The 60,948-nt window shown below is 47.9% G+C and overlaps 1 long non-coding RNA gene across 1 annotated transcript; it reads right to left on the bottom strand.

Annotated features, from left to right (window-relative positions):
- Positions 1 to 14,866: 14,866 nt before the first annotated feature.
- LOC139048605 (uncharacterized) lies at positions 14,867 to 17,383 on the bottom strand. The gene is made up of 2 exons (XR_011507800.1): positions 16,977 to 17,383; positions 14,867 to 15,885 (listed from the first exon to the last, which is right to left on the bottom strand). It is a non-coding gene; the product is annotated as an uncharacterized lncRNA (long non-coding RNA).
- Between the last annotated feature and the right edge of the window lie 43,565 nt (positions 17,384 to 60,948).

Raw genomic sequence — 60,948 nt, 5'->3', positions numbered from 1 at the left:
GAGCTCACTCGGGCTCAAACTCGCCAAAATACTGCTCAGCTGGGCTCACTCAGACTCATGGGATGATCTCAGGGAGTTGACTCATCAGTGAGTTTGCCAGCGTATGATGTGTGCTGAACCACAAACCTGGCTTTCTTGAATAAAAACAGTTGGTTGCTGCAGCATATGGATGCACATAAGTGTAATTCAGAGAGCGCGGCATTGTAAAGGCTGCCACAGTTACCATGCCATGCTGCAGCTCATTTCAATCATGTCAAATGCAATACCCCTGCCAGCTTTTAGTCAGTCGATCAAATGTGATTGCTATTTATCTCATCACGACACCTCATTTTCCTGCCTAAGGCTTTGGGTGAATTTTCCTTGGCATCCATTTTGTTACTCTAACAGGTTACCAGTTATCTGTTGCCTATACGAAATTTGAAGTTGTGCACATGTCATGTGGACTCCATGCCAAACTCGTAGTACTGCATGCGTTTTTGCAGTTAGGTCTAGAGTTACAGAATCGCATGTGGGAGTTACTTTAGTTAGCAGCTGTAGCTTTGGAACAAACACGTGCATGAGAGTGTGCTTAAGTGTTACCTGTCAAGACTGGGAGCACCAAGGCAACTTGTGCAGTAAAGGCATGGGCAGTACGAGCCCACAGATTTTACTAAGTGTGGCTGAGGTGATGCGTCTAGATTTCACTATGAAGAGAGCCAAATAAAAGGTTGCCTATCCATCATACCTATTCTGGAGCCTTTTCTTGAGCTTTTCTAAAACATTAAGCTCAGCGTGTACACTTTATCACAGCATACTTATTACATGTGATATAAAACATTGTATTGTGCAGTTTCTCCAACTCTTCGTGAAGGCATCTATCCATACATTAAACAGCAATAGGCTCAATGTTGACATATCTCCACAGTAGGATCTCCAGGACCTCGTACTGTCACAATGCATCACCGAAATTATTTAAGTGAACTCCAGAAGTGAAGCTCTTCGTTAACATTGGCTAAAATTGTATTTTTATATAGCAAAGTGATCATGCATAAATCTGTATGTCATGACAGAACACTTTGTTTCTCACGGACTTTAGTTTACAATTGTTTTCAAGATCAGGAAAATTGTGCAGTGTGCTAGTTGGTTCAACATACTTAACACTGTTGTGCGGAGTGACGAAGGGACAGGACTTGAGCGAGAAAACAATAGACAACTGAGCACAAACTATCAACTGGTGATTATCACAAGGCAATGATTCTGCTGAAAAGTAGGAACCAAAGGAAAAGACAAGTCGTGGAAGCATACAACTTCAAGGTGGACCCACAGGGCTCATGTGTCAGCCCGCCGTCTATTTCACTCAGCAATAAAGAGATTAGCATAATCACTGACAATAGAGGTGTAGGTAGACCGGGAAGAGGACTCCTGTGCATGCGTGTAGGCTTTATGTACGCTTCACTTGCAGAAAAATAAACCAGTTCATAGTTTGCGCTCAGGTGTCATGTGTTGTTTTCTCACTCAAATCCTGACCCTTCATCACTCTGCGCAACAGTGTTAAGTTTTCAGGTTGTTCACTATGTGATGTAGGAAGGGTAAAATTGATGGGAAATCCCAATATTCTCGGGCATATCGCGAAAAATATGGCCCAAGTCAAGTGTCATTTTAGGCTTCACTGTCCCCTTATATAGGGCAAATAGTAATAGTTTGAATTCTATGGACGCTGGTTGCTTTTTCTGACTTAACCTAGGCAGTGCTCAGCTCTCAGTTGAAAGGAACAGGTAAACAGGAGGACTTGCCACATAAGCAGAAGGTAGCACTCCAGACTTAAGCTTAATATACTGCGTGCTTCCACAGCCCTAGGGGGCTAGTCTGTAAGTGTTGACTAAGTGGACTGTCCATTCCAGTACACGCTGAATGAATAGAGCACGAGAGCCCATGGTGATGATTGCCACTTGCTCTACCAGCTTATAGCTCTACCTAATCAGTGTGTGCTGAAACAGTCCACTTAGTGGATCCTTACAGAATCCTTCCCTAGACTGATGTTTATGTTGGTAGGTTGCAAGTATTGCACTTTCTTTCCTTTGATGTGGGCAGTTCCCACATATGGATGCAATTTAACATATCGTATTCATATTGCCTTTGGTCTATACATATCTAATTCATGCTTATAACCAGGCCTACAAGCTCTTGTCCTGCATATTTATATAGCCTTCTCATTGGAGAATGGAGTCATTTTCCATTATACCCTCAAGCACTTGAAGTAGACACTGCAATAACCCCAAGGGAGGGGGGACAGTAACGCAAAAACCTTACTGGGCTTGTGGTGCTGCTGAAGGATGCACACATACCATTTATGCTAAAATTCCCAGCAGACATTCCAAAGTTTGTACGAGTTCGACTTTAGCTGGCTAAACTGAATGATTCATATTGAAGGCAATTCTTGCAACATTTGGTCAAACTGAATGAAACTGGACAGCACAATTATCTGTGTTCATCTACCATTTATACGACTGCTGCCCCGAGCATTTCGCCTGTTACTTTGCCTTTCGTTTCTGTACTATCAAGTTCAAGTACACATGTACTTTATCACTGTACAAGTAGAATGGCTTCAAGGCTTTTCCTGGGAATTCAACAGTCACTATTTATTCCTATAAACCTTCCTGCATGTGAAGGCAAAAGAAACTTATTAATTCATGCTGGAAGTATAAAAAGACAGGTATTTGCACAGAAAATGTTTATTTTGAGCACCGAGGTTCTTGCTGATGTAGATATGGTGCTGGCTCCCTCCTTGCCCGAAGCATGTGCTTGCTGTACACAGCACCAGATGATGGCTTCCTAGGTCAAAAGATCAAAGTGAAATAAGAGGCATTTTGTTTTAGCCCCGGAAAGAAAAAGCAGGATTGAGACATTAACATGTATAAAAAATACTTGCCTAAAGAAAAATTAATACACAAGCAAATTCACTAAAGAGGTTCACTTTCAAGAGCGAAAGTATGGTTACGATGAAAATTACAAGGAAGCTTCACTGCTCATTGAGGTTTCGGTTCAGTAGTTGTTGAGCCACGAGGGTTAGCATGCTACATCTTGCATATTGTGTTTTGTAGAACAATATTGCACTTTGAACAATGTAGTGCCTATTTAAATGAACTGACAAGGAACGCTGAAACTCCAGGCTAGTTTGGTCTGCACAAGATATGATACAGACACTGTACTGCATTCATTTAGTGTTTTTGTCACTGATCTCATGCACAAAGGTCATTCACACCTATCCTACATGAAATGCAGTTACTTCTTTGAAGCTTCATCTAGTCCTTGAATTTGCTGCATGCTTATGTCTAAGGGAGTTCGTTTGGTTCCTGTTAATGTAGTACATCTAAGCAACTGTTATCAAATGCCCATAGTGTTCCCTTGCATGTACAAAACATTTTTGGCCCTTTCAATGCACAATACTCATTACATTTGACACTTGGGACTCGTGCAAGGCACCATTTAGTATTATATGCTTGTCCACATCTGATAATACTTTCATAGCTGGGTCATTCCCATGCCAAATGCCTTGGTTATTACTGTGACCATCTCACACTTTTCCTTTAGAATCTTCTTGTCCACTTTTAAGGAAGCACCCCACGACACAATGTCTCCATCCTAGTGGTGCTATGGAGTTAACTTATGTGCTAGTTGTAGCAGATGACGTCAACTGAAGGCCACTGAAGATAAAACTCTCTGCGACAATTCCTTTTACACAAAAAATGCAAACAATACAGAATAGTCAAAATGTAGTTATCTGGCAAGACTGGCTGCATCCATCATCTTTGTTTGGCGCAATTCTGAGGTGGCTCCATGTTACAAGACGCTTGGCGATTATTGCCATGTGACTGTTTGGGACTCTATAAAACACAAGAATTGCCTTACTCCGGCCTTTCTCTTTGTGCAGCGGCCAAGGTTATTATTCGTCCAATCGCACCGTGTCCTGTTCGTGTGTCCATGGACTAAATTCTTCACCACATTGTTTTTGCGGTATTTCGTGAGTGACCCATGAACTCATCTTGGGGTGGGACTTCTTATCTTCGGCGTTTGCTTCTATCTCTTGTCGTCAGCGCCTCACACAACTGGATGATGCCACTGGCAATTCTCTTCCTAACCACGAAGAATGCATTCGTCTCGTCACCTCTTCTGATTACGTTCTTTGGCCACCTAGAGAAAAGATTATAGGTGTCAACTCCTGTCACATTGTGGATGGCGGCGTATTCATTCTACCCTATGACCATACCCTATCTCGAGCAATTCTGATTACCCCTGGCCTTATTCGCTTCTCTGAGGGGTCTGCATTGCTTACTGCAATAAACCAAATCGAACCCCAACTGTTGCCTCGTGGATCAACTGTCACTTGAGCTGTTGACACTCATGTCGTTGCAATTGTCACGAAGACAGCTCAGTGTGTTCTTGTGTCTGTTACCGTGCGCTGAACAAAATCGTGCGCAAAGATGTTCACCCCGTGTCACGGATGGATGATGCACTAGATTCACTCCACGGTGCTGAGTATTTTTCTAGCCTTGACTTTAGACCAGGCTACTGGCAAATGCCGATGTCCAAATCCAACAAAGCAAAAACAACATTTGCTACCCCTGATGGGCTCTACGAGTTCAGTGCGATGCCTTTTGGACTCTGCAATGTGCCTGCCACATTCGAACGCATGATCGATAAGTCTTGTGTGGCTTGAAATGGAAAACCTGTCTGTGCTATCTCGACGACATTGTGTTTTCAACCATGTTCTCACAACATTTGCAACATCTTGATGAAGTCCTTGCCTGTCTTGCAAATGCTGGTTTGCAGCTCAACACACGCACACGCGCGTGTGCGCACACACACACACACACACACACACACACACACACACACACACACACACACACACACAAATGCAGTTTGGCCAGCAAGGCCATCAAAGTTCTGGGGCACATAGTCTGCAAAGAAGGTATTCGTCCGGACCCCGAGAAGCTTACTGCCATCCTCGAATTTTGTGTCCACTGCGTCAAAAAGACATGCACAGTTTTCTTGGACTTGCTTCTTCCGGCACTTCATATGCAACTTCGCTACACTTACGTCCCCGCTCCATCAACTCCTCCCCAGTAATGCACCCTTTGTTTCGTCTGACGAATGTGAACATGCTTTCCTGCTTTTGCAACATGCCCTGACGTCAGACCCAGTACTGCGCCACTTTGATCCAACCGCGCTCACCATCTTTCACACCGACGCTAGCAGTCAGTCTCGGTGCCATTCTACTACAATGCGACAACACATTCCGCGAACGAGTAATTGCTTAGGCTAGTCGTGCACTAACCAGTGCAGAAAATTACTACACCATAACCAAGCAGGAGTGCTTTGCTGTTGGGCCGTGCAAAAATTTCACCCATGTCTTCATGGCCGCCATTTCACAGTCGTTACCGTCCATAACACACTGTGCTGGCTTTCATCGCTAAAGAATTTATCAGGTCACCTGGGTTGCTGTGTGCTTCACCTACAGGAGTACGATTTCAATGTCACCTACAGGGCTGCAAAGAAGCATCAAGACACCAATGCTCTCTCTTGCTACCCTCTGCCGAATCATGACGATTCACCATAACCTCTCCGTGATTGTGTACGTCCTGAGTCCTCTTCATCCGCTTTACCCATTGTAGCCCTCGAATGGCTAAGACACAACAGCCCATCTGTCCTTGTGTCCCACTAACGCATCGACCCATACTGCTGAACTATTCTCCAACGCATGGAAGATTCTTCGTCACCTCTAAACGCCTGACTTCGTCGACAACTTAATCAATTCAAGCTGCACAATGGGGTTTTACATCGCAACATTTATCACATCGATGGCAACAAATGGGTCCCGGTCATACCATGTTCTCTGCAATGTGAGGTGCTTGAAGCCTTTCACGATCATGCGACGACTGGTCCTCTAGGCTACCACAAGACTTACAACAGAATATGAAGTTGCTGCTCCTGGCCTGGCCCATCTTCAGCCGTTGCGAAGTATGTTGCACCCTGCGTTCATTGTCAAAGCAAACCCAACAGCTCCTTCTGGCTCTTTACAACCTCTGCCTTGTCCCGCTTCGCCTTTTGAAGTAGTTGGAATAGACTTGTACGGTCCTCTTCCTATGACCTCACATGGAAATCGTTGGATTGCAACGGCCATGGACCATCCAACACGCTATGCGGAGAAAGCATCTCTACCATCCTGGACTGCTGCTGAAGTCGCCGATTTCTTTCTACACAACATTATCTTGCACCGCAGCGCTCCGCACGTTCTCCTCAGTGACCGCAGCAGTCTTCCTCTCTTCTATCCTTACCGAAGTTCTGTGCGCCTCTAACACAATTCGCAAGATGACTTCCAGTTACCATCAGCAGACCAACAGCTTGATTGCGATGTACATCTACCCTGGCCACACGAACGGGGATGCAATCCTGTCGTTCATGACATTCGCCTATAACATGGCTATGCAATGTACTACTGTATTTTAACATTTTTTCTTCATCTATGGCTGTTCAAGTTTCATTCTTGATGTATCATTCCTTTCGACTCCTGTAACCCCATCAGTTCCTTTCTTGGAACAGTTTGTGTCTCGCCTCGCAGAGTGCAGACGCCTCGCCCCGCTTAACACCGACGTCTCCCAGGACGCTCGCAAGTTTCGTTACGACTCGACCCACTGTGCTGTAACTTTTTCTCCTGGTGACAAAGTTCTTTGGACTCCTGTGTGCGTTCCTGGCTTATGCAAAAAATTTTGCAACACTTCTTGCTTATGCAACACTTCTTGAATGCCCACACCACATCGTCGGGCAGCGAGCACAACCTGCGACACCCATGTGGTCACAGTGACGAGAGGCGGCCTGCGCAGCTGGCCGGTTGGGGTCATCAGGTTGACGCCGGCCATCCACTGATTATATTGTTCACGGACACGGTCTTTAACAGGCTTGTTGAGCACGACGTCCAGTGGCTGAAGTGTTGACGTCATGCCTCCCGGAATGACGGCGAGTTCCGTCCTGCCGTCGCGGAGTGCCAGCTTCATTCCTGCGGTCAAGTGCCCGCGAAAGGCATCCAAGACGAGCATGCTCGGACACCGCAAGAGTGCCCCTGGTTGCCGATTCCAGACGGTCTTAATCCAATTGAGCATGAGGGCCTCGTCCATATAGCCCTTTTCATTCACGCGAACGACATCCCGTGGGAAAGCCTCTTTCGGCAGCGTCTTCCTCTTGAATATTATGTATGGGGGCAGCTTTCTGCCATCTGCAGTACACGCGAGCATCACCGTGAATGCTCGTTCCCCGTAGAAAGAAGCTCGACTTCTTTTGTGCCGCGTTCGCACACTGTGGTGAGCGACGGCATGTCGAACCACACCGGCATTTCATCAGCGTTGCCGATCTGTACCAACATGTAGCCATGCTGCTGCCGGAGACGGATAACATAGCGCTGGAATTCGACCAACTTGTCCTCGTATGCCTCTGGCTGCTTCTGCCAGATTGATTTGCGCTGTCGAAGTGCGAATCCCTTGCGCTGCATGAAGCGACGAACCCAATAAATGGAGCCCTTGAATTGTTCCTTGGGCAGTCCGGATTCTCGGGCGATCTCAATAGCTTTGATGCAGATGAGTTCTGCTGTGACTGGCAAAGATCTGGCACGATGCTCGCGGACAAAATCCGCCACCCTGTCTTTGAGCTCCGGGTGCACTGCGCCACAGAATAAAGAACTTCGTCAGAATAAAGAACCGCGCAGCGCCCGCGAGTTGGGCCGCGTCGGTCACCAAGGGGGCGATAACAATGTGGATGCCGAAAGGTCTGCGCTCCTACATGCTGCCAGACGACTATTCACGCTGTGCCAAGGGCCGGTATGTAAGTCAAGGGGTGAACTTTTAGTAATATTTTTGGGAAAAAACCTCAACCTATATTCCGCACTATACGGTACTCGGACTGCTGGAGACATGCCGTGGCCGAGAACCTACGGCTTCCCGACTGCTCGGGTGCCACCACCTGTGCCACACGCAGTTGCACTGCGGCACCCTGCCTAGATGGAGTCCATAAGCCAGGAAAGCCACGCACGGCAATCTATGTCCGCAGCACCCTGGCGCGTGCTGTTCTACCTGTTGCTGACATCGCCGGTGGCCCCTTGGAGTCATGCGCCGTTGTGGTACGCCTTGGCAGCCAGGACACGGCTGTGGCGAGCATCTGCATCCGTCCAGGAAAGCCGTGGGATCCCTCCAGCCTCATCCAGCTGGCTGTTCGCCTTGGTGGGCATGCAGTCCTGTGCAGTGACTTCAACGCACACCACACGGATTGGGGAAGCCGCAGCTGCACCCGCTGAGGCAAAGGCCTCACAGATGCCATCAGCTGAGCTGGCCTGCTGACCTTGGAACACCAGGGAGCCCACCTACGTCTACCGCAGAGCTCGCACGGCCATTGACCTCTCCCTCAACACTGAGCAGTGCTCCTACTCCTGGGCCACAACTTCGGACAAATGGGGGTCTGACCACTTCCCTATTGTGATCAGCCCCAGGTCTGGGAGAAGGCCTAGGTCAAGAACTTACGTCACAGACTGGTCCCTGTTCCGGAAGCACTGCAGCAAGTTGGACGATGGCCGTGACTTCCTGAGCGCCATCGTGGATTGTGCTCAGGCTGCCACCGTTCAGTGCTCTACCCAACCAGATACCCCCGCTCCGGACCTCCACCTGCTCAACATTCGTGCCTCCAGGCGCCGTATGGAGCGTGGAGCAATCCGGACGGGCAAGGCAGAGCATTGGACCGAGTACAGACGTGCAGATGCCCGCTGCAGACGCCAAGCCCGGCGCAGGAGGAGCCTCTGCTCTGCCATCGAGGGCAGGTCCAGGGGACCCCTGGCTTGGAGACTGCTCAAATCCCTCACCAGCAGGAGAGGAAGCCTACAACCTGTCCTCGCCGTGGCCATCACACTGAGCATCAGCGAAGAGGCCCTTGCGGAGCTCCTCGCCAACCAGTTTGCGCTGGCTGTACCACGCACTGCAGCCATCCTGAAGGTAGGGCAGCCTTCCGTCAGCCTGCCTAGCTGCCTGCACAACCACCACACAGGGTCTTCGCTTCTGTAAATGGCCTGTCATCCAGTCTTGGGAGCCTGGCCTCACAGTTCATTGGCCCAGAAAGCAGTCCGAGCGCTTTTTCGCTACCTGAGGGCAACAGACTTGAGTGCCCGACTATAGACATCCTACACTTAAGTTCTCTCTCTTCCTCTTTCACTCCCCATTCCCCTCCCCACGTGTACGGTAGCAAACTGGACTCAGCCTGGTTAACCTCCCAGCCTTTCCGTCTTCCCTTCTCTCTCACCACCCAGGGTCGCCATCGAGCTAGGTTATGGCTATCTACCAGGACCCGCTGACGCTGCACGAGCTCCAAGCATCGCAGTGCACCAGGAGCCCAGTGCACCAGGAACCCAAATGCTTCGCAACCTGGCCGCCAGCGAGCAGCTGCACCTGCTTGACTGCTTAAACATCTGGCAGTCAGGGCAGGTGCCGGAGTCATGGCGCACAGCCTACGTGGCCCCCATCCTGAAGGCCGGCTGAAAAACGTGAGCTCCTATCGGCCAGACTCACTCACCTCTGCTGCTTGCAAGCTGATGGAGGCCATTGCTTTCTGGCCGATGAGCAGATAGGCTTCCGGCGGAGCTGATGCAGTGCGAACTCCATCGTGGACATGGTCTCCACGCTGGAAGAGGCCAAGGCCTGCGGTGACGCCGTGCTCCTGGTGCTTATCGGCATGAAGGGGGCCTTTGACGGCCTGCCCTATCCAGTCGTTCAGCAGGCCCTGGACCTATTTGGTAGAGGGCGTCCCACAAGGATCAGTGGTGAGCCCTTTCCTGTTCAACCTGGCCCGACTGCCTGCTGTCCTGCAGACTGACCCCCACAACCACGTGAATACCTCCATCAACGCGGACCACATCGCCCTATGTGTGCGAAATCCACCACACAGCCACAGCAGTGCGCGCTCGGCTCTGCAAAGAGCCCTCGACACCGCCGCTGCTTGCCTGAGCTGCATTGGCCTTGCCATCTCGGCAAGGAAGACGGAGGCCATGCTGCTCCACCCAAGAGCAACCGCCCGCTGCACAGCTGCAAGTGGAAGGCGACCTTGAAGCCCGGCAGTGACGTACCCGGGGCTACATGTTCATCACCGGCTGACCTGGCTGCCTGCTGTCAAGACCCTGCATGTCCAGGTCCTCCGGGTCCACAAGGCAGTCTCCCAGCTTGTTGCCCGAGGACAGAGCTGCACCACTAGGTGGGCTCTGCGGCTGTACCATGCAGTAGCCACCTCACGCCTGCGGTACGTCCTCCCACTCGTGGCACTACCACATGCCCGTCTCAAGAAGCTGGAGCTGCAGCATAGGGCCGAGATTAGGTTCTGCCTGGGCGATCCCTGCAGCTCTGAAATCGCTGCAACCTTGGCCGAGGCAGGAGCATGGTCCCCATCACTCCTGTCACAGCCCACATTCTACAATCAGCCACAGCTGTGCACATCGCTGAATGACACTGCGTTCAGGAATATCGGTCACATACCGACCGCACACACAACCCCCATCACACCTGCACTGAGCATTACGCTGCGGAGAAAGCTTATCAGTGAATGGCTACTGACAGCGCAGCGAAATTTTGGTTCTAAAGGAATTTTTCCCGACCGTGCAATGAGGCCGCAATGCGAGACCGGAACGAGGCCACAATTTGGTGACTTTATTCACTACCGCCCTTAGGGCCGATTTACGCTCGAGCCGCCCATCACCGCAAGCCGCACCGCACGCGTGCGGTCGCGCGAAAGATTGCACGTATCAAACACTCGTGCACAAATTTAGGTTTACAATGTGTAAGGTACACCCTGTGCACACAGTGTAAATGGTAATTTGTGCACAAGTGCTGAATACGTGCAATTTCTCGCGCGACCGCAAGCGCGCGGTGCGGCTTGCGGCGATGGGCGGCTCGAGCGTAAATCGGCCCGTAGCCGGCAGATCTGAACCGTGCATCAGGAATGTGCATTTCCATTGGGGAACAATAGAAACTCTTATTTAGGCTAAACAAGCGCGCGTACGTACGTACTTACATGCCGCACTCGGGACATCTGCCATTCAAATATTCTGCCATGTAGCAGCACCGTAACCAAGTAATGTTACTGTTACGTGCTTCTGACAAAAGAGAGTTTTAGAATTGGGGGCGCAAGGCACTGGGCCCCCAAGCCGCGTTGCGTCGGTTGCTCTTGGGTTTAGATGAGCAGCCGAGTTTGAGGATTGGGTCGAACGCAGACAGCGTTGGGTTAAGCGCTCGGGACGCCGCAATGTGGAAAATAGAAAGGTGCTTGAAAGAAAACAAAAAAGAAGGAACCTCTTTTCTTATAAGTGAAAACGAACCGAATGCATTTTTGAGCAAAAAGAGCGAACAATGTAAGAAACGTAATCACTGTGTTAGTACCGGTTAGTATTACGAATTAAGTGTGCGATTCTAAGCCAAGCAAAGCCAATCGAAGCGAAGTGCTCTTAGTTGGTGTTTTCTTGTGCAGCGCTGCGAAAAAACTGAGTTCACCCGCGTGAAATGGCGAAAATCAGTTGAAGTAAATAAAGTTCGCTCTGCGACCATCTGCTGTACGTCACCACTGTCACCCGCGAGGGCGGCCCAAGACGGCTTGGGGGCCCACGCTAGTTTTCGATTTTTGGGTCTTGGGTTAACGCGAACGCAATAACCCAAGACTGGCTTGGGTTCTGCGCATGCGCACTTGTGGCGCGCAATTTTCTTGGGTCCCCAAGCCGCTTGGGCCCCCAATTCTAAAACTCTCTAAAGACTCTAAATAACTCTGAAGGAGCGCAGTTCCGTGTAATATACGTTCTCTGCATTAGGACACTGTAGCACTGGCTGGCCGGTGTGGCGGTCCCTGCAATGCATCACAAAAGCTCGTGAGGAACCTGGCTATAAAGTATCATCACAGAACACCTATATATGGCATCATGCAGTCGAAAGATTAGCTACGCGTAGTAGATGCACATCAAACGCAAAGACGAAGTATACTTACGAGAAGCAAAAGCCCGAAAAATAAGCGACCCACCGCTTCGTGCACTCCGAGCCTACCATATTATGCCGCCAAAAAGGCCGGATGTGACATCACGGACGAATGTGGCGTCCCGGACGTGACGTTTGAGTGAACCTAACGCTTGCGCTGCGTTCACCGGGTGAACGCAGACACTTTCCCTGTCTCTACGAGAACGATGCCAATCCGAATCCACATTATATACCGGCATTCCCGTGCATACCACAGCGCAGCAGCGCCAGATTTCCCTCTAGGTAATGTAGTGAGCAACTGTATGCAACCAAGAAAGCAAAACTGCTGGAGTGAAAGCCTATCGGCTTGGGTGAAGCCATAGAGTTTCTCACTACATTACCTAGAGGGAAATCTGGCGCTGCTGCGCTGTGGTATGCATGGGAATGCCGGTATATTGTGGATTCGGATTGGCATCGTTCTCGTAATGACAGGACGCCATGAAGACGCGCTTGGCAAGTACCGTTCCGTCTGTCACAATGATTCATTTTCTACTAGAATAGCGCGTGAAAAGCTGTTTTAGCTTTATTATTACGCGAAAACATGTTTTGTTTAACTATGGGAACTTGTTATTGTGTGTACGACTACATGTTACGTAAAAAGTATCAGCGGGCCGCTAAAGTTGGAGGACAGACGACAAGGTTCGCGCTCGCTTTGCAACAGTTGGTCGTCTGTTCTTGCTTTTCTTCGCTTGGTCATGCATCATGGGTGAGTAAAGATGTATTATGCGTGAATGGAAACATTTTATGAAGATTTTACTTTGAGAACGCGTTATTTGCGTAGCCATATCCACGTTTTAGACGAAGCCTCTTACAACATCAGCCAACACGAGCCTCGCAGACACATATACCGTCATTCCCATGACGGCACGGTGCCCCCTTAAGAAACTCCTATAGACGGTGGCGCCAGATTACCCTCTAGGTGTCATAGTGAGAAACTCTATGGGTGAAGCCATAGAGTTAGTAGAACAACTCTAGAGGAAAAGCTGGGCCGGAAAAGTGGGAACCTCTAGGGCGCCGCCCTGTTGCTACTGGTCAATGTGGCCAGCGCAATTACTATTGAAAGAGCTGAGAACAAGTACAGGTCACCTTATGCTTTGTCACCTAAAAACGCATACCTGATGGCTTTATGAAAGTGGTACGTTAATATTAAGTTTACAGAAAGCGATCGCTAAGTCCGTGACTTATGTAAATTACGATGTACGCATTCATGCAATAAAGGATGACGCGAATTTCGGTTTCGAATCTGTTTTTTTGGATGCGTAGTAGTTTCGTTTGACATGCGATCGCGCGTCGACATCGGACGCTATGACACACTCGTGCCTTATGTGCCACCGAAGCCCCGAAGAGGTCTGGGATATACCTTCACATGTAAGTAAACGAATGTATCTCCTTGTTGAGAATATCACGCGAGTAGGCAGCTCTTGTGGTACATCACAATCGTTCGAGAAGCGTCACAGTCAGTGGCGTAGCCAGAAATTTTCTTCAGGGGGGGCTACGCCACTGGCCCCATATATATATATATATATATATATGGGGCCACTGGCGTAGCCAGAAATTTTGTTCGAGGAAGCTTTAGCTCGGGTGCTCCTATTTAAATACATGTAGAAGGGGAATTCGTTTTTCCCTGCAACCACTTTACCAAATTTGAGGAGGTTTGTTGCATTTAAAAGAAAAAGTTTAATTCTAGTGACTACTGGTTTCGAATTTTTCATTTCGGTGGACAATTATTTATTCAAAATTGGCCAAATCAAACATTTTCAGAAAACGAAACTATCAAGTTTAAAACTCCGTGACTCAACAATGAAAAATGATAACACAATTCTGTGAATAGTACATCTACAGCGGACAAAATGGATATGTTACACATGAATCTAAAAAAAATTAGTATTGTGGAATTACGGCTTGTGCAGAACCCTTGTACACAACGTAACCAATTCACGTAAGATACAAATTGACATAGCAAACTTGTCCGCTTTGACTGTTATAATAGATGCCGTTTACAGAACCACAATGTCTGTTCTTCATGCATAGCTATTAGTTTGTTAACGTCATGCGTCTATTTTTTCAAACTTTCGAATTTTTCAAAATATTTTGAACAAAATTCACGCCCTAAATCGAAGTTGTGTTTCCAACAGAACTAGGATTTACCTTTCTCTCTCAAATGCAACGAATTTCAACAAAAGCGATTACCAGGATTATTTAAGAAAAGAGTTTCTGCGTTTTACAAGTATTTGAATAGGCCGCGTCGGATTGGGCCCGAGCTAAAGCTTCCTCTTAACAATTTGTCAAGGGATCAAATCCGTGAATAATAACTGCATTGTCATTGCCAAAGATGCTGCAAACGAATTCTTGAACGCTACGCACAGTCAAAACAATAAAATATGTATTTTTTCATAAAAGAATATACTCGTATGTGCCAAAAATTTTGCCCAAAATAACTGGTATCAATGCTTCCATACTTTTGTCTATTTAATTAAATAAAATATCACACGAACTTTAGAACTATATCAGTTCGAAACCAGGAAAGCAGTGCATGCCACTGATATGAAAAATTAAAAGGCAATGAACTGAACAAGTTGAGGACAAATATGTTAACAAAACTTTGTCATTCAAGAACCGTGCTTACATTCTTGTATATATGCAATGACCAGTGAAAAATCTCAATGACGCTGTAATTTGTTTTAATGTATTACGCAGGAGCAGCTGTCACCGGTCGTGTATCGTGAGTAATTGCACCGAAATCTGTGGGGTCTGATATGGGATATCTCCCACCGTACTCTTGGGACAAAGGAACGACAACACAGTAGTGCAAACAATCACAAGGGCATTTATTGCACCTTTCATACATCAATGCCTGCTAGCCGAGTTGCTATCCACAAAACATGCCGATGGGCGCGCGACAAATCTAGAAGTCCGACTCACCGCGTCCTCGTGAGCGAATATGTTCGCTCCATGCTGGATCCCAACGCCTGGTCGTTCGCGTGTATAGTCACGCGAATCGTGGCGCGTTCGAAGGCGGCCACGCGAGGCGGTCTCGCAGATGCATCGGTCGCCGCGCGCTCGCGGGAGACGTCCCCCGCCGCGAGCCGACCCGCCGGGGAAGAGGGTTGCTGCACGTGCGGCACGCTTCCTGTCTCGAACCCAAGAGAGCGCGCCTCGTCTCTCCCGCCGAGGGTAACCCCGCAGCCGCGCAACACTAGCGCCATCTCTCGGAGTGCGCTTTAACCACATCGACCGCGCTGACGTCACGCAGGCCACGTTGCGAAGCGGGACCACAGGAGACGCGCTATGCGGGAAAAACATCAGGGGAGGCGCGAGGGTCGCGCATTCCCACATCCCCCCAACCTTAAATCACTTCTTATTCCGGCGAAACATGTGACACGGTCTAACATTAACCCGTGCTTCGCGAACAGGGTGGTACATGCAACAGTGATCGCGCTGAGGAAATGTCCACACGCTGTCCATAGCATGCGAGCCGACATTGTCCTTGGGTACACCGCTGGCGTCCGCCGGTCACAGCAGCGGCTTTGCAGCCTCGACGGCACGATCCCAGGCCAGGACTCCGGAGACGACGACGCAGTAGTCGGTACGAGCAAGCGTCGCTCGCGCCGACTCGCCCTGCTGGCGGGAGCCGCAGTAGCTGTCGGTGACCGCCGGCTCTTTTGTCCGCCGCCGAGGGTTGCGAGCTGGATACAGGAGGCCGCCGAAGTCGTCGCGCCGAACTGGCCACAGCATCACCATCGCCCGGGGATGGCTCGATCGTAGTCCGGGGCAGCAGCGCAGACGATGTGCAGGCGACGGCAAACCAGGGGTGACTCCAATCACACTGCGTAAACTCAACACACTCGGCAAACACTAAAGTAGTGCAAGGGAGAGGAAGTCTGCATGCGCATCGCCCACGTGGTACGATGTTCAACTCGGCTAGCAAAAGATCGGGCAGCTATACTCAGATGCTAAGTTCACGTGAACGAAGCTCGCTTTCTTGAGTCGAACGAGTAATTTCAATTCGTGCGAGGCTAACTAGAATGAGGTAAGCAAAGTGCAACACCTCAACGCCACGGTCCACCAGGTTGTGTCCCTCCACGTGCGACAGGCAGCTTCGTAAAGCCTTAGGCCTAAAGCGTCGCTCTCTGACAACAACCGGCATCCAAAAACAACACCCAAAATGGGCGCAAAACAGGCAGCCGCGAGGAGACGTCAGCTCTGCGAGGTGGTCCTACTCCGCTCGGTGCACACAGCATCCGAGTTGACGGCGCCCACCGTCCCAGACGGTGTCGGAGCGCCCGGTGCCAGGCCGCAATACCAGTCAGCCCGTCGTGGCACCCGTGGCCCGCGGCCACCCGGCTCCCAGAGCCGCGACTTCATCAGAGTCAAAGAGATAGAAGAAGCTATTTACATATTTACATAGGAAATTCGGACCACCCACGAGGCTTCCGTACTCACTCGCTTCAGGCTTGCCACTGTTCCGCGGGCGCTCAGCCTCGCTCTCCCAGGATGCAGACCACGTGGCTCTCGTACCAACGAATGCCATTAAAAAAAACACTTGCGAAAAGGCTTAGTAAGTTGACATGTTCAAACACACTACAGCCACCGCCGCCTCGCTCAAGAAAGCACGCCGCTGACGCTAGCGATCAAAATCCACGCTAGGCCTACGCTTCGGTTCAAACAAAGGTCTCGAACGAAGCAACACTTAAAATTATCGTCCGATGCCCCAAGAGTTCCACGTTGGGCAGCCAGATGTGGGGTCTGATATGGGATATCTCCCACCGTACTCTTGGGACAAAGGAACGACAACACAGTAGTGCAAACAATCACAAGGGCATTTATTGCACCTTTCATACATCAATGCCTGCTAGCCGAGTTGCTATCCACAAAACATGCCGATGGGCGCGCGACAAATCTAGAAGTCCGACTCACCGCGTCCTCGTGAGCGAATATGTTCGCTCCATGCTGGATCCCAACGCCTGGTCGTTCGCGTGTATAGTCACGCGAATCGTGGCGCGTTCGAAGGCGGCCACGCGAGGCGGTCTCGCAGATGCATCGGTCGCCGCGCGCTCGCGGGAGACGTCCCCCGCCGCGAGCCGACCCGCCGGGGAAGAGGGTTGCTGCACGTGCGGCACGCTTCCTGTCTCGAACCCAAGAGAGCGCGCCTCGTCTCTCCCGCCGAGGGTAACCCCGCAGCCGCGCAACACTAGCGCCATCTCTCGGAGTGCGCTTTAACCACATCGACCGCGCTGACGTCACGCAGGCCACGTTGCGAAGCGGGACCACAGGAGACGCGCTATGCGGGAAAAACATCAGGGGAGGCGCGAGGGTCGCGCATTCCCACAAATCATAGTCGCAACAGAGGGCACGCATAAAAAGCAGGAATTCTGCAAGATATACGAGGGAAAGTCAAATGAATGTGAGCCAACAACGGGGTACTTTCTTTAAAAGTAGTATTCATGAGAATTTAGACATTTGTCCCATTGACTAACGAGTCGCGTGGTTCCCGTCTTATAAAATTCCTTGGGTTGCTGCTTCAAAAAGTCTGTATCTGGTTCCCTCGAGCTGTTTTTTCGGCTGCCCCAAAATGTAGAAGTCGCAAGGTGACAGGTCTGAGCTGTATGGCGGATGCTGCAGCGTTTCCCACTTGAATTTTGCCAGCTTTGTATTAACCACATAAGCGACGTGGGGACAGGCATTGTCGTGGAACAAGATGACCCCATTCGTCAATTTTCCACGTTGTTCGTTCTTGATTGCGACACACTGCCGTTCTGGCGTTTCGCAATATCGGAAACAATTGATAGCCTCTCAAGATTTAGCAAATTTCATCAGTAATGGACCCTGACGACCGCAAAAAAAGTCAACAACACCTTTCCAGCGGAAATGGTGGCCTTTGCATTTCTTTGGGCGTGGTAAATTCGAATGTTTCCACTGTAAGTTTGCCTTCGTGTTTCAGGCTCGTAGTAGTGCCATAAAGGTTCGTCCCCAATCACAAATGCAAACAAGAAGTCGTCATCCTCATTGTGATACCCGATCAGATGAGTCAAGGCAGTGCGAAACTTCTCCGTCTTCTCGCGATGGATCAAAATCTTGAGGATCCATTGCGCACCAAAGAGCCGATAACCGAGAAGCTCATGAATTATGGCGTGAACCGAACCGTGACTGATGTTCAGACGGTCTGCCAGTTCATCGATGCTTATGCTCGCTTCTTGTTTCATCAGCTCATGAACCTTTGAAATTGTGTGGGGGGTGATTGCACGATGGTTTTGGCCCAGTCTTGGAATGTCTTTACAACGTCCTCTAAACCATTTGTTCCAACGCTTCACAGTGCTCAATGAAATGCCGTGTTCAACGTAAACGGCAGCCATACGGCGATTAATTTCTGTTTTGGAAACACCTTTAGCTGTCAAAAACTTCGCGACACCGAGCTGTTCAACTTTTGAAGTATCCATCATGCGACGCAATCATATTCAACCCAGTGTATGAGAGCATTAAAGAACAGTTATCTTCACACCTGCGTGTCACTTTTGTAAATGAGACATGCCGTTCTCCTACGCGCATGCCTCGCAGATAATGAACCGAACCATTTTGCGCGGTTAGGGTAGGCGCACTTTCATTTGACTCGCCCTCCTACATTAGAAATGCAGAGATACAATGGGTATACAAATGCGAAAATACGGCTTGATAAAGAACAAAAAACTGTCACTGCAAACAAAGTTCACTGCATGTATACACAAAACCTAGCAACAAGATATTTAGGTATACGTATAAGTCTCCAATGAGTCTATGTATGTAAGAAAAAGTAACTGTATGTAATGCGTCAAACAAGGCAAATAAACATGTTGCACAATCATAGATTCACAGAATCCTAGATTCTGCCCCCATTCCATCCACTCCCCCCGATGTATTGCGCGCGATGGAAGGCGGCGCGCTTGCTCCCCGCTTTTCTCATTTGCGCATACAAGACTGAGCCACCATCTTCGGCTCACCCATCCCACCTCCCCTCCTACGCTTTCACTCGCACATACAGTATGCAGCGCGTGGTCACGATTTTATCACCCTTGGACTTTATAGGCGACGGCGATGGCAGGAATGCGCCTGGAGTGTCCATATAATTGCTTTCGCAATAATATAATAAACGTATCCGGAAACTGAAGCGTCCCATCGCCCATTACTTTCCGCAAAAGAAGTATCAAAATCGAACTTTCACCATGCGACAATTCGCTGCGCCGCAACAATGTATTTTTTTTCTGTGGGGCGGAGGCACCGAAATGAAAAAAAGAACGCATAGGAAAGTATGTTGGCCAGAATCTAATGCCTACATATCGGGCAGCTAATGGGGCTACGGAATTAATACCGAAGAAAACATGAGACGATTGGCCCACTGAGAACAATACGCATACTGATCAGTATCCTACAGCGGCGAAACAAGACTTTCCGGAAAGGTTCCGCTCAATGAACGCGGTGGAATCTTCGAGTCCCCGCAGTGATGACGGCAAGCAACCATTTTTTTTTCTCGTCTGCTAGCCAGAAAGCTTCCAAAACTCTGTCAGGTGAAATTCCACTCGGCCAGAGCAAACCGAACGCCCACCGAAGTGTACCGCGCGGTGGTCGGGGCCATACGAGAAAAACATATGCGCTCTGGCTCGCTCTGGCAGCCCGCGGGTAGGGTAGCGAGAACAAAAAAAAAAAAATTGAAGAGGCTCAATGTGTCCTCGGCGAATAAAAGTCAAAATAGAAAAAAATAAATAAGAACGTAGCTACTTTGCCTGGCTTTAGTGTCTTGACATGGATGTTCTGGCGTAGGTTAAAAAAAATGTTGATATTTTTTTATGTGCCATGACGGCACAAATGAACCACCCCAACGCATCGTCTCATTGGACCTCGCTGCGTGCTTTGTCAACTCGTCTGCTAGTGTGTTGATTTGGCTTGTCTCGTTGTATGTTCCGATGTAAGACTTTAGAAAAGTCAATGGACCTTTGGCGTCAAATGTTTATAACAACATTAAACCCACAAAGTTCCGCAATTGAAAATTTAAAACACAATTTTTGGAAATGTCAATGGACGTTTCACATCAAGAGCTTATGCGATTTATACCCATAATGTTTCGCAATTGATATCCATGCACTCCATAGATTCCGTGGCCTCAGTGAGATGCCGCGGTGAGCCCGCTCACCATCAAAGCGCCCTTGAAACTTTGTGCTCGGATGGGACTGCTTGGCATTATATGACTGCCGGTGTATGGGCGTTGCCACGAAATCCAGCCCGAGTTCGCAATCTTCGCGGTTAAATGTCTTTTCGAGCGTCAAAAAGACATTCTAGACAAAATCCGGAGTGATTTCCGGCGCCGGGGGTCGCTTTGGTCGGCGGTGCATGGACAGCACGAAAACATTTCGGGGGGGGCTGAAGCCCCATAAGCCCCCCCCCCCCCCTGGCTACGCCCCTGGTCACAGTAGAGCATTTTTCTGCATGCGGAGCGGTGTTTTTATTTGCAGGTTTCCCTTCAGTAGGAAATTGCTGGACAGGCGGACCAGCGCACCGGAATTGTACTGGCGAAGCCACAAGCAACTCAAAGAATCTGTTTAATTGTTGCACTTTGAACAATCATGCTTCTACAAAGGCCACAGCAGAAAAACAGCCTGATGGCCGAGTATTTCTGTGCCACGAAGTAATCAAGAGGCGAGTGCCTAATGCGGACGAAATAGAGAACATGGAGACTTAGAACGACAGAAAGCTGAGCTAGTTCGTAAGGATTCATTATGCAAAACAGAGGTGAGGCGTGCAGAGAAGTGGGCGGCGCGCGTGTTGTTTGCTTGTAAATACTCTACTCTTGTGTCCTGTCTGCACGCCTCACCTCTGTTTTGCATAACGAGTGCATCAACCCACACATTAATAGCTTAGGCGTTTTATTAACTGTGGAAAATTTTCAACACTTCCTTGCATGCCATTTCATGTCACAAATTTGTGCAGCGAATCTATTTGCATGATCGACTCCGGGCCTGTGGGACCGTTCACTTGCACTTGATGCTGAGTCTTTTACATGTATCCATAAACTGCAGATATGCACATCAGATCCCTGCGAGCACTTTCAAAATTCAATTATTTTCGACAACAGGCACATATGCAATACTGACATAATCTGGAATACCACTAAGCAGCTGGGACACATTTTTGTTGACCATACTCGCAGGTAAAATAAGTACATCATGTGGACAGCTCCAGCTCATTTTCCTTAAGTCAGTGTGTACAAGGATTATGCAAAATTAATTTTTTTCTCGCGCACCGATTATTTTGCTGTATAAGCAAGAGAACCCACCACGTTAGTGTAACGTATCTTGTGGATCACACTAATATGTGCTTTCATTTACCAAGTGAGATGAGTTACTTTTATGGCTCATTCAGTCATATCACACTGCAAGCTGCATTCATCAATCTTCAATGGGATTTTGCAAATGTGTAATGAAACATGTTTCCCTTTTATGCAGATATGCAATGGCAAGCCCTTCCGTGTGTTCCAAAGGTAAAATTTAAGCTCTAAATTAAAGAAGACACTTCTAGTCAGAAACAAGCAAAAATAGTGAATGCAGAGTATCAGAAGCCCAAGGTACAGAAATTATGAGAAGTGTCGAATGATTTTAAGGAAAGAGTCGTATTTAAAAATGCAAGACCCTTTAGTGGAGGTCAAGCAAGTCAATATAGGTAGAATACTCTGCAAAATTATGCGAGTGAGGGGATGTCAAACAATGGGTCAGGAAATGCATTGTTTTTCTGCAAAACAAAAGCTGATTGCCATTACATAAGTCACTTTAGCATCATGATAAATTCAGAAATAAACCAAAAAACAAGACACGCAAAAATAAACAAAACATTTAATGATATTTCAGCAGAACTTTTTGTTGGGCTAGTTGGTGCATATTACTGAAGTACTATAGCGCCAAACAGACGACACAAGAAGAAGAGACACGGACATAAGCGCTCGTCCGTGTCTCTTCTTCTTGTGTCGTCTGTTTGGCGCTATAGTACTTCAGCCATTTAATGATGCTCTCTCCACACTGGGATAAATAAAAACAAACACATCACGTCTGACGTGGTCATATCAGATGCCTTGTGAAACACTAAAGGAACAATTCAGTTTCGAGCTATGGCACTTGCCACATAGATGTGGGGGGGGCCTTGCACCAATAGTGATAGTTACCACTGCATTTAGAAATTGAAAGCATTCGTGCAGACAAGGATGATTCTTTATATTTTTGGCTACCACTTCAAATGCCTCCACCAAGTGTTACAATGCTGCATGCAGCCATACTAAGGATCTCGCAACAACACCTGCAGGTAAAAAGCAGAAGCAGTCAAAGTGCTGGTGTGTTCTGGACACTATGTTTGAAAACTTTTAGGCAAGAAGAGTGCAAGAAGCATACATAACTGCATTTATTTCCATAATTCCCCATTTAAACGGCCTTTTCTTTTTGCTTAGACAATGCCTACGCCTAGCCACAGCAGCTCCCTCATACAGACTCCACAAACCAAGAGGCCGTGGAGGCAAATGCAGGTAAGAGACAATAAGCAATAGCACTGGTATCGACATTCATCTAATTTCTTTTTATTTCATTTAGGCAGCCAGCACACCTCGAACAGCCACCTTGACTGCGGGTGTGTCACCCTAGTCGCCAAGGAAACATTTGAGGGAAAGTGACAGGCAATGTGAACAGCCACTTCTCCATGTAAACAATACTCTTTCTCTCGGATGACTCCTACGCCTCACCACGCCAGCACACTTGTGCACAAAGATGCCGCAGAGGCATGTGCAGGTCAGAGGCAAGAAGCAGTGGCACTGGTGTAGACATTTACCCAATTTCTTTTTCTTACACTGAGGCAGCCACCACACCTCGAACAGCCACCTTGACTGCGGGTGTGTTAGTTGATTCCTGTTGTACATATGCTCATAATAAACTTCAGTAAACTTGAACTTCATAATAAACTTGAAGGCAAATGGGACATTGATGCTTTGTATTTTTGAACATTTATTGTACACATACAATATATGTTATACTTTGCAGTGCTACAGAGCGTATTTTGAAGCTTCCCCCTATATTTTGCTCCTTTAATTACGTATGTGTTGTGTGGCCCTCAATGCAGTTCATGTTGTAGCAGCTGCTTTGTCTGTGTATCGCACATTGGCTTAAGCTCGTGATATCTACATACTTCTCTCACATATACAAAATAAAGTTCTATGTAGTCCTCAGTGTTACAAAAAATGAAAGTAAACAATCCGATCGTGGAATTATGTTTATTACAGTGATTCCTACGACAGTTACTGACAAGTTGACAACTTGAACTGGTCAATCGGTCCATAGCCGCCTCTATTTTTCAAAAATAAAGGAGGCTATGATCCGTCATGGCAAGGAATTGTATGTATACATAAAAAAAGGGGGTATGTGTGTGTTTGTAGTGGGGGTATAGGATTAGGGCGGTACGAAAAAATGTACCAACACCGTCCTCTAGACCCATTTCGTTAAGGTACCGTAACAAAGCGTATTATGCATAAAGTTCATACAACCAACTCTGATATTACTACAGACGCCAGGCGACGCGAGCTACATTTGTCATGATGCATTCGCGACTGCACCGGATGCCCTCCACATTATTCTCGTTAATCGTGCTCACTGCGCCGAGGCAAAAGAAAGACAATGGGCGCAGGCGCCTTTAAAGTATCTCGACCTTGCGAGGCACGGCTGCGCGTGCCTGGGGAGCTGTCCGTGCGAACACTCCCTGGCACACACCTGCCTCGGCGGCCCCAACCTACGTACCGTTCTGCTTCGAGCTTTGATCCCCCCACTGTCCCTCGGGTGCCCTGGAGTTCCTGCGCCGCCTGCTCTACTATCATCTCAGGTGCTCTCCTGAGACTTCCGTTTGTCGGTTACATGTGCCCTACAGCTGGATCATTACTTATAATAATAAAAAACCCGATCTATCGTCACGACGATAGATCGCGAAAGCGGCTTTTGCAACATACCGCGCCCGTGCGAAGATAATTACGGAACGCCAACGAGGAATCTGACCACAGCTTCGAGCTCGTAACGTCGTCGAGTGACACTCCTGCAACAGGCGTGACCGCTGAAAACCGCATACCGCCAGAAACTTGAACAGGATCATCCCTCGGTTGCATAACTGCCAGCTGTACGGCCAACATGGACCACACCCACACCATCCCGCAACATAGAATAAAGAACCGACTTATAAAGCCCAAACACACGGCTGCACGCAAACATCACAACATCACGAGCGAGACGCCATGCTGCTACGCTGCTACTGGGCCTCTTCGATTTTCGCAGTTCTGGCAGCCCGCTGGTAGCCAGACGGCAGCCAGCTAGTTCCGGTTCTGACAGGAAGTCACGTGGGCTGGGATCCCAAGACAACCCGAACCTGCCCGAAGTTTGCAAAATCGAACGCCGGTACAGCTGGCCAAATGTAAACATGCTACCAGCATGGCAGCGCCCGTCGACGCCGACGCGCGCTCGGCGTAGTCGGCCCATTTATGCGTTGCCACCTTGAAAATGTATAGTTGCATTCAGGAATACGATCGCTTTCGCGCGACTCGTCGCAGGACGCGTACTGGGCCAACCTCGCCTTGCGCAGCGCAACAGATGGCCTCCGACGCGGCAGATGACAAGACGCGAAATCGTGATTGTATACTCGAAAGCGATAGCTGGAAGATCCCTGTTCGCAGCGATCACGTCGCCCACCGGCGACATTGATGAGTTGGCGCTGTATCATCACAAGACATGAGAAAGCAGGTTATCGGGTACGTCTCATACGCATAAAATTTCGCGCCGACCTGCTTGAGCTTCGATTTCAGAAAGTTTGTTGTGGCTGATGGCGCTTCTCATTTAAGGAGCTGGACGCGGCTGGCGCGTGAAAATGCACGTCGCCTGTGACCAGCGAAACGTTTCACACGAAAAACAACATTGGTCGCAATCATGAGAGCAATAAGCCAATGTACATACGTGTGTCTAAATGTACCCAGTGCAATCAGTGTATTCTTAGATCAACGGCCTGCAGTTCGAACACATATCGGTTTCGAGCTGCCACCTAAGCATACGACGGAGAGACGGAGCGAACACGGGCTAACTGCAAAGCCTTCGCTAACTGCAGAGAAAGGAGAGATATACATACGCGAAATATGTGAAAAGGAACGCCACCAGAGAAAGACGAAACCAAGATGTACCACAATGTGTGAATGAGAGTCTACAACTTGCGTGGAACACGATGCAGATAACATGCACGCATGAGAGCGCGGCGCGCTGTTTACCACCGCGAAGAAGCAATCAGGGGACACACACACATAAAAGCTTCAAACGGTTCACCACGGCTCGTATCACACCGCTTCGCGATGCGGAACGGAGCGTTAGAACCTAAAAAGATAACGCTAGAAGTAAGGAAATCCGGAGATGACCGTATACAGTTGGCTGAGCGAGATAAATTGAAGTCCTCAAGCGCCCGCGTTGAAATCCGTGAAGTCCCCGTAAAGATGGCGGCGAGCGCCCATCGCCTCTTTTAGTCGTCTGCTAGCCAGAGAACTTCCAGAGAGCAGCCAGACCAAAATCGTCCTGGCAGGTTCTGGCAGCCCGCGGGTAGCCAGAACCGTCCAGCGCGAGCAAAACGAACGCCCGGCGGAAGTGCGTAACGCGGTGGGCGGAGCAACCCGAGAAAAACGAAGACGCTCTGGCTGGCTCTGGCAGCCCGCGGGTAGCCAGAAGTGGAAAATCGAAGAAGCCCACTGTTGCCGGATTAAAACTGACTACTGTCACCAAGTCTAGCAAGCGTCTCAGGAGCTGGCAACCTCGGCGCGTAGCAACATGGCGGCGCTTTTGAGGTTCCCGACTCGTCGATTTTAATGCATGGGCCCTATGGGTAGCTTGTCCTCTAGAGGCAGTATAGTAACTCTATGGGTGAAGCAGGCGGTGGCCATCTTGCGGGGGGCAAGAACAGGCGCGTGCGTACCGCGACCTACTGAACTCCAGACCTACACAGATCTCCCTCCTCCAGCACGCCTGGTCTAGTTCGCCTCTTTTGCCGCTAGGGAGAACATACGAGCAAAATGGCGCTAGTTACACGGCCGCTCAATGGAACGCACTTGGTGCGGCCCGTCGCGTTGGCAGAGAGAGGCGTGACCACGACCTACTGGAACTCCAGACCTGCACAGATATGCGGCTTCTATGGGAGCAGCTTGCGCCCACTTTCGTTCAACCGACTGCCGTAGGTGGCGCTTTTATAACCTGTTCGTCTGCTACGCGGTGGGCGGTTGTGCGGCGTTGTAAGTAGTACGGAAGCTGTTGTGTTGCGACGAGCTGCTTCTCTAGTTGACGATTTTTGCTAACACAGTGACAGAGATGTCACAAGGCTTTGGTCGGTCACTTGGCTCCAAAAGTTGACTCCCCGAACCTAAAAAATGTCGGAGCGTGTAGTCCGCTGCTCTCTAAAACAGCGTTAAATAGCCGCTCCCACTGCCTTTTCCAAGGAGATTATTATAAATCGCATTGTGTATAGAGTTCGCAACGTACCCAACAGTTTCATTGTACACGTTGTAAAATTCACGTCTGCGCTCTTTAGAAACTTGAAGCCACCGTAATGTTCGACGACAGAACGATTACCACTCATTTTAACTCTTAAAAGTTGTCCGTGAATGCGTCACGAGTTCAAAAAGTGAATTACGCACACAGCTTCACTGCGTACGTATCTTCAGCACCACCGTTATGCTGCCGCCGTACTACGTGGAAAAGCTAGCTTTACAGTTTTAAAAGAGTTCCGTGACACGATTTTTAGGCCTGCACTGCAGCACGTTTTAAAGCACTGGGATCGCTTAATTTTTTGCAAGCTTTCTACTGAGCTAGACATCCAACGATATTAAAAACAAGATATGCTCACGTTCCCTTGAAACAGAATCGATCAGACTATTGCACATATCGGTTGGAGGACTTACTAGTGAATACTTTTACTATACTTTTACCAGATCATCTTCCTTTCAATACGGCACACAGTAGTAAATCCTAATGTCATCTACGACATTAGGCTGTCTGTAATCAACTAAAGAAAGCTAGATTATCCTATGAAAAATCTTAAGGCAATTTTTCCAGTCTCTTAAGGAGGCTAGGAAAGGGAAATTTATGCCGTTGATCTAGCATTGCAGCGGCCACCTAAGCTCGTTGTTTACATTTCTTGCACCGCTCATCGTCTTCTAGTTTCATTATTCAAACGCAAAGCATTTGCAAATATGTCTTCTTTTGTATATTTGTGAATTTATTCATTTACCGCCAAAACAAGCGCTTTGTGCCTGCCGAAATGGCAAGACAAGCGCTGAGCAGATCGCAGAAGCAGACGACAGCGAACAGGTTATGACTAGCGCCACTCTGCTCGTACGTTCTTTCCCTAGCGGCAAAAGGGGCGAACTAGACCAGGCGTGCTGGAGGAGGGAGATCTGTGCAGGTCTGTAGTTCAGTAGGTCGTGGGCGTGACGCGCCTAGTTCCCATCGGCACCGCCACAGCGCCACTACTCCGGGACAGTTGCGGGTGGAGAGCCGTGCTCTCCGCCCGCGGCGGCCGCGCGGTCAGTGCTTGATTTGTTCCGATAAAGAGCTGTGTAGCAGTGTTTCACAATAAGTTCACAATATATGAATGGCAATGTCAACTGGCGATTTGCTACTGATAGCAGTACGTCAGCATCACTGCAGTTGTCAGCGACAGTTTGTGTCGGAAGTCACCTATGTTAGGGGCGATTCTTCGAGCGTTCGACACACACGAAGCCGGTTATCCGCTATATTAACTTGTTGCATATAATTAGTTGGTTAGCATAAAAATGCTCGTTTTAAGAAGTCCGAACTCTGATCAGTCTGGTCCACAATTAGAGCCGATGCTTAACGCTGTTTTACGTTTCTGGACATGCAGAAATGTACTGCATTATAGTTCAGCCGGTTCGCGGGTATATGCGAGAAATATTTTGCAAATGGGCACTGCCCGCCTACATCAATGGTCGGAAAGAAAACAGTAAAGTCAGAAGTCAGTAGGTTGAGTCCAGTTTTTCTTTTCGTTTCAAAGTTCGTGTACACATAATCTGAAAGCGTTACAAGCGCAGAACTTTCCTCGAGAGAGGTTTATGTGTAAGCAAAATTTTTTCCACTGTCGAATTCAGGCTGCTAGCCCAGTTCGTCAACAACGGTCTTATGAGCTTGCTCAATAATACTCTGCAGAGGTCCTCAGCTTGGTTGTGATCCTCTTTTATGCGAAGCATACTAGCCGCACAACCACGCTCTTCCTTGCTGCGCCGCGCGCGGCCGCGTAGCTACCATATGACGTCATAACACCTGCAAAGCGGACGCTTAAGCTTCGCCTTCAGGAGTGGAACGCGACAGCGTTCCCGTCAACCCGCCAAGGGGTGTAAGACAATGGGCTACGGCGCAGCGACTACGCGCCCCGCATCGGACGCGGTGAGCGTCGAGCAACGCAGCGTTCGGCGTGACAACGAAATGTGCGCCTGAGCAAGCGACGCACGCCTGAGACGACGTCGACGACACCGGCTTTTCTGCGACACGAGCTCCTTAACGCTGTCGCGTTAAAATAAAGGCTAGTATGCTTCGCATCCTGGGCTTAACCTTAGCTAAGCCACATCCATTTTTTTCACAAGTCAGCGCCGGACATTGTCTGAAATGAGGAAGTAGTGCTGACATCAAGGTGTTGCATAGCCTGCTGGTTCGTCTCACGTCTGAGCACTTCATGACTTTAGTGACGAAGGTGCATACAAGCTTACACAGGCCAACTGCTTCTATTGTTGGGTGCCTTAGCCATCCATCATCAACGTTGCGGATCAATCTACAAATTGCTGCAGCTGGCCTCGCTGCTTGAAAAAGGAGTTTGCAGGAATTGCAAGCCACCTGAAGACGAGCATAACAATTTAGCTTGAAAAACGGTACTAAAAGAACATATCTATCATATTCGTAATGAAATCAACCAGATATATTTCAACACACACACAAATATATATATATATATATAGGGGTTTTCTTCAAAGTTCAGCACGCAGGACCCGACGTAACATACGCAGGAAAGAGACGACGAACTTTTTGGAAGACTTCTTTTACTTAACGTTTTCGGCTGGTCGACCAGCCTTCGTCAGAGTACAGTCACCTACTGTCGCTCTTCCACCTACTGTACTCTGACGAAGGCTGGTCCACCAGCCGAAAACGTTAAGTAAAAGAAGTCTTCCAAAAAGTTCGTCGTCTCTTTCCTGCGTATATATATATATATATATATATATATATATATATATATATATATATATATATGTATATATATATATATATATATATATATATATATATATATATATATATATAAATTGTGTGTGTCTGTGAATTAGTTGCTTAAACAAAGGACAAAGGAAATGCACGTGCAACGTAGCCGGCCAGGTATGCAATTGGTGCTAACTCTATGTCAGTTACTAGCTCACTCCACATAGTGATGAATTCAAGCTCACTGGCTGCAGATGGGATGGCAGCTGGCCAGACTAGTGTCACCATCCTGAACGGGAAGTTTAACGGCTGTTTTCGCCAAACATGGCGAAACCATGTTCTTCTACCACGCTGCCCGCCGTTGAGGATCGCACGGAAATTCATGATGTCCGATCGTCGGATCTTTCCTTGCGTTGGTGCTGCACAGCGGCACACAGCATTTGTGCGGCATGGCACTGTCTGTGCTAACGTCTGTTCACACCATACACGATCACACACGTGCGCAGATCCAGTAGGGCAGTCGTATATCATAAAAAAAATGGCTGTGGCTTAGCTAAGGTCAAGCCCAGGATGCGAAGCATACTAGCCTTTATTTTAACGCGACAGCGTTAAGGAGCTCGTGTCGCAGAAAAGCCGGTGTCGTCGACGTCGTCTCAGGCGTGCGTCGCTTGCTCAGGCGCACATTTCGTTGTCACGCCGAACGCTGCGTTGCTCGACGCTCACCGCGTCCGATGCGGGGCGCGTAGTCGCTGCGCCGTAGCCCATTGTCTTACACCCCTTGGCGGGTCGACGGGAACGCTGTCGCGTTCCACTCTTGAAGGCGAAGCTTAAGCGTCCGCTTTGCAGCTGTTATGACGTCATATGGTAGCTACGCGGCCGCGCGCGGCGCAGCAAGGAAGAGCGTGGTTGTGCGGCTAGTATGCTTCGCATAAAACCGCTGCGACGCGTGAGACCCACTGGCTCTGCGGCCCTCGGGCGCTCTTCCACCTGCAAAGCGTCCCGGAGCAGTGGCGCCCCGACGGCGGAAACTGTTAACTCTCGCATCACGCCCTCGCCCAGTAAAACCGGCGCGACGCGACGGGCCGCACCAAGTGCGTTTCCATTGAGCGGCCGTGCTAGTTATAACCTGTTCGCTGTCGTCTGTTTCTGCGATCTGTTCAGCGCTTGTCTTGCCATGTCTTGTCTTGTCTTGCCTACTGGCATGCAGCACCCCACAAAATAATCAGGTGAGCTGGGCGCAAGTGGCATCTCCCACTGCCAATCCTAAGAATACACCTACACCAATCACACAAAACCCAGAGTACAAGAAAATAGTAGAAGAAAACAAAATACTTCGAAACAGTTTAGCCGAGCTACGAGCCGAGTTTGAAGCTTTTAAGCGCATGGCAAACAACAGCACATCACAGCAACCCACACCAATTGCGGACCACACTTCCAAATCACCACCGCAGACATCACTGCAACAAAGTACCGCCTCCAGCGCTCATTCGTTAACGCTGGAACAGTTAGCACAAAACATGCAACTAATGTTTGCAGAGCTACACAAACTCAAACGAATGGTAGAGGATGTGCAAACAAAAGCCGCGGCCGTCCCCCGAAAGAGGGTCAGTCAAAGTCCGGGAGCTCCTACCAGGACACCGAAAGCTATAGAGCACACTGATAGCGACAGTAATATCCATGGATAATATGACAAACAACACAAAGACCGGACACATTGAAATCTGGCAATGGAATTGCTGCACGCTACGGACTAAATTGGCTAATTTCACGCACTACATAGAATCGGCGCCAATCCCTCCCGACGTTATCTGTATTCAGGAAATAGGGAAACAAAATCCAAAACTCAAAGGGTACGAGCTTTATGCTCACCCTGACTACCCTCAAGTAGCCACCTTTGCCAAGAAGGATGTCACGATTAGCGTAAATTATTCTTTTCGGGAACCTACTCAGCGCCAGATAATCACGATTTGGCCGCAGAAAAGGGGCAAACCTAAAACAATTATTTTCAACGTTTACAGTTCTCCCAGAGAAAAACAGGCGGATTTTGAAAACGTGGTGGCCACCGCGGTGCGACTCGCTCAAGGTAGGGACAAATTAATATTGTTAGGCGACTTGTACGCACAACACTCAAACTGGGGCTACAATAGAGACAATCCCAAGGGCATATTAGCAGACGTTGTAGAGCGCGCGCGCTACGGACTTTTCCAGCTAACTCAACCAGATCTCCCAACGCGAATCGGGAACAGCGTGTCCCACGACACTTCCCCCGACCTCACGTTCACCAACAACGAAAGTGAGACGCGATGAACGAACCTAGGTGAAAACCTAGGAAGCGATCACTATATCTTAAGCATATCGATTAATGCAGCCAGGATTCGAAGAGCTATTGGCAAGGCAAGGCTATCCGACTGGACCAAATTTCGGGAAAAACAGAAAGCAATCGGCAGCATAACAGACGTAGGAGAATGGGCCGAGCGGATCCGAGTTATTCACTCTAGGGTCACAAAAACAATTGAAACGACAACGGAGCTCCAGCCGTGGATCGTCACCTCTTGCATCTCTGGGAAGCACGGAGAGGCCTCACAAAAAGGTGGAAAAGGCAGAAGCTTAATCGCAAACTCCGGATACGGATAGCTCAGCTAGCGCAGGAAGCTAATGAATACGCACAAAAGTTAAGCGACAGCAATTGGCGTCAGTTCAGTGCAGTGGCGTAGCCAGAAATTTCGTTCGTGGGGGGCTCACTTTGCAGCTCGGCCTCCTCCTGATAGAATTAGTCGAGGGAACAATATATATATATATATATATATATATATATATATATATATATATATATATATATATATATATATATATATATATATATATATATATATATATATATATATATATCTGTCATTCAACAACCATGTTTACATTTTCGTACATATGAACGACCAGAGGAAAATCTAAATGACGCTTTCCTTTGTTAGAATGCATTGCGCAGGAGCAGCTGTCACCGGTTGTGTATTGCGAGTTATTGCTCCGAAATTACAGCCGCAACAGAGAACACATATAAAAAGCAGGAGTTCTGCAAAATATACGAGGGGGAGTCAAATGAAAGTGAGCCAATGCGAATATATGACAAACGGGGTACTTTATTTAAAAGTAGTCACCATGAGTATTTAGACACTTGTCCTACTAACGAGTCGCGTAATTCCCGTCTCATAAGACTTCTTGGGTTGCTGCCTCAAAAATCTGTAAATAATTACACGTCATCTTCCGACATGAATCTGGTTCCCTTGAGCAGTTTTTTTCAAATTTTACCAAATGTGGAAGACGCAAGGCAACAGGTCTGGGCCGCACGAGGGATGCTGCAGCATTTCCCACTTTAACTTTGCCAGTTTTGTATTAACCACATCAGCGACGTAGGAACGGGCAACGTCGTGAAGGAAGATGTTCCCAATGCTCAATTTTCCACGTCGTTTGTTCTTGATTGCGACACGCAGCCGATCCGACCTTTCACAATATCTGAAATTATTTAGAGTCTCTCCAGCTTTAGAAAATTCGATCAATAATGGCCCTTAACGATCTAAAATGAAGTCAACACTTTTCCGGCAGAAATGACGGCCTCTGTTTTCCTTGGGAGTCGTGAATTCAAATGTTTCTGCTGTAAGCTTTGCCGTAGTGTTTCAGGCTAGTAGTAGCGGCACCATGAGTCATTCCCGGTCACAACTGCAGACAAAGAGTCGTCAAGCTCATCTGGGGTTCTTTGACGTGGACTTAAATATAAGTACACGGGTGTTTTCGCCTCCATCAAAATGCAGCCGCTGTGAGCGGGATTCGATCCCGCGACCCCGTGCTCAGCAGCCCAACACCATAGCCACTGAGCGACCACGGCCTTTTCAATTGTGTTGAGGGTGATTGCACGGTGGCTTTGGCCCGGGCATGGATCGTATTTGTGACTTTCATGTCCTTCTTTGAACAGTTTGCTACAACGCTTCAAAGTGGCCAATGAAACGCAATCTTCCACGCATACGGCAGCCATACGGCGAATAATTTCTTTTTGGGAAAGATCTTCATTTGTCAAAAACCTCACGACACAGAGCTGTTCAACTTTTGGAGGGTCCATTATGTCACGCAATCATGTTCAACCCAGTGTATGAGAGCATTAAAGAACATTACCCTCACCTCTGCATGTCACTTGTAAATGAGATGCGTATGTGCTACGCGCATGCCTCGAAAATAATGAACCGAACCATTATTGCGCGGCACGGGTTGTCTCACTTTCATTTGACTCGCCTTCGTACATTAGAAATGCGAAGATACAATGGAATATACAAATGTGAAGATACAGCTTGATACAGGGCAAAAAATTGTCACTGGAAACAAAGTTCACTTCGCATATCCACAAAACCTCGCAACAAGATGTTTAAATATACGTATAAGTTTCCAATAAATCTACGTACCTAAGAAAAAGCCACTATATATAATGCATCAAACAAGGCAAATAAACAGGTTGCGCAACCACAGGTACACAGATCACAGCACACACCCCCCCCCCCTCCCTCCACTCCCAAAATGTATCGCGTGCGACGGAAGGCGGCGCGCTTCCTCGCCGCTTTTCTCCCTTGCGCACACAAGACTGAGCCACCATCGTCGGCTCAACCCCTCCCCTTTCTCCCCACGCTTTCACTCGCACATAGAGCATGCGGTCGCGATGTTATCGCCCTTGGCCTTTATTTATACGGAACATGAGGGCAACGGCAGGAATGCGCCTGGAGTCTTTGGCGTCAAATGTTTACAACAGCATTAAACCCACAAAGTTCCGGAATTGAAAATCTAAAGCACGACTTTGGAAATGTCAATGCACCTTTCGCATCAAAATGTTATGCGAACTTTATACCCGCAAAATTTCAGAATTGAAATCCAAGCGCTCCGTAGATAATGCGGCCTCCGCGAGATGCCGAGACGAGCCCGCTCGCCATCATAACGCCCTTGAAATTTTGTGCTAGGTGGGGCTCCTTGCGTTACGATATGCGAGTCCCGATGCATGGGCGTTTCCGCGAAATCTAGCCCGATTTCTCAATGTTTGCGCTAAAATGTTTTTTCGAGCGTGAATTAAAGACATTCTAGACAAAATCGAGCATGATTTCCGGCGCCGGGAGGTGTTTTCGTCGGCGGCGCATGAGAGCACGAAAAAATTTCGGGGGGGGCTGAAGCCCCATAAGCCCCCCCCCTGGCTACGCCCCTGGTTCAGTGACTCGCTTCGGGGCACGTTGACTACAAAGAAAACATGGCGCATTCTTCGAAGTATGATTGACCCGGGAGGAACAAAAACAGTCGCGAATCGCACACTCAAGCTACTTGAAAACGAGTTTGAAGGTCGGGAAGCTGACATGATAGACAAAATTAAAGAGATATACGTAGGAACTGTACCGACCGGGCAATCCATCAAACCCGTTTACGAAGGTCAGGACCAACCGGAACTGGACGCCCCCATAACCTTTGAAGAGGTTTACGCAGCGGCACACTCCTTCAAGAAAAACACGACCCCAGGGGTAGATCAGGTCACGAACGTAATGATTCGCAATCTAAGTGACGACACGCTAAAGAGCTTGACCAAATTCTTTAACGACACGGTCTGGACAGAGGACGGCGTCCTTCCAAAAGAATGGAAGGAAGCAAAAATTATTCTTATTCCAAAACCAGGTAAGCCTCGTAACATCAACAACCTTTGACCCATCTCCCTAACGTCGTGCGCGGGGAAACTCTTTGAAAAGGTTGTGCAGGTCCGGCTCTCGAACCACATAGAGCTAAACAACATGTTCCCCTCCAACATGTTCGGTTTCCGACCCCACGTGTCAGCGCAGGACGTTTTTCTACTACTAAAACACGAGGTCCTGCACCCCAACAGAGGGTCGGAAGATAAATTTGTACTGGCATTGGACATCAAAAAGGCCTTCGATAGCATCTCCCACCACGCCATTCTGGAGGGACTGGAAGCAGTGAACTGCGGAACGCGAATTTGTAACTACGTGCGCTCGTTCCTCAGCCACCGCACGGCCACAATCGGATTAGGCTCCACGAGGTCCGACACCTTCAACTGTCCCGACAGAGGTACCCCTCAGGGAGCTATACTCTCTCCACTGCTTTTCAATGTAGGGATGAGAATTAGCTAGCCCTGGAGCTAGATAAACACCCGAATCTCGGTTGTGCGATATATGCCGATGATATTACGTTCTGGGCTCACCAGGGGTCCTACGGGGACAAGCAAGAAACCCTTCAAAAGGCCACAGACGCAGTCGTGGAATACGCGAGGGCGGCGGACATGGTATGCGCACCCGAAAAATCGGAATTCATTCGGGTGCGTGCGAAATACGCAAGAAAGAAGGACTGGGTGCCGCTCACTCTGACTCTCGACGGGGCGCCAATTCGTGAAGTGGAGACACTCAGAATATTGGGGATGTGGATACAGCAGAATGCTGGAACATCTCACACCCTACAAAAACTAAAGGCGGTCACAGGAAACGTGGCCAGAATGATAAGGAGAGTGGCAAGAAGCAGAGACAGCCTAACTGAGGGAGAGACCATCAGCCTGGTTCACGCATTCGTAATTAGCCGACTCACATACGCCCTTCCATATCAGGCCTTGACAAACCAAGAGATTAAACAGGCAAACGCAATAATAAGAAAAGCCTTCAAAGCCGCCCTTGGTCTTCCCGAATGCGCTAGCACTGAGAGATTCGAGGGACTGGGCCTGCACAATACTTTTGACGAGTACGCAGTCGCGACGTTATATGCCCAGAAAGAACGACTTTGTTCAACTCAGGGCAGGGAAGTATTGGCGAGGTTAGGCTTTCCCCTGAGACCCCAGTATTGCGGAGAGGAAACGGCACAGATAGACCGCAGTGTTCGATCGCACATCGCGGTGGCCCCAATTCCCAAAAACATGCACCCCACGTACCATCCCGGACGACGCAGAGCAAGGGCAAAGACCCTTCACAAACGTTTCGGCATGGGACCGGGGGTGTATTATACGGATGCCAGTCGAGCCAGCTCAGACACTTTCACCATAGTTTCTACATGCAACAACAACATAACAACGGCATTCTTCAAAACCGCCTCGGCATGCGTGGCAGAGGCTGCAGCCATCGCCTTGGCCATTCAGGACGCCGAGCGCCAAACCGATTCGGCTGTCATATTATCCGACTCACAAGCGGCTTGCCGCCTGTTTTTACAAGGAACGGCACCCAAATCAGTAATCAAAATTTTAGGCACTCAACTAGAGGGGCACCACACTATCGTCTGGTGTCCGGCACACGAGCGACTGGCAGGAAACGCTAGGGCAGACCGTATTGCTCGAGGTTTGAACGTCCGAGCAACGGCATGGCCTAGCGATGACCTTCCACCGAATTCTCGTGACATCCTCCTTCAGCAAAGGCAGGAGCGGAGACGTTTTGGACATCCTCACTCCGATTTAAACAGCCAACAGGAGAGGGACTGGCGTAGTATTAAGACGAATACATACCCCAACCTGCACCACCTACACAGAATACACCCCACGAGGTTCACTGACGAGTGCCCGTGGTGCACAGACACACCCACACTAAAACACATCACATGGGAGTGTCCCAGGAGGCCTCCGCACATAGACAGTCCCATATTACACGAACATCCACTAATGAGGAATAGGCAGTGGGAGGCATGGCTTGCGGACGAGGGTCGGGAGAGCCAGTTGGCTCTTCTGGACCAAGCCCAGCGAGCCGCTCGTGCCAGTGGGGCCCTGGAATAGGGGCTCCAACCATCGTGCCTTGTTTTATTTACATTAATAAAGTTTTACTCTCTCTCTCTGTCTTGCCATTTCGGCAGGCACAAAGCGCTTGTATTGGCGGTAAATGAATAAATTCACAAATGTACAAAAGAAGACATATTTGCGAATGCTTTGCGTTTGAACAGTGAAACTAGAAGAGGATGAGCGGTGCAAGAAATGTGAATAACGAGCATAGGTGGCTGCTGCAATGCTAGATCGACGGCATAAATTTCCCTTTCCTAGCCTCCTTAAGAGACTGGAAAAATTGTTTAAGAAGATTCATAGGATAATCTAGCTTTTTTAAATTGATAACAGACAGCCTAATGTCGTAGATGACATTAGGATTTACTGCTGTGTGCCGCAGTGAAAGGAAGATGACCTGTGGTAAAAGTATAGTAAAAGTATTCACGAGTAAGTCCTCCGCCTGATAAGTGCAATAGGCTGATCGATTCTATTTCAAGGGAAGGTGAGCATATATTGTTTTTAATATCGTCGGATGTGTAGCTCAGTAGAAAGCTTGCAAAAAATTAAGCGATCCCAGTGCTTTAAAACGTGCTGCTCTGCAGGCCTTAAAGATCGTGTCACGGAACTCTTTTCAAACTGTAAAGCTAGCCTTTCTGCGTGGTACGGCGGCAGCATAACGGTGGTGCTTAAGATACGTACGCAGTGAAGCTGTGTGCGTAATTCACTTTTTGAACTCGCGACGCATTCAGGGACAACTTTTAAGAGTTCAAATGAGTGGTACTCGTTCTGTCGTCCAACGTTACGGTGGCTTCAAGTTTCTAAAGATTGCAGACGCGAATTTTACAACGTGTACAATGAAACTGTTGTGTACGTTGCGAACTCTATACACAATGTGATTTAACGTAATCTGCTTGAAAAGGGCAATAGGAACGCGGCTAGCTATTTAACGCTATGTTAGAGAGCAGCGGACTACACGCTCCGACATTTTTTAGGTTCGGGCAGTCAACTTTTGGAGCCAAGTGACCGATCAAAGCCTTGTGACATCACTGTCACTGTGTTAGCAAAAATCATCAACTAGAGGAGCAGTTCGTCAGAACACAACAGCTGCCGTACTAATTACAACGCCGCACAGCCGCCCACCGCGTAGCAGACGATGGATGGATGGATGGATAGATGGATGGATGGATGGATGGATCTTATGAGCGTCCCCTTTGGAACAGGGCGGTGGGGTTGCGCCACCAAGCTATACACCAGAACACCGTGAATTCAAAGGGCGCCGCCATATTGATGAGCGCCGGTCACGCCATCTATCCCAAGCGCTGCGAAGTAGCAGGCCTGGGCTGCCACGCCGGGAGATGCGACCCGGCGCGAAAGCGAAACTTGGGCTTTTTGGCTGGGCGGAAGGCGTGTTTCGCGTTTTTTCTAACCTGTCATTTTCGCTGTCTGGATTCAATCAAACTTCAAGACCTCATGCAAGTGCGCAATGGCCACACTGAGTAGTGTGCAGACTGCAGAAGCGAATACATCGGGTAGGTACGCTATTACGTTTGTACAAACCGCGCGCTATATGCTAGAACACGTGTGAGCTTTTTGGCACGTAACCTGTGAAGGAATTTACAGCACTGTGTTGGTGCCATATATTATTAAAGCACGCAGAACACTGTCATCTGCACTTTCAGTTTGGTCTTGTTTGTCATGGTCTCTACTGGGTTGGCCGCGTTTGGCAACCAACTGGCGAGGTCGTTTGACTGCCTAGTTAGCAGACGCCTGCCCTTCACCACCTGCACATTGAAAACAAAATAGATGTAAGAAGGGCTGTAGCTCTTTCACATGCCATCACTGTTGCGAAGATATAAAGTCCTCTCAAAGTGAAATAGAAAATACACCAGGCCAATTGTATCGTGCAACCACTTAAGAGTACAACATTCAGAACAAAAGCCTACAGCACTCGAACAAGCAGCATATGATGCTAAACCTGCACTCATTGGAAAATGAGGTACTACAGTAGTTATAATGTTCAACTACATGTGCAGTCAAAGCCCGTATAACAGGGCGAGCATGACAGATGCAGGTGTTGTACAGTTGCACAAATTATGACAGGGCACGTAAAATTACCATCCCTACTTAAAGCTGCATCATCAGGACCCCTTTGGTACAAGACAACAACCGCACCTGCATTCCAAGAAATTAGCCCCACAAACTGCAGCTACTTGGTATCAGACCTGTTTCGCTTGTGCGAGGCCATCGGATTGTAGGCGCTCCCTTAGAAAAGAAAACAGTAAAAAAAACTAGTGAGAACGATCAAAATTTTGTTACAAAATACAAGAATAATTAAGCACTTTATTTTCCTCGCCATATGAACGGAAATATTTTGCGCTTTGCCCCGCATAACAGCCCGCACGCAGTTTAGAGCTCAGGAGGCTCAAATGAATTCGTTACGAATGACACCTGCAACACCAGCTCGTAAAGGTAGGTGTGCTGCAAGAACACCTTCGGCGACGAGTAGTCGTCGTTTACGTTTTTGTGGACGCATGCTACGTGACGAGCAGACTTCGGTTTACTTTCACTAGCAATAACGCTCACCAGCAAGGCCTACAACTTGTCGTTCACGCTTAATGGTCATTCCGTGCACCAGCTGCAAGTATCGCTAACCGCAAACTCAACTGTTCCGCTTAACCGTCGGGAGCTCTGCCTGAATGAAAACACGAAAAGGCTTGCCTTTTTGTTATAGCCAAGGCAAAGCACCGGCGCGGGATTCTGCTCTGTAGGCTTGTTGCCCAGAAAGTGCTCGGAGCAAACCTGCCTGTTACACGTATTACGTTCGTAGGGCGCAAAGTTGAACGTGGCACCAAAATATACACAGATCGAATACTCACTCGTGCATTTTCACTGGGTTGGTAGTTCTTCCTATTCACTGCAGCTATCCACCGGTGGCGCAGCTTGGCATTCTTCGTTGCGGATGGAAATCGGCGCAGGCTGAAAACACCGCACCGGCACGATTCCCTACGTGTGTTGTGCTCTTCGCAAGCGACCTGCTCCTTTTCCGCTGGTTGTTTTGGCATCCAAACACGACGCAATGATGCCCAGATGACTTCTTCTACTTTGGATCCGTGTGAACGGGCACATTTCCGCACTTTGGAGCCCTAGAGCTGGCGCTTGCCATGTCTACTGGTCATAGAATAAAGAACAACAATAAGAACAAAGCCGGCGAACACACTTTCAGGGTTGCCGTTGGGAATTTTTCAAAAAGAGCCAGAACTGAGGCTCAAAGTAGCCAAAAGTAGCCACGCCACCTGGTCTTGGCGCCAAATTTGTAGCCAAGTAGAAAAGTACCATTACTATAAGCAACTTTTATTAATGAACAATAAATAATATCATTTTGAATCAACACAAGAACACAGAGTAAATAAAGAGCAAGGAAATTTGGTTCTCTTGCTTGGCCTTCAAGCATCAGGTACGTTGCAAATAAATAAAAGTTCAGTCCGCGTAGTTTATCTAGAGTAGATAGTGTTCATGCCGGAGTAATTTTGACACATTCTATTCAACAACTCAGCAGGAACGTCAAACGATGACGCTGTTTTTTCTTGAAGTCGTAGCCCAAATTTGATTCGCAGAATCGCCATGAGCAAGTCCAGCTTCATTTTGTTACGGATCTCTGTTTTCGTCAAGTTCACGCAAGAGAACACGCGCTCTGCATCAGCGTTAGAAATTGGAAGGGTCAAAATTTTCACTGCTCCTTGCGCCAGGTGTTGAAAAGGGCATTCGCCGCAAGGGTCCTTGTACGATGCCGCTGCGTGCCAGAAAGTCAAACATGATGCGCGATCAAGTGCACCGCTAACACTCTGCAGCTGGCGTATTTCAGACTCCAGTTCGATTGAGGAACATCCAAAAAAATGCAGCGGTAGCTTCATTATGCATTCACGGCTCTTAGCACTTTCTATGCCATCGGGATTTATGGCACACAGTCTTCGAAGTGCAGAGGAGGCATTTGGAAGTCGCTGCTGCAGTCCCATCGCCATTTGCCTCAAGAATTGGAAACAGCGCTCCCTCACGGCCCGTTGGTCTTCAATAGGGACTAGTGAAATCTTCTCTCTGAAGACGTCACCTAGGTCCACTACCTCTGGTTGCAGGAAAATCGACTTCATTTTTGCCAGGTCTAGCGACAGCAGACTTGCCGTTGTGTTGTGCCTCAAAACTGATGGATTCAAAATCCGCCTAAGAATTTCCAAATACAAATTTTCTAGCTCTTGGAAGACAACCAGTGGGTCAGTTGTGTTTGTTTGGAACATTTTGTTCACTCGCCTAACGTTACGGAGAACTGAGGCAAGAAACACGAGGTAAACATAATTTTTTCTGTCTCGATACATCTCTCGTAAAATGCGCACGTTGTAGCTGCGATCTTCTGCTTTCTCAAAAAACTCTTCGAGAGACTGGTACTGCGCCAAAATTCTTTCTATAGAGTCTGCAATAGCAAGCCATCTCGTCTGCGAAAGCGACAGAATCTTGGGCGGTGGATTTGCACTTTCATCTTCCACTGTCATACTGGCATACAGTCTCTTATAAGCATCTTGCCGGCAGCTGCTGTGTGCAAAGTAGTTGTAGGTTTCTCGCACTAAGTGCTCAACCGCAGAAGGAATCGCCTCCATCGACTTGGATGCCACAAGGTCCAGGCTGTGGCAAGAGCATTTGATCAGAATCAAGTCTTTGTTGTCCTCACTAAGACGACTGAACAGAGAATTGTGTTTGCCGCACATGGCATTTGCACCATCGGTGCAGAGTCCATCGGTGCAGAGTCCGAGACAGTTCTTGATCGATAGGCCGTGCTTGTCCAACGTCTTCGATACCGTGTCGTGAAGCGTTTCTGCCGTTCCATCAGACAGCTCTACGAGATCAAGAAGGGTGGTTGCAATCCTGTTTTCTTCTAAACTCAGAAACCGCACAACCATGCAAAGTTGCTTTGTCGTGGATACATCGGTTGATTCATCCACCATTAGAGAATAGCTGGAGCCGTTCAGTTGTTTGTCCATGTTTTCCGTGAAGTACGGGAAGAGAACATTCGTAATTATAGCCGTGCACTTCGTTCTGTGCAGATCAAAATCATTGAATTCGGAATGCAGAATCTCACCAAGTTCGTCGACAGCATTTATGGAAGTGTCCACTGCAGTGTACAAGGCGATCCTTAACTCTCGGCGAGCCTTTTCATAGTACGTTCGACTCGAAGACGCTAGAAGCTGCGGCAGTTTTTGTTGCGAACTTGGGATTACTGCGCACTCGCGGTGCTTTTTGGTTTCTGCGTGCTTCAACAGATCACTGTAGTGGGGTCGAATGTTGCAATTGCAGTACTTGCAGTGAGCAGTCGTTCCGCCATCACGTGACGAAATCCATCCTGTAACGCATGGTAATATGCATATTAGATACTAAGCGGCACGCGACTAAACGCCTAAAGAATAGTTTCCGTTTTGCTTACCGCTCAGTTTCTTGTCCTTTCTCCATTCTTCTCGAAACGTGCGCTTTGCTCTTGCGTCTTTTCCCATGGTAGACGCCGGTGTCGGCAAGCCGAAGGCACAAAAACAGAAGCTTTGTCGCCTTGGGGTACACAAGTGTTATTTCACCTGTACTGCTCGTTCCTCTCTGGTGTCATGCCGTGCACACGGCTGCACCTAAACGCATGGTTTCGGATGCATGACCCTAACGGAGAAAGTACTCTAAATTAGTGTTATTTTCTCCAGATGGAGCGCAGCGTCCTTGCGGCCTTTGCTTCGCCGTGCGCTAGAATTAGCGTTATTTTCTCCAGATGGCGCGCAACGTCCTCACGGGCTTTGCCTCAACGTGCGCCCATCACCCAGAGTCCGTGCGTCTGCGCACCCGCGTCTGCTAGTTGGTCTCTATGTGCGCACCGCCGGCGGCGTACAGGACGCGCGCGGCGCGCGCGCGTCAAGGCGACCGGAACAGCCATGAGGAGAGCAAAGCTTTAAAAATAATTGTTCTTCTTTGTTCTTGCTTGCTATTGTATATGCAATTGCAAAAAAATGGCTAGTGAATGCGCCAAAATAGAAGTTCAAAGTAGCCAGAAAGTAGCCAAGGAGCCAACGTGAAATTTTCATCGCCAGACGGGGTCGAAAAGTAGCCAATTTGGCGCAAAGTAGCCACCAACGGCAACCCTGCACACTTTGGCAGCCCAGTACAAAACGGCGCCGGTCGACCGGGCAACCCGGGTGTGAGAGTATGCGTTCGGTTAGTCTGGGTGCGAGACTAGCGTGTTCTGGTCTATAGTGCCTGGAATATACTGGCTAGTGTACCGTCCACCCGCTCTTTTCAATGGAGGAGCGTGGCGCCGCCTGCAATGAATGCCCATGGTGGCCGGCAGAGGTCGCTGCCATACGGGTGGGTGCAGACTGCGCGTGTCGTCTGCTTCGCACATCAGTTTCGCAGCGGTTGCGTCGGTTTCCATGTTTGCGTTCTCAGTGTTATTACAGTGTTGCGTGTTTGTTCTTGGTGTTATCAAAGAGTGAGTGTGTCGCTGCTGTGTTTGTGTGCCTGTCATTACAAGAACTACATGGCGGCGGTGAAAAAATGCCGAAGCCAAAGAGACAGTGCAATGAGAGGACCTGCTTTGTGCCGTTGTGTAAAAGCGGTTACCGCTCGAACACAGAGCGTGTATCCTTGTTCACTGCACCATCTGATGTGAAGCGGCTAGCAGAATGGGCAAGAATGATCAAGAGAACGGACAGAAGACTAACACCAACTGCTGTGGTTTGCGAAAAACATTTCGAAAGCAGTTTAACCGAGCGCGCATTCTCTGTCACCGTGAACGGCGTCGTCCACGAGATTTCTCGCGATAAACCGCGCCTGAAACCCGACGCCGTACCCACGATATTTCCTGAGTATCCTAAGCACCTTGTGCCTAAAGTGCCAGTAAAAAGAAAAAATGGCTGTGGCTTAGCTAAGGTTAAGCCCAGGATGCGAAGCATACATGCTTCGCATAAAAACAAGAAATCTGTGCGAGCAAGATCTAAAGCTTCCATCAAAGCGGCGCAAGCGCAGTGAGTCAGCTGCCTCTGAGCGGTGCTCAGCCATTGAGGGAGCGGAAACAGAGTCTCGAAGGTGTCCACCAGAATGCTGATGTACCTGAAGAGTGCATCCCACGCAGTAGCCTTGAAGCAGCAAGCGCGCAAAATGATGGAACTCAGTTCCTGCAAAACACTACTGAAAGTCGCCATCCGTTTAGCGACCTCTCTATTCCTGTCGCCTGGATGAAAGTGCCATCTCTGTCAGCAGAATCAGTAGCTTACGCTTATTGTGAAGCCGAAATAAATAACTTCGCCACCCTTTTCATTGAGAAAATGGTATTGTTCGAAAAGCCTTTGCCTGAGCGACAGTCAGTAGTAGCCACGGTTTACTTGAGAGGGAGAGAGAAATCAAAACAAGTCCTCACAACTCGTGATGAGGCCGAATCCCTGATCAAGAACGTTTCCTTGACAGTTCTTTGTGTTGGATGCGGCCTAAAGCCTGCTTCAAAGAAGCACACTTCCTACAGAGACATGTATTTTGCGGAAAAATGCTTGTTATCTACGAAGTCTGAAGGGGAGTCCTGCGTTTTCTGCAAGTACCAAAGAGTTCTAGCTCAAAACCAAGCCTGCAGGAGAAAGAAAAGGGAAAAGGCAAGCGAAGGGAAGCATGGCGAAAAGAAACACTGAAAGAACATTTCTCGAAATTTGTCGAGAACCAAGAAACGACTCGCAACTGCGAAAGAACAGGTGGCATGAAAGAGCAAAATGAGGCTGTTAACCAAGAGGCATTTGAAAATAAAATTAAATCTCTTCCACACAAACAGCAACTCCCTGTCAAGAACTGCTTCCTTGCTGCAAGACGGAAGTCACATAAAGGCATGCGATACAATGATGAGTGGATCGTAGAATGCATGATGATGAAGATGCGAAGCCCGAAGTTGTACGAACATCTCCGCAGAGAAACCATTATGGTACTGCCTGGGAGAACTTGCCTGCAAAGGTATCTGCAACGCTTCAAGGGTGGCTTTGGCCTCAGTGCCAATATTTTCAATGCCTTGACTGTAAAGACGAAGGCCATGGATGTTTACAGTCGACACGGTGGCCTCGTCATCGATGAGATCAAGCTTTCGGAGCACCTAAATGTAAAATCAGCAGGTGAGTAAAGCTTCATTGCATATTCTTCGAAACGCCTGCGTGCATGAAGAAAATGGAGTGTTCTGCTAATCGCTATGATTTTCCTCAAACGAAATGTATAAACGATCGAACGCCCATATGCATAAGGTGTTCTGCAATGTGTTGCTTTTTATTGCGATATTAATTATATGAACACGTACTCCAGGTAAATTTTCGCCACCGCCGTAATGTTCTGTGTAAAGTTAAAGTGCGGTAAGATCCATTCACACCCCGAGTGCCGTATGGTGTGCGTGCAACGGTGCGCCAAAAATTATGATGGTTTGATGCACACCGTCTTCCCGTGCGCTCTATGTTGGAGCAGGCTCCTCTATAGGCCGGCTGTGGCTGCGCATGGCTGTTCGCGCACCGCACCTTTGCGGCGGGTGCATAGCCTAATTAGGGCGAGCCGAGATGGTTTGTGGCTACATAAACGCTCTCTGTTCGCCTTGAGTTGGAGGTCGTGTAACCTCAAATTCTGGAACGGCGGTGAAGCGAGAGGCATTTCCTCCCCGCTGCATGTGCTCTCCACCAAAGTTCCTCTTCATCGAGTGCTGTCCGTCAAGAAGTACCGGTGCGCACGCGACACCGTACTTGTAAATTGAATTAGCGAATTTTTACTGTAACCTATAGGACTGATAAAGCTACGAACCTTAATACTTCGTGTAGGTTAATGCTTTGCCATCGCTATAAATTCCGCGCCTTTCATGTGAAACTGACATGTTTACATTGTTTTACTAACGACTGATATGTTCCAACCTTTCTTGAGATGTCAAAGTAAAACTGGATGTTCCTCCTGTGCTTCTTTTTTACAATGAAGGCCACATTGAAGGCTTTGTCGACCTCGGGGATCATACACCTGCGGACCAGCAGAATGTGCTGGCAGACCATGGCATGGTAGTGCTGTTTCAGCCATTTACTGGTTAGCTGATTCCTTTTTCTTTTTTGCTTCGCAACCGTATAATATGTAAGGCGTATGCTCTCAGAAAATACTTATACCTTTATGCAGGAAGCTGGGCACAAATTCTTGGCGTTTTTGCCTCCAAGGGCAATGTGAAATCCGCGACACTGGCGAAAATCATTGTGGAAACAGCCATCCTTGCGGAAAAAGCTGGTCTCTTTGTGGACTGCATAACATGCGACGGCGCCAGCTGGAATAGGAGCATGTGGCGGCTGTTTGGAATAAACGGCGAGCTATTTTATTTGAGTGCAATATGCTAAGTTGTTCTTGCAACGTTGTGCTAGTACTGCAGCACACGCTTTACGATTTTTTAACTTGTGATGAATTAATCGCCAACCGTGGTGGAGCAGTGGCTTTGTTGTAGAGCGCGCTGCAAAGCCCGAGGGTGCGGGATCAAATCAATGCTGCAGCGGCGGCATTTCGACTGGGGCGAAATGCAAAAACGCCCATGTACCGCGCATTGGGTGGACGTTAAAGCACCCCAGGTGGTGAAAATTAATCCATAGTCCAGTCACCCACCACGGTGTGCCTTATAATCTTATTGTGGTTTTGGCATGTAAAACCACACAAATAATTTTTTTTTAAATTAGGTAATAACTGCTTCTCCTTGACATGTTTTCTTTATTTATTTTTTACAAGGTTCTGCAAGCCACGTTCGGAGCAGCACCAAGCACCCAGTCGATCCGAAGAGGCAGCTGTTCTTTGTGTCCGATTTTGCACACTTAATGAAAAACGTGAGAAATGGATTTGTTGTAGAAGGGTACCTGACACCTACTGGACATGTCCATAGTGGTATTGTTCAAGCAGCTTTCGAAGCAGATCGGGAAAGTGTTACACTGAAAGTGATGCCGAGCATTACAAATGCACACATTAAGCCAAACTGTTTCGAAAAAATGAAGGTGGACATCGCGTTTCAGCTCTTCAGCGATCCGGTCATCAAAGGGCTATTTGTGTACAGGGAGCGTATGGAGTCTTCGTAGGAGACTGTGCAGCCGACTGTAGATTTTGTGAAAGAAATGAATCGCCTGATTCGTGTCATGACATCACGGACAAGCGGAAAGGCGCTCAAGCCTGGAAGTCCAAACATGCGCTTTTTGAAAGCGTTTCTTGAATATTTGCGAGAGTGGGAGCAGCACGCAAAACCGGCTGGTGGTAGTTTTCTTACAGTGTGGGGTTTCCGGCTCTCGCAGTGGTTGTGTGGAGCCATTGCGTTGTGTTGCCGGGGGCTCCGTGTCCCTCTCCTCCTTGCCTGGACGGGGTGATAAAGGGGGTGACGGGGTGGCAGCGGGTGATAAAACACTGTCACTCCGCTGTCATCCCGCCCACGCGAAGGTCAACAGGCTTTCGCCATTGGCTAACATTTTGGCGGGATTCGGGCCCTGCTTGCGTGAGCTCCGGGGAAGCGCGCGCAAGACGGGTCCTGGAGAGACCACATCGGGGCGTGCGTACGTGTTCCTCTCTGCCGCCGGCGGCCCCTTTTGTCCGCCGCCGGCCGATGGTTACTTCGGCTCGTCGGGGTCCCGGCCTCGGCGGGCGCACTCTTCCGTCGTCTCGATGTCCTGAGGCTGCGTCTGCCGATCGTGCCCCCGTCTGTTCGTCTGTCGTTTCTCTCTATTTCCCTTTTCTCTGCTGTGGGGCGCACGATGGCAGGCGCTGACCGAAGGATAGGCAACTAGCTCTTACTGCTGGGGTTCTTTGTTCCTCGTTTCTTTGTTCTCTCTCTCTGTCGCGGTGCGCCATTAGCGGCCACCGGCGACCATTCGGCCATGTTTTGTGTAATTAGATTCATATTCGGACGTGACGTTAAAACGCGTGTTTGTATTGACTCCCAGTTTAATAAATGTACTTTCTGTCTTCTCGAGAGCTTTGCCTAGGGTCTCCCTTGCTGCGCGCGCGGTCTCGCCTTCCCCTAAGCTGCGGGGCCGGCGGGGCGCGTACGCGTGCAGCTGCGCGTCGGCACACGGAGCGGGCCGAAGCAGGCGCGGGCGCGCGGTGCCCTGCACGCACGGCGGCTCGGAGTGCTCGAACCCGCGGTGGTCGTCCGGCGCGCGCAGAATCGGAGCGTGCGCGCCGTGAGCGTCGCGGAGGAAGACCACAACAGAAAGCACAGCTTCTGGACTAAGGGTTACCATCACAAGTATCCTTAATCTGTTGTCATACCTGTCATCTACCATGGGCTTCAAATATCTTTTAACGTCCCGCTTAAGCCAAGATAAGCTAGAAAACCTTTTTGGAATAATTAGACAATCATCAGGGTGCAACGACCATCCAACAGTTTCGCAATTTCTCGTGACTGTAAACTTACTGGCATTTTATAATCTATACCAAACCACCCAGAGGAGGAAACTGCCCACCAGACGTGGTCAGAGCACTGCTGAATCCAAATGAGCTGTGTGCAACAACAGGCAGGAGCCTACTGGACAGGATAGACGGCCTTCTTGACTGCGGAAGTATCAATGAAGCTGAGGATGTCATTCAATCTCTTGCGTCTAGTGGGGAACATGAAGCTTACACAGAAAAAAGGAGCAATAGCGCTTTGATATACTATACTGCAGGTTATGTCGCACGAAAAATCATTGCCAAAAATTCTTGTCCCCAGTGTGCAGGCTGCCTTTGCGTAAGTAAAGCAGAAGCAAGTGCCGACGCTGCTTCACATTTCACAACCCATTTTGACAATGGAGGCCTTGTCTGTCCTAGTCAGACCTTGTCAAAAGCTGTGAAGGCCATGGAAGATGCATTTACTGCGTTCTTCAGTAAAAACAAGTTGCATGTAGCGAGTCTAGCTGATTTTTCAAGTCAGCTGCAGACACTGGCCTTTCCACAACTTGGGTGCCCAGAGCACGAAAAAGCAACTTTGACCGCAGTTGTAAAGTTCTATGTTCTTTTGAGGTTTCGTTTATTTGCAAAAAGTATCAACAAAGAGAGGGAAGCGCAAAGAAAACGGCAGAAGCGCCTTAAACTGCGTCACTGCAACTAGATCTATCTTCATGTATGTGTGCTTTATCTCACCCAGGTAGCACACAAAGTCTTGAAAACGTCGTGTTAAGGGATTCAACATCTGAAATGGATTTTTGACCAAAATCGACGCATCAAAGACGTTCCAAACAAGATAGCTTAAAAACGAGGGGTCAATACGTTTTGATAACGTTGGAAGCCAGGCAGCTTAAAAACGAGGGGTGATTACGTTTTGAAAACGACTCAAGGCGCCACGCCACGGCGCGTCAGCCTCTTTAGCGGCTTCTACAATATTCAACAACCCATCAACGCGATCCAGCCTTGCGCAAGGTGGCGATACCGTCGTCAAGCCATGTGACCAAGGTGGCCACGTGATTCGTGATGCCGGGCATAGTCGCGTCGTCATGGCGTCGTCGCGTCACCGCACTCGCATCGCGCTGTGGTGTGTTTGCGGCTGTTCTGAATGTGCTGCCGCTGCCCTTTGCTATGTAAGTGTTGCAGTGTTTTGCTGTCAAGAAAACGATATTCTGTGATCAGTTTGGGTTGTGCGATATGTTTGTGTGGTTTTAATTTGGAAATCAGTAGTGTTTTCAATTGTTATGTGACCAAGGCGGCCACGTTATTCGTGAAGCCTGGCATAGTTGCGTTATCGCACTCGCATGGCACTATGGTCTGTTTGCGACTGTTCTGAATGTGCTGCCGCTGCCCTTTGTCATGTAAGTGTTGCAGTGCTTTGCTGTCAAGAAAACGACATGTTGTGATTAGTTTGGGTTGTGCGATCTGTTTGAGCCGGGCATAATAGCGTTATCGCACTTGCATTGCGCTGTGGTATGAGCGGCTGTTCTGAATGTGCTGCCGCTGCCCTTTGTCATGTAAGTGTTGCAGGGTTTTGCCGTCAAGAAAACGACGTTCTGTGATTAGTTTGGGTTGTGTGATCTGTTTGTGTAGTTTAATTTGGAAATCGGTAGTGTTTTCAATTGGAGGGCGCGGAGTGGAGGGCACTAATCAGCTCTTCAAGTTCATTGTCATGTTATGTGAGGCGCCTTTTCACTGACGCTGTAATTAGGGCGTTAAGGGCAGCATAAGGACGAAAGTTAGAGGGACGAAAGAGTGCCTGTGTGTCCCTAGCGTCGGGATCGGCCGCTATGCGTGATCCTAACAAGAAAGCATTTTGCAGAATGCGAAGAAAGGCGGCAAAATTTCTGTCTGTGCGCACCTTGCCGATCTCCGCAATAGAGCCGTCATCGTGGTATTTTAGTCTCCTGTTTAGCAACAGTGTTGCAGACAAGGGAACTGGTTCAAACAGGCTTTTTTTTAATGATTCAGTACTAGTGCGGTATCCCAAAAGGTGAGGTCAAGTGCTCACCCTATCTTGTTCCCTCGCGCTACAGCGCACTGGCAGAATTTTGCGTGCACCATACCGTGCTTTTATCGTTTGCGCTTCAGGTTCTCGATTGTGTTTTCGCCCCCTTTACCCACGTGATGGGTATTTCATGGTATTGCCGGGTACCACGCGTGTCCATATATTGTGTCCAATATATGAAACGGCCAAATTCAATTTTATTTAACGCCTAAAATGGTAGTAATGTATCGAGTCCCTTGTAGCTTTGTGCTTGTTATCAATTTTACTATTTGGCGAATGGATACAGCATGTGCGCTGCATAACTCGCTTGTGGATACTGCATACGTGAGTCGAGCATGCCCTTGGTATAAAATAACTTGTATGCTTTAGGTAGTACGATTGGTTGCAATTTGGGACATGTGTCGGAATGTACGCTGTGCGCCGTTCGCGCTTTACGGCGGCCTGCCGAGTTCGTGCGGGTGCCATGTGTGCGCTTGGAGTTCGCGAAGCGCTCTCGCAGTTTATTTATATATATATATATGTGTGTGTGTGTGTGTTCTGTTCGCGCGCTTCGCACAACAGGGCATATCGCAGTTCTTTGTCCTTGTGCAACACATTTTCCTAGCGTACGTCTGTGCATTATTTGATACCGGTTTCACACGGGGCTCTTTTAGCCGCTATCCAGTCCGTTACAAATCGAATTTCTCGGTCGTGATTGGCTCCTCTGCGCAAGCTACGAGAGTGAGCCAGTCGCATCGATAATTTCGATCCGGATCGGGCGTGATCGCGATCGAGAGTGGTCGTGTGACACCGGTTTTACACATGCCTCCCACATAGGGAACACTTTAAGTTCAATGCTACTGAGTGAAGAGCAAGTGCATATATATGCCAGTGGTGGTATGTGGGCAAGTCTTTCTGGTGAAGCCAATACTTGTGCATTCAAAACATTTCAATTACCAGCATAGTGCATCAATGTGTCTACTTCGACAAAATGGAGCACCAGTGCAGATATCTGAGCATACCTGTCCAGGGCAGCGTGTCTACATTGAAACCACTACCAGCATGTGCGGCAGTTCTATTTCCAGCAGCGGGACTGCACAATAATCAGTAGGGTGCTGTCAAGCTGTTTATCTATGAAGCTCTGCCTGGACTGCGTGCCAAATATTTTTGGACGTGAAAGTGGGAGTGAATTGGTAAACATCAGTGGAACTGTGCCTGGCCTTTGTGGCAAATGTTTTTGGATCTGAAACTGTGAGTGAACTGGCAAAGAATTTGCTCTGGGCTACATGTGTTAAACGTTTTTCTCATTCAGAGTGCATTTTTTTTTTACTTTTGGAGACTGGAGATGTGCGCAAAGTGTGACATGTCAGTGTGCTAATTAATGTATTTGTTGGTTTGCAAATTATTCGTTGCAACTTTGTTTTTGCCAGAGAAGTACAACTTTGCCTCTTGTAAAGGGCTTTTTAGATAAAAGACTTACTATTTATTATGACCATTGCTTCCTTTGTTACACAAATGCAGCTTCCAGTGCATTCCAGTTTATTTCCATGTTTATGTAAGTTTCTAATATGAGGCTTGCATATTCATTTCTCACGTTCTGGAGTGGCAAGATGCAGCATTACTGTCTCATCGTTCGCTGTACTACAGTAGCGTTCACTTGTTACACTGAATCCCCCGTTTAAGTATTCTGTACTAATTTCACTTTATTGCTTTTTTGTTGTATGGTTATTTTTTCTCACCATTACCTTCTTTGATGTATCCTAAAGGCAATATTTCCAATTCTGCATTGTTCCCATTTTTTTTAATTTCTGTCACAGGATTGTTTTATGATGGTATGCGGTGGTATTTCTTTTTGTGCTCTTTTCAAGCTTCTAGCTGATTGATAACATTGCTTGGAGGCAGTTACCATCCGATTCATACTCTTGCACTTTTCAGTCTACTTCTTCCATTCGCTCCGATGTCACTTCTGCATAACTCTAGTCCATCTAATAGCACGTGCACTTTACTATGATAAATTACACACTTTAGCACACTCCAGGTTTTTCTGTTCATTTTTGTATGTGTACTTGGAATTTTGTTTATGTGCTAGTGAATGTTCACTTTCGAGTTCATTACGAATCCTTTCTGCGACTTTTGTCATTGTTGATGTACCTTTACTTCTATTTGCATTTCTCACATAGTTTGTTCGAACCTTGCATAAGCATTACATTTTAAAGGGACCCTGAAACGATTTTGGCGATTTTCTACAAACGTACTGAGTCGTTAGAGTATGTTCTTCTGATCATTAATTGATGCATCTAAGTGCTCTGCGTAAAGCGTGTAATTTATTATAAGGTTTTAAAAATACACATCGCTGCCGATCGCAGCGCACTGCTCGGCGGAATTTTAAGCCGCCCCTACCCATATGATGCAAATAACCCATATTACGTCACATGGGCGAGCTATCTGATTGGCTGACCAGGGCGCGTGGTCGATAATTTTTCCAACTTTATGGTAAACAAATGATGCTTGTAATAGTTGGAATGTTAGTTACTTTGTTTTTGTAAAAAGAAAATAACTTAAAGAGAATACACAAGAATAGTTTTTTAGTACACTCCAGCACTTCCGGCACACAGCAAGTGTCGTCTGCTTGTGTTACAACGTACTCCGTTTTGACGAGAGCTCCGCGGTCAGAGTCGGTCTCAGTCTTTTCGCGAGCACTATGATTTGACTTTGTTGCCTTGTGGACTGCAAACCTAGCGACCTGCAAACCGCGAGTCCAGTATTAGGGCAAACGCAAGCGCAAGGGGACAGGGTCTGGCCGCTTGACTGTGCCGGGATGAGCCACGAGATGAGCAGAAGGGCAAATGTGAACGGTCTGCACGGTGCAGCCACCTGGTGGCACAGAGCTCAACCATACACAGTAGCAGCAACGAAGTGTATTCTTTGCTGCTGGTGTGTATTTTTCGCAGGAGTGTAATCATCAACACGTTGATTTATAAATGTTTAAAATGCTTTACACTTGGTTAGAGCAATATTAGCGCTTTGTTTGACTGGTTAAGCGCTGCGCCAGCAAGTGTCTGGACCGTGCAGACCGATCAGGCTGCTCACGTACGTCTACGCTAAAGTTCCTTCATCAGCTTGAGTTTATGCCTCCAGTCATTTGCCGAAATGACCAGCTTGCCTGTTTTTAGCGGAGTACCGGACACGTTCGGCGCTACGACAGAATGCTCGCAACGCACGCTGCTTCGATAGCTCTCGGTCGACGGCCAAGCGGCTAGCGGAGAGGTCTCGCGCGGGAGGGGGCGTGCTCCTAAACAACCGGAAGTGAACGATGTGACGTCGCATCGTGACGCTGAACCAGTGAAGGCGGAGCTTAGCGCCGCTCGCTCGGCGAGCGAGTTGAGGAGGAAAAGCATAGCTAGGGAGGAGGGTAACTTCTAATCGCTTGCAGCTCCATTAATACGTAACGCTTCACTTAAATTGTGGTGCGAATGTTCTACTTAAGCTGTACCCTACGCGCCTACAAAATTTGTCCGAACCGTTTCAGGGGCCCTTTAATAAAGTGTTTTTGCTTTGTCACAATGTTCTCATTTCATGCACTCTTGGCATGAAGGGCTTGGTCTGGCCACCTGCCAAGACGTGGCCATTTGTTCTTTGCAGGATGTCATTCCCATTGTGGTTGTAAGCATCTTAGCTTACTAAAGGCGGTATTAAGGAGTTATTATTCCTAACAGGCTCATTTTCGTGCGACTTGGTAGAGGATGCACCGGCCATGCGGGGAACAGTGCTTGGCACTGCGCCATGGCTCTTACAGTCAACACCGACGCTTCTACTCATGTGGGGCGCGATTGGAGATCGTTGTTCGAAACGCCCGATCAGTTTCACCTCACGCGATTGGCCTAGGCCGTGCCAACGGGTGCGGCTGACGACGTCTGCGCGGCATAGGTCAGTCGCGTGAGGCGAAACTAAACGCGTGTTTTGAACAACGATGTCTGATCGCGCCCGTCACCAGCGAAAATTAGCTTCAGATGATCGTAAACCTTTCAAGACCGCTTCTAGACCAGCTTTTTGATAACGTCCTAAAAACGTTTAGAAATCGGTTACGAATAGTTTTGCCAAAGGGATTACTTGTGTCTTTCCCAATCCTATTTCTAGACCAGCTTTTCGAATACGTCTTGCAGACCTGTTCTAGATCGTCTAAAGAAAGTAATTAAGCCGGACATTAGCAGAGATATACGACTTTTCCCGCCGAAGTTCTCTCATTCGTGTCTTCTTTAACCCGTTTTTATCGTCTTGGATAAACGCTACGAAAACGTTACGTATCTCTTTTGTGCTACCTTGGGCATCTAGTGCAGTATTGTGCCTCCGTTTGACTGTTGTTCCACTTGAATAAAATCTTTGTTACGCTTAAATAAAAGCTCTGTTTCCTATTTTCGTTCAAGTACATCAGAGATAGATAGAAAGCTGCACCTGTTTACCAGCTTTAAAAAAATTATACAGTACACGGAACACCAGCAGTCCATTTTACAGGCGAACTTACTTATTATCACATACCCTCGGGACCGAATGGGCATTATGAGCCAGAGGATGAGTACATTGTTTACAAACGATCAAAAACATTCAAACCTATCAGGACAACAATAAGAAACAGGCAGAAACAACAGCAAATAAAAATAAAAAGAAAGAACAGCGAAATTCGAGTCATTTCGAAAGATGATCGGGTACAGCGGTCTTGAATGGTTATGCATTATTATAAGATTAATAGAACAGTAATATAACCTCAGTATTCTTTTATTTTATTAGAATAAAAATGTAACCTAACACTTACCTTCAAAAAGATTACTCTGCTATCATGGCTAGAATAAAAAACAGGCATCCTTAGCTATCACCTAAGAGATCTCGACGCGAAGGTGAACGCCTTGTAAAACTTGCTGTAATTCACCTTAATCCTCCGTCATCCACCCTAATGCTCCTTAATAAACCGCGATCCCCTTAATTCAATCTAATCCACCTTAATCCAATCACTAATCAATCAATAATTAAATTTGCTAATCATTAATCGTCTCTTATACACGGCTGGACATGCTTTAGTTCGCTTCTGGCCTTCCTTGGGTCGCGTGATACTTTCTGAACCTCACAACACAACCATTAAACATGGAGATCTAAGGCTTTTGCCTTAAAAATTAAGTTTTCCCTTCGATAGAAACACTGGAGGTTCCACGATCGAAGCCGAGCTGGCACGAGCTTTTCACGCAAGCGACAAGCGCTACAAATGCCTGTTGTAATCAAAACAAACCCTAATCAGTAATCAGCTGCCCACCTTTGAATTGTGCTGCTGCTACGGCTTAATAAAAACAAAAAGCGCAGCAGCCCGCTTGGCGATGCGGTGGAAACAAGGCGGGTTACGAGGAGCGGTTGGTGCCGCGGCACCCACCCGTACTGCAGCGCCCCTAGCGGCAGCCGCCGGCATTCATTGCATCCGGTGCCACCCGGGAGGCCGCGGACGGCACACTAGCCAGTATATTCTAGGCACTATAGGCAGGTTGCGAACGTAGTTCCCGCGCCTACTAGGGCGCCCCTCGCGGCGGCGAGCGCAGAACCGGCAGGATACGACCGGCCCGCTTGCGTTCGGAAAGCCTGTATGTGCACTGTTTCGCGCGTAGCGGTTGCCTTTTCTGAGCAATGCCGAAGTGCAACCCGAGCTGTTGAGTAGTGGGCTGCAACAGCACGTACACCAGCTCACGAGGAACAAAGTTTTACAGGTTTCCAAGCCGACCGTATGAAGCAGAACGGCGTCAACACTGGATAGCGCTCGTCCGACGGCATAAGCTGTTTTAAGTTCCGGCGTTATGCCAAGTGCGTTATAACGCTGAATTCTTTGCTTTTACAGCAATGATGGCAGCAACGGGACACCTACAGTAAGTGGCGTAGCTAGGTCGGCTGGCACCCGGGGCCCATAGGTCTTGTGTCCCCCCCCCTCCCCCGGGTTTATTGGAGGAAGGCGAGGATATCAACAATTTCTGTGTCTCCAGACGTATATGACCTCCCCCCCCCCACTGGCCCCTTGCACCCGGAGCCCACGCCCCCCCCCCCCCCCTCTTGCTACGCCACTGCCTGCAGTACGTACCAGGATATGCATCAAACAAAGTAGTTTGTTCCTACACTGTACCGCAGTAAAGCCGTGGAACTCTTTCCCAATCCTCTCCCATTCAAACAGCGCTAGGGCTTGCTGAGAGATTTGAGGAGGGGTTGCAGCCGGCTGAGCTGGCATACACTCTTCTGCGCCCATGGCAGCATATCAACGAAGGTGCAGATGAGATCACCAAAATTTTTGACAACGTGGTTTATTGGAACCTCCTTTGCACGCACTGAAAAATCGCAACATAAAAGTATCGCACTTCCAGTAACTTGGGCGAAAATATTTTCTCAGCGTAGTCTTACACAACTGATAAGTTCATCTCCTTTTTTTGTGTTTGGGGAGAGCAACGTTAGAATACCTCTGGTAGGTCTTACGAGTCGTTCATACGCCCCACGTTCTTGGATGAGATGTTTTGGATTCGTATTTGCCGTCATGTATGTACAGGGAAACTACCGCGGCGTCCTTGCACTTCCCTGCGATGCCAGCACGGCAATCGCAGCTCCCCGCTAGGATTTGTTTGCTGTCGCCGATCTTCAAGAATCAATTTCGCCTGCAATTTTATGCGTCCACACCGTAGATAACGAAGTAAATTACGCTGAGCTTCACGCATCTCGCTGGTGCATTATTTTTCGTTTGTGGAATAAACCTAGCAGTCGCTTCCGATCAGTGCGAGTTCAACACTTCCCTCACGTCGTAGACGTGCCCCACTTCAAATAGACGACTTCCTTTCCCTAAATTCCTTTCACGAAAAAAGCTATGAAGATCTTGTAATTCCCCGAAACCCGGCTAAAATTAATATCGGCACGCTGTTTCGCGCCATCGCTATCGTTTGACAGCACCCCAAGTAACCACGGATATCCGTGGGACGTCCACCATAAGTCCCAACGTCCATCCATCCGGATATCCAACACGGACGTCCGTGGGACGTACAGGAGAAGTCCATATCCTGTTTGGATGTCCGAAGGACATCCCACCGGGATGTCCATGGGACATCCCATTTTGAACGTCCGCTGGCTGTCCATAAATAGGCATGCCCAGGATATACACTAGCGAGTTATATATAAACTAGCATAAATATATTGCCGGAAATTTTAGTTTGTTCATATTATATTTGTTTATTTTTGTTCTCTATCGGACACAGGTCATTCTTTTTTCAAAGCAAAATAAATATATTTCCAACTTGATATCAATTCTGCCCACTTTAACATCGCAGTATTAAAATACGATTTTTTTTCTATCGGTGGGTCATACAAACAATTTGTAGTTTGCTTTAAAAAAAATGCTTGTGGATGACTAGCAGAATATATAAGCGCCCATTTGAAGCCACTTATTCGACCTAGAGCCAAGCACTCAAGTTATCCCTCATTATGAAAAGTTCCTGATCATAGAGTTTTGGTCCTGACCTCCGAACATGTAGGTTCAGGTTGATCATTGAAACAGGAAGTAAAACACGTTGTTGGGCTAGTTGGTGCATTGTATTAAGAAAAAAACAGCAAAAAAAAAGACGGACACAGGAAACATACACAAGACAGACCTCTTCCAGCCTCTTTCCTGTCTTCTCGTATGTTTCCTGTGTGCGCCTGTTTTTGGCTGGTTTCTTAAAACAGGAAGTTGTCTGCAGTGTTCAATTGTGCATACAATAATATCATTATAGGTAACAAAAACAAATCTCAAAGGCTACGCTTTTGGTGGCTGCGTGCGTTGAAAGCGATTACGAAAGCTATAATGCGTCAGAGCCGCCATGCATTGACAGTAATCTCAAAGGCTATGTTTTTCTGGCGCCGACAGCTTTAGCAGAAACTAAAAACTCGAAAATCAGATACCGAATATTCCCAGAATAAGTAAATATTTCACTGTGTAATAATAGAATATTTTAAAAACCTATTTATGTTTGCGTAGATGCACGTGGAAGTGTTACAACCTTGGCAAAGCAGAACGCTGCAGTCATCCAATCCAATCCAAGCTCTAGCCATCGTCGCCACGCCATTTTTCATTCTGCGATCGTTTTAAGGGCAGCGGAGCAGCGTTTGTCACCTTCCGTGCCTGCCGAAGTTTCCTACTCAGCTACCAAGGTATGACAGCTACATCGATTTCTTTTTTAATTCGTTTGGGTATTGAAATGTGTTTTCTTCACAGGTGCCAGGATGCCTAGACTGCGGGAGAAGCCGCACGCGCGAAAAAGAGCGTCGCTGGAAACAAAGACGATATTCGAGGACTTCGGATCTCGCACCGGCAGCCAGCAGTCAGCAGCTCGAGAATTCGCAACTCTAGAACTGTGCAGTGGCGCGCACACCCCGCACGCATGCATTAACATGTGCGTTCGGGCTGTCCCTGCAATCATTTGCACCCCTTGTGATGCTGGTCGCTGCACCGAGGCGACATCGGAAGTTCAGGACGGTGGTTGTGACACTACGCGCACTAAGGACAATGTGCCTTGCTTCCCTGATGGATATACTCTACGTGACGCTTCGGATGGTTCACTTCGCTGTGAGAACGGAACAGGATCCCTTAGGAGAGGTGTACGCACAAGTCAATGCGGGTTTTCTGGTAAGCAGGACCCCGGAGTCTACGTTTGCTTTAGCTACCGCGGACTCTTCATCGGCGCCCTTTGATTCTCCTGGCAAACAGCTTCTCCTGGCTAATGCGCTCATGATCAGAGCTGTAGCCGTCAGTAGCGGCAAGATAGCCTGCTGATCTCTACGAAAATAAAAAGCTCCTTTTAAAAAAGTGAAGAATATATTAGTTGTTTTTATCTACAAGTTTGTTTAATATCGTGAGAATATGGTCACTACGGCCACGGCGGGCACATTGTAAACGAGAGTACGCATTCGATGGCCAAGTGAGTTTTAATAATTGTAAGAACGCACTACGCCACGAGAAAGAGCTATTGTTTAAAGAAAGTGAAGAATATATTGATTGTTCTTCACTAATAGTTCGTTTAGCCACGTCAGAATGTGGAGACATTGGGAACGAGAGTACGCATTTGACGGCAAGTTGACTTACGAGAACGCCAGTGGCGTAGCCAGAAATTTTGTTCGGGGGGGGGCTACGCCACTGGCCCAATATATATATATATATATATATATATATATAGCTGCCCGTTGCAGCTCAGCCTCCTCCTTAAGAGGAAGCTTTAGCTCGGGTGCTCCTATTTAACTATATGTAGAAGGGGAATTCGCTTTTCCCTGCAACCACTTCACCAAATTTGAGGAGGTTTGTTGCATTTAAAAGAAAAAGTTTAATTCTAGTGACTACTGGCTTCGCAGTTTTCATTTAGGTGGTCCATTATTTATTTAAAAATTGGCCAAAATTGAAAATTTTCAGAAAACGAAACTATCAAGTTTAAAACTTCATGACTCAACAATGAAAAATGATATCACAATTCTGTGACTAGCATCTAATAGTACATCTACAGCGGACAAAATAGATATGTTACACATGAATCTCAAAAAAATTTAGCATTGTGGAAATACGGCTTTTGCAGAACCCTTGTACACATCGTAACCAATTCACGTAAGATACAAATTGACACAGCAAACTTGTCCGCTTTGACTGTTATAATAAATGCCGTTTACAGAACCACAATATCTGTTCTTCATGCATTTCTATTAGTTTATGAACGTCGTGCTTCTACTTATTCAAACTTTCGAATTTTCCAAAATATTTTAAACAAAATTCAGGCCCTGAATAGAAGTTCTGTTTCCGACAGACACTAGGAGTTAACTTTCTCTCTCAAATGCAACCAATTTCAATAAAAGCGATTAGCAGGATTATCTCAGAAAAGCGTTTCTGCGTTTTACAAGTATTTGAATAGGCAGCGTCGGATTGGGCCCGAGCTAAAGCTTCCTCTAAAACAATTTATCGAGGGATGAAATACATGAATAATAACTGCATTGTCATTGCCAAAGATGCTGCAAACGAATTCTTGAAAGCTACGCACTGTAAATACAAATAAAATATGTATTTTTTCATAAAATATTATACTCGTATGTGCCAAAAATTGTGCCCAACATAACTGACGTCGATGCTTCCATGTTTTTTGTCTATTTATTAAGTAAAGAAAATATCACACGAACTTTGGAACTATGTCAGTTCGAAACCAGGAAAGCAGTGCATGCCGCTGATATAAAAAATTAAAAGGCAATGAACTGAACAAGTTGAGGACAAATATGTTAATGAAACTGTCATTCAAGCACTGTGCTTACATTCTTGTATATATGCAATGGCCAGCGAAAAATCTCAATGACGCTGTCGTTTGTTCCAATGTATTACGCAGGAGTAGCTGTCCCTTGTCGTGTATCGTGAGTAAT

The sequence above is a fragment of the Dermacentor albipictus genome, chromosome 8 (genome assembly GCF_038994185.2).
Source record: "Dermacentor albipictus isolate Rhodes 1998 colony chromosome 8, USDA_Dalb.pri_finalv2, whole genome shotgun sequence".
Taxonomy (NCBI): Eukaryota; Metazoa; Arthropoda; class Arachnida; order Ixodida; family Ixodidae; genus Dermacentor; species Dermacentor albipictus.
Note: the sequence above shows the minus strand (reverse complement) of the source record. Positions and strands in the feature narration are given on the sequence as shown.